Genomic DNA, 71780 nt, shown 5'->3' with positions numbered 1-71780 from the left:
ACTTAGCTCGCGCAGGGGTTCCATCAGCCCATACCGAGGGGTCTACTCCGGTCATGTGATCTTCTGGACTTACTGCAGGGCGTCGGTCCTCCAGGAGAGCCATCTGATAGTTCGAGCTCTGCTTGACAGGTAGCTGGACCACCATCTGATCGTCTCTGAAAAAGATCTCAGCTTGCAATTTTGTGAGTAAGTCCCGCCCAAGGAGTGCAACCGGGCAACTTGGAGAATACACAAAGGAGTGCTCAAGCAAATGATCTCCCACTTTGGTGAGGAGTGGTTTACAAACAGGGAGTCGGGTTTGCACTCCCTCAATCCCTTCTACAAGTACATGCTGTTCACTAGTTCCTGCACAGGGGGGTTTTTCTGGAATCATTGAAAATGTAGCCCCAGTATCCACCAAGGCTTCAAAGTTTTTGCCACCAACCCTAATGGTTACCATGGGATCTTCTCGGGCTCCAACCCGAAGGGTAGTGGTCTTAGATCCCTGTCCCCTTCATTCTGAATCCTCACCCTTGTCTTCTGCCCGCATGAGGTGACCTCTCGGTTCCCTCTCTCTCTTCTCCTTCAACTTCGGGCATTCCCTTTTCCAGTGTCCTTTCTCTTTGCAATAAGCACAAACGTCTGCTCCCACTCTTTCTCCTTTCCCCTTCTGCATCCCAGCCTTTTCAGAGTTCCCTCCAGTTATAGCAGCTGCTAGTGCTGCCATCTGTCGCTGAGCCTTTTTATCCTCCTTGCGCTCCTGCACTTGCTCACGATTCCCATACACCTTATATGCAATTTCCACCAGCTCTGAAATCGGTTTCCCAGCACCTCCCTCAGTTTTCTGTAACTTCTTACGGATATCAGCAGCAGATTGACCAATAAACATAAGATTTACCATGCGCTGGTTATCTGGGGCTTCTGGATCCAGATCCGAAAACCTGCGAAATGCCTCATACAGCCTCCCAAGGAAAGCTGAGGGATCCTCCTCTTTTCCCTGTCTCACTTCATACAACTTAGACAGATTGGTAACCCGAGGCACTGCCTTTCCCATTGCTTCCACTATAATTCCCAGATACCGTGCACTCAGCTCTCTGCCTTCGGCAGTGTGATTATCCCATCTCGGCTCTTCTACAGGGAAGGTATCACGCAGAGTACGACCAGCAGCACCCTCTAACTCAACTCTGGCTGTCGCAATACGCTCTGCTGTCCCCAACACTAATCTCCTCTCCTCCGGGGTTAGGAGGGTCTGGAGCATCATCTGGACATCAGCCCAAGTGGGTCGATGAGTCTGCCCAATGGATCGAAACAAATCCCTCATCTTTTCAGGGTCTTCACGAAAAGAGGGGCTCTGATTCTTCCAGTTAAATAAATCTGAAGTGCTAAATGGGGTGTAGACAAAAGTTGCAGTGCCTCCTTCCCCAATAACCTCTCGCATCGGACAGTTCAGCACCGGCTGTGACTCTACAGGCTTGCGCAAATAATAACCCTTATTTCCTGATTCAGATGAGGCACTTGGCTGAGGCTCACGCTCTAACTCATTAGGTATGCCTTGGTACGTCGGTGGTGGTCTCTCTAAGGGAGGGGGCGGTGGTGCAGAAGGACTGGATGCCGAGGAGGCGTCTGACTCATCTTCGCTACCCGACAGGGCAACCGGAGCACGGGTCCGGTACTCAGCCAATTCAGAATCCCCCCCCTCATTAGACTCAGGAAGTACAGGCGCCCCCCCCCGAGTCTTTTTCTTAACAAGCATCACATGAGACTTTACTAAGTAATTCTTAATCCAAGGTGGCTGATTTTGAACCACCCACAACCAACAATCAATATAAGGAAACTGATTCCAATACCCATTTTGCATAACAATTTCATGGATAGCTATCACTTCTTTTAGCACAAAGGATCCTTTCGGGGTCCAGTGGACCCCAAATGTTGGCCACTCGAGTTGACAGAACTTAATTAAATCATCTTTTTTCATTTTTATTCCGTAATCGGCCGGCCTTGCAAATTTATTAAAATGACGTAATAAGCACCTTAGAGGGGTATCCGTGTTTTCTACACGGGAGCTAACCGTACCCATTTTGCCCACAAAAGTGCACCCAAGGCACACCAAATACCAAAAAGTCCCTTACAGCAGATGATTTACCATGAGAACATGCACACCTCCTGCTCCGGACCCAGAACCAAATTGGGCAAAGGGAGTTCGTATACTCACTCAGATACCCCAGAGATCTCGATCCAAAGCCAAAAATGTGTACCTGGAGACTCCAAAAAAAAACAAAATTTGCATAGGAGCTCTTAGTGTTCCGGATGTTCCGGCTCACACCTCAAGCCCCCCCTCAGGGCGAGCCAAAAAGAAAGGCTCGGCGCGCAAACCCCCCAGGGGGGCAGAGACGATGTGCCGACGAACTCCGGAGTTATCCAAAGAATGCCCCACGTTGGGCGCCAGGCTGAAGTAAAAAAAACTCTCTCTCGGTTCGTTTTCTTTGGAGGCTCATTGAATAACAAATTCTTAGGCACACATTGTTGGTGAGACAAAAGGTATATATTTGCAAATAGGGTCAGAGGGAGAAGACAAAAGATCGAAACCCTCTGCCCCTGAGTACCATCATTAGCAGGCTTTTATCCCCTCTCTTCTGGCACGTGTACAGAAGCAGGAACTCTTACAACTCATTTCCGGTTCATACAAACATGCATGAGAATACGTCAGATCATGCATCCCATGTGTATTATAATTAACTACTTAAGTATGCGGGGCGGATAGGCTTAATATGTATTAGCTGATTGCGCCTGCTCAGAAAGTATTTTAGGTTACCAAAAGTTCAAACCTTCTCTGCCCCAAGGACAGGACCATTAAAAATTGCAATTTACTCTTATCTACATGAGAACGCTAAGGAGTATATGCTTTACTGTAACAAAGAGATAGTAAATTTGCAGAACAAAGAGAGCTCTTAGAGTTTTCCTTCAGTTCCCAACCCCCCCCCTTCCCTCTCTCATTAGGGAGACAAGGAAGGCTGGCAGCCGTACTTATTCAAAGGACAACTATTGATGGGAGCTAACAGCTATTGATAATGCATTTTTAATAATATTTCTAACACATGAATGACACATGCCCCTGGAGACTGAGAGGGCATGGCGACTGCCCGCAGGTGGTGGTGGCAGCAGCAGGGGCATGGCAGTGGCGAGTGGGGAGCTCCTGCAGTGTCGGCGGCGAGGACGGGGGGTGGTGAGCGGCGACCACTGCAGATGCCGCCGGCAGCATTGGCGGTGCTCCTCTCAGGGGGTGCGCGTGCACCCCCCATACGTCGCCAGTGAGCACATGCATGTATCTACCTCCACTCCAAACCTTCCCACACAGCTTTTATGCCCCTAAAATTGTGAGTCTGATGAACAAGGAGTTGTGGATGATCTGACTCAGCAGTCAGTTTACATCCCTCTCTGTCTGCCCTCGACTTGCCTTCTGAGCCTGCCCAGGGTGGAAGGGGGACGGAGAAACAGGCCTTGTCCCACATAGCAGGGGTGGGCAAAGTCCGGCCCATGGGCTGGATCAGGCCTATAGCAGAGTCCATTTTCCAGCAGCCCCTGCCCATGAATGCCGTGTGCCCCCGGAGGCTGGGGGGGGCATGGCAAGCTCCCCCAGGTAGTGGTGGCACTGTCAGTGGGGGGGAGCGTGGCCGTGGCAAGCAGTGAGGTCCTGCAGGTGGCCACAGCACTGTCGGTGGTGGTGAGCACTGACCTGTGGTCAGTGACCGCCCGCAGATGCCGCCGGCAGTGTCAGTGGCGAGGGGTGGGAGTTGGGGGGCAAGCGGCGACCACCCTCAGGCGCCACTGGCCGTGTCGGTGTTGCCTTTTTTCAGGGGGTGCATCGCCAAGCTCAGGGGGTGGAAGTGCACCTGTGTGCACCCCCTGCCTGTGTTGCTGTTATCAAAAGAGGGTATGCATGGTACTTACACCTGCTGGTGGGTAGTTTAAGGTCCAAAAGCCCTGGGGTTGTATAAGGTTAGGCAGAACCGGGATTATAAAAAGTGGGGTGACAGCAGAAGTGGCTGCAGTTCCTAACTCCCAGTGACCCCCAACCACTTTGATCCAGGGCACAGCACCTCCATCTTGAGCTGCTCCATCGGGCACTGGAGGTTGGCCAGCTCAGACAGGAGGTAGAAGACATGCCACCACTCCACTTTGCCATGGCCCCACACACCTGAATCCTGTGGAGGATGCTGGAAATGGAAATTGAGTTTACACCTGAGTGAGGTGCAGCTGGAGCCCCCTCTGCTTGTAGGAGACACTCTGAGGTTCCTCCCCTGCACCCACAGTAACCTGTGCGCCAGTATAAAGCTCAGTTAAACTCCTTGCAACTGAGTCGGCCCCACTTAACAAATAATCAAGGCCAGCTTGACCCCCCAGTCCCTTCTCTCTGATTGCTCGGGGACTGCTTTGAAGGGACTCCTCCAGCACCTGAGCCTTGTTTCTGTTCTCCTAAAGTTTCTGGTTTGTGATTATGCCTTTGGACTGTTCCTGTGTCCCAGCCTTGGATCTCTCTGTAGACTAGCTCCATAGCTTCCTATCTCAGGTTATTTCTTTTGTTTGACCTCACTATATATATGGTCCTTTGGTTTTGGGAACCAGGTCTCTGAATCCTGGATCCTGATCCTGCCTTGTATTTGGGTCCTGACTATGGGTTTCTGCTTCCTGTCTCTGCTCCTACTCGAGACTTTTCCCAAGAGGCTGGACATCCCAGTGGACTCTGACAGACACCTCAGGGAAGAGAAATAGCTAGTAGATACCAGTCATGTGTGTGGTACTGGCCCAGCCAGGGTTTGATCCCTTTGACTAGGACTGGAGTAACTGAGTCCTGATCCAACTGTGTAGCACTGTTGTGGCCAAAGACCCATACAATCATGTGTCTTATATCAATTAGTCGGCTGTTTGATGTCTTCCATCTTCTCTAATCTTTTTACTGCCTGTCACCTGGTTCATTTATGGCAATCCCATTATCATGGGATATGTAAGATATGTCTTCAGGTACTCTCTTAGGACAGGAGCACCCACTACCAAGGTAAAGTTGATATAATCTCAGCTCCTAAATTCCATAGCACCTTTTTTGGAAGGACACACATGTTAAATCACATTCTTGACATATGTGGAGAAAAGCCTATCTATACTCACCCATTTTAAAAGCAAAAATTCAAGATGCGTATTGGCAAGCCTGGCATAGCTTAAATTGACCTAAATATAACCTGTTCTCAAAGTCTAGACAAAATTTTTGGGTGGTCCTCTTTGCTGGATATTTTTATATTTAATGGCACTTAAAAATGAGGACTATTAATTGACATCCGTGTTCTGGTATTGTCCAGGTACATTGGGATAGGCAAAATGTGGCCCGTGGGCCAGATGCAGCCCACCAGGCCATTCTATTCAGCCCACAGGGAGCCTAAAAAATGTAGAAAATTAATAGTTATCTGCTCCTTGCTGCCTGTCATGCGGCCCTCGATGGCTTGCCAAAACTCAGTAAGCGGCCCTCCACCCAAAATAATTGCCCGCCACTGAGGTACATTTTTTCAACACACCCAAAAGTTGACATCAATTAATAATATGTTTTCATCTTAATTTACTTAAGGTTATTAAATTATTCAAAACTGTAAAATCAGTTTAAATCCTTTGAGACCTTGGTAGTTTTAATATTCTTCCCAGAGCTATTTTTACTTCTTTGTTCTTCAGACTGTAGATGATAGGGTTTAACAAGGGGGTTAAGATACTGTACTGAATAGAAAAAACTTGATCTAGGACCAGTGAAGATACATAGCTGGATTTCATGTACTGGACAAAGGCTGTTACATACAGTAAAGACACCACAATGAGGTGGGAGCTGCAGGTAGAGAAGGCTTTCCTTTTTCCCTCCGCAGAACGTATCTTCAGGATGGTGGAGACGATATGGATGTAAGAAACCAGCATGAGAAAGAAAGTGCTTAACCCAATGACCACAACTGAAGAAATCATAATTATTTTGTTGGCAGATGCCTCTGTGCAGGACAGGGTTAGTAGTGGGGGAAGCTCACAGCTAAAATGCCCAATTTTATTGGACCCACAGAAGTGCAGCTTTAGAACAGGAATTGTATTTACCAATGAATCCATAAGACCCATTGTCCAGGAAAAACCCACTAACTGCCTGCACACTTTTTTGTTCATGGTTCTCACATAATGCAGGGGGTTACAGATGGCAGCATAACGGTCATATGCCATTACTGAGAGCATGAATGTTTCACAACTAGCTGAGAGAAAGATGAAGAATGTCTGGGTAAAGCAAGCATTGACAGAAATAGTTTTATGCTTTCTTAGAAAGTTCACCAGCATCTTAGGGACAACGGCTGAGGAATAGCAGATATCAACAAAGGACAGGTGAAACAGGAAGAAATACATGGGAGTCTGAAGGTGAGTATCAGCTCTTATCACCAACATCATGATTGCATTCCCTGCTAGGGTGATCAGGTATATCACCAAAAAAACACAGAACAGTAAAATTTGGAGTTGTGGGTCACAAGAAAGTCCTGAGAGAATAAACTCAGTCACAGTGGTTTGGTTTTCCATTTCCAGATAGTGACCTGTAAGACAATAAATTATAATGACAGTCAAAGGAATTTCCAGTGGATGGAAATAAATACAGATAGAAAGATGGATGTGGTGATATTTTCCAAGGTTACACAGATGTCCAGCTCACCATAAAGCTCACTTTTAGATATTTGGTTTTAGTCCAAGTAAAAAAAAAAATCTCCCTGATTTTTTCCAATCTCAATATGCTGCCCTGGTGTCCAAAACATGGAGACTTCATCCCAGTTTCTACAGGTTTATCCTTTTCATGATAAAGGCCAGGATCCATAAGAGACCTGGCTCAAGTTCTGGCCAGAGCTGCACAGACTTCTAGGCTTTCTGCTGTGAAGCTGACAGCCAAGCTTCAGTTTGAGCTAGCCCCACTACTACTTACAGGGTTCTGGCTTTACAACAGGATATATAGACCCTCCAGTGTGACTAATTTAGAATTGAGGATGCTAGGATCTCTGGGTCCCTGGCTCAAGAGCAGATCAATGGCAGGAGCCATCCTCCATTCAGTGCTTGTGGGAAAGCCCACTCAATGCAAAGCCACTGAACAAGAGACTCAGGTTGTCCAGTGCCTCCTGGCCCAGAAGAAGTCTGTCTGCACAAGGAAGGCTGGAATATCTATTTCTCAGCAGGAGGTCAGTTCACTAGATATATAGGCTTGGATTCACTGGAGAAAGACCTTTGATTGAGTAAAAAATTGTTAAGTCCAAGATGATCTGCGTGAGAAAACATTGGAATCATATGAATAAATAACTTCCTATGAAACTATTGGATCAGAAAATTTGTATACAACTCTCTGCCAGTTTATTAATCCAGTTCCATGCTCCAAGAAACTGAACATAATTAAGGTAATTGCTTCCATTGCCTTTTGCTATAACTATTTAGGTGTCAACACCTGTTCCAAAAAATGGCCACATGTTCTGCATATTGGAAGCTATAAAACAAAAATCTTGTGTAAGACACTATGTATACAATCCACTTGTCTACGCTGAATCCCATATTACCCAGCCCACAGCTAAGAGTGATGGGTAACAAGTGGAGAAATATTATGGAATGCCAAGACACTAAATTGAGAGTTATTTCTCCTAATTAGTGTGGTTGCTTTTAATTAGATGGCTTCCTAAGTATGCCATAGTGAATGTCCATGTCTCTTATCTGTCGAAGGCTGTCCACAACGGGCCATGTTCACCACTGTTACTGCAGCTCGACTGCAATACTACCAAAAAAAAAAGTAGTTATACTACTAAAAATTACTACTGCTGTTGTGGTTCAGTGGTGGAGTCCTTGCCCACCATGTAAGAAATCTGGGTTTGATACCTGTATGTGCATAGCGCTACAACCATTGAGGCACCCAACGTCTGGCCTGAGTCTGGTCTTTGGATTCTGTCTCAGTGGTCTAAAAGAGGGAAGGAAATTTTAGGCAGCCTCTACTCCTCTATACTCCTGCATAGGTTTGTGTGTCAAAGGTTCGGAGGACTGTAGCAGGACAGTAAGGGGTGCTCCTACACTGAGCTGCCCATCTCACTGTGCCTGGCCAAAAACCAAGCTCTGAGTGCCTCCCCTCGTGTGCCTCACATCTGACCAACCCCCTTCCTGGAGCACACCCACAAGCCTGGGATATCACTGCCACCACCCCGACGCAGGTCTTTGTCTGGGCCCTGTGCTGCCCAGGATATACAGGCCCTGTAGACCTTGGGATTCTGCGGTGCTTCTATTAGCCTGAAGCATTCACCAGCAGCCTCCCATGCGGGAGGAAAGTAAAATAGCTGAGGCCACCTTAGCAGCTTCCTTCCCTCTTAAGCACACATGGTGAGGGGTGCTAAAACAGATAGATTTATTAATCAAAGAGGGATAGGATGGGGAAGGAATATCAGTAGCAAAATATAGAAAAAAAACCAACCTTGAGCAAATCTAGGTGGCTTGTCGGCCTTTCGAAACGCGACTAGAGTACATTAAACTGAGCTTCTAGTTAGGTTTCTGGTAAGTTACTCACCTCCACATCCTCAGTATGAGAGAGAGAGCTGGGGAGGCCCACGCTTCTGTGTGTATGTTTTAATATGTCTGCCCCCTTCTTTCTGGAGAGACCCTCTTAAATAGCCCTCCTGACCTCACCAGCTGGACCCAGTCAGGGACAGGTGTTATTTGATTCCGGCCAATCAATTTGAAAAACATTAGTTACCTACTGGAGTGACGTGGGCTGCAGCCTAGCCCTCATGTTGTGTGGACACGTAAGCAGCAACCAGGTTGACAGACATGTGAAAGGCAAAGAAAGAGAAAGGGGGGAAAAAAAACTTATGAGAAAAGGCAGGAAGAGGATTCCTTCACAAGGACATCTCAGGTATAAGCCATGATCCAGCAGAATCAACACTTGCATACTACTGGAGGTCACTTAATAGCATCATCTCAACATGAAAGTGGCCTAAGTCAGTAGTGTCCAAAGCCCTGTATATCAGAGGCATGCAAGTTTCAACACAAAACAATATACTCTTTTTCATTAGTTTCCTTCCCGCTATGTTAAAAGTATTAGACCTGAACATTTATAACTGTTGTCTTTGTCTGGAAAATTTACAAGCTAAGATTTTTCAAGATGTTTCTAATGCTCTAGTTCATCTTACTTTTTGGAAGGTCTACTCAAGACACTTTAAAGCAGTGACGCTCAACTGTCTGGCCCTGCAAGCCAGACAGGTGATAGAGGGACAAGTCCACAGGTTGGAACCCACAAGCAGGGTTGGTCCATAGGCCAGATCCAGAATGAGGACAGTACACGGGGTCAGTCTACAAGTGGGATGCAGGACCCTGTCTCAGCCCTGAAAGCTAAATTGAGCCCTGAAGCAAACCTACATGCTGGCCAGGCCCTGTGTGCTGGCATGATCCAGAGCATGAGGCCATATCATTTGGCTCACAGTGCTCCCACAGGACCAGAAATTTGGCAGCAGGGGAATGACAGTGGCATCAATTGTGGAGTGTCTGGAAGCCACAGCAATAAGTGCTGCAACTTCTCCCCCATGGCCAAATTTTCAGCTCCATTGACAGGTTCATTTGGCCCATGGGTTGGAGGTTGGGCACTGCTGCTTTGAAGGATCCTGATTTTCCAATATTGCTGAGGTGGCACTTTATTTTTTTTAAATCTTCTTTTAGTCTGGTATTCAGAACTAAAAACCAAGAGTCACTTAAGACCTTGATCGTCAGCAATACAGATTCTTCCAAACTAATCCTGACATATATTTGACCCCTTTGCCTTACTTTGCCCTTAATTAAATCTGGGTAACCTACTGACTTCTTGATGCAAATTATTATAAAATTGACTACGTTATCTAAAAAAGGAGGAAGAATCAATTTCCATCTCCATTAATTTTGTTGACTTTTCCTCCTCCTTTTTTTTAAGCCTTAGCAGATGTGATTCTTTATGAACTGAGAAAAAGGGATGGTTGAAAAGTAAATGTTGTTTCATGTGAACATATTTCACAATAGAACAGCACTGGAAAGCCCTGATAACTGAACTGGATCTACACAGGCAGGTCCTGTAAACATCTGAAGGTATGCTGAATTGCAGAGACATATTTACATGGATTGTGGTGCAGGATCAGGACCAGACCTATTTCAAAACATATCATTTACTTTGGTCACTTAACTTGAAAAAATGACGATTTATCACGTGTTTATTGCATTCTCAAGACAAATTGTTCATTCAATCAGCCATGCATTCTTCCTTCTTTTCTCTTCCATTCAAATTCTTATTATCATATCTTAATTTGGCATGTACATTCTTCAGCTCATTCCCAGTAATTTGGAAAAATGTTGTGTTGATTATATTACAAATAATGAAGAGAGCAATTAGGTGGGCATTTTTCAAGAGGAACAACAGCATCACAATATACTTTCAGTGAGCCATCAGCAGGTTTGTCTGCTTCCCTACTACTCACTTCTCATTGTAATCTTCCTTTTTTTCTTTCCCTCTTACTAATAAAGAACATAATAATACATGCTAGTCTTGAGCCTGTATTTTAAATTCTTAACTTTTAAACCTTTGGTTTTTGCCTACAAATAGGCAATGAAGTCATTTAATAAGGGACTCAGTGCTTGCTTTAAGTACATCGCAGCCAATAGTACTGCGCATCCAAATGATCATAAGGGAAAGGGAAGATGCTGACAACCTCAGAGAAGCAGACTCTGTAAATGGATTTTGTATGGAAACTTTTTTTCCTTAAAATTGTCCAAATTTTCAGTGCAAAACTAAAACTGAATAAACACATACATCATGGAAAACACTCACGTCTTTCTATGTTTTCTAACACAGACAACCCCATAAAAAACCTACATAAATACTGCAAGAGTTGTTTTAAAAAACCAGACTATTGTTAGGTTTTTATGCAGCCTTTTATCCTATCTAAAATCACAGACAGTTGAAAGGAAATAAAACACAGCAGAAAATGAAAAGAGCAGCAAAATCTCCAAAATTAAAAATCATTCCAAGAAGAACAAATGGCATCTTTAACCACTCCTGACTATGCTTACTAGAGAAAGCATTGGCCAAAGTCACAACTATTTGAAATCCATTCTTTCAAGGACCCCGACAACAGAGAATTTGGGGGAATAAGGACCAAGTTCCAGTGACATTCAACCAAGAGCACGATCCCTAACCCTTCTGTGGGGGCTTTGGCCCTCGGCAAAATACAGTACAAAGATTAGGAGGTCGGGGAGCAAAAAGGAGAACATGACTCACCTGGGAGGAGGGAATCTGATTCTGGTCCCTACCCCAACGAATGTCTTTGTATTCTACGTTAAATGTCCTTGGGAGAAAAACAAAAAGAAAAGAGAAGTAGACCTGAAAGTGAGGACTAAAATGGAGCAGACACCCATGAGTTGAATATCCTGAATAGTAGCCTGCAGTTTCCTGACTTGGCTGGTCTGGACACTCTCTGTGGAGGTGTGCATTTTTGCTCCTTCAAGCTCAGGAGGGAATTGAACATTGGTACCCTATGTCCTGGGTAAATGTTCTAACTGAGCTGTTGATTAAAATAAGTGACACAACCTCCACCTCTGGACATGTTTAAAAAGATGGAAGGCACCATCACTCATTGTGAGAAAAAAAAATTGTGTGCGTGTGTGTGTGTGGGAGAGAGGAGGGTGTAAGACCAGACTTGAACAACCACCAGCTTTTGTTCCTCTGGAGCCTTAAGTTGAAGATCACAATTTGTGTGGGTCAGGCATGATCTATATGCGGAGATGCTTGTCGCTGTCATAGCTGGGGTTGTCAGGGCCAGCACACCAGCCAATTTTTGGCACTTGGGAAACTTTAAGCTATAACAGGGGACATGCCCAAAAGGGCTTTGGCATTTCCAGAGTTAGGTTCCAGCTCAGCATAACATCTCAGAGTTCAAGTTAGATGTAGACACCTACATTTTGAAGGTGTGGGCAGCGGAGTCCCCGAGGGTTCGGTCCTTGGGCCGGTGCTGTTCAACATCTTCATTAGCGACCTGGACGAGGGTGTGGAGAGCACCCTGCTCAAGTGTGCTGATGACACCAAGCTGTGGGGTAAAGTGAATACACCGGCAGGCAGGGACCGCACCCAGGCAGACCTGGATAGGTTGGAGAAGCGGGTGGATCCAAACAGGATGCGGTTCAACAAGGACAAGTGCAGGGTGCTGCACCTGGGGAGAGGGAACCAGCATTATGGTTATAGGTTAGGGGCTGCCCCTCTCGGCAGTACACAGGCAGAGAGAGATCTTGAAGTCAGGATTGCCTTCAGGATGAATATGAGTCGCCAATGCGACGAAGCAATAGGCAGAGCCAACCGCACCCAGTCGTGCATCAACAGGGGCATCGCTAACAGGTCCAGAGAGGTCTTGCTCCCCCTCTATGCGGCGCTGGTCAGGCCACAGCTGGAGTCCTGTGTCCGGTCCTGGGCGCCGCACTACGAGAGGGACGTGGGGAACCTGGAGAGGGTCCAGAGGAGGCCACTCACATGGTTGGGGGCCTCCGTGTCCAGCCCTATGAGGAGAGGCTGCGGGACCCGAATCTCTTCAGTCTCCACAAGAGGAGACTGAGGGGGGATCTTGTGGCTGCCTACAACTTTATCAGGGGCCAGCAGCAGGGACTTGGGGAAAGTCTGTTCACCAGGGCCCCCCTTGGAGTCACCAGGAACAGTGGCCACAAGACAAGGGAGGATAGATTTAGGTTGGATATTAGGAAGAACTGCTTCACGGTAAAGGTGGCCAGAACCTGGACTGGGCTCCCCAGAGAGGTGGTGCTCTCATGCTCTCACCTTCCCTGGAAATCTTCAAGAGGAGACTGGACAGGCACCTGGCTGGGGTCTTATGACCCCTGCCACCCCCCATGCTCCTTCCTGCCCACGGCAGGGGGTCAGACTCGATGATCTGTCCAGGTCCCTTCCAACTCATTGATTCCGTGATTCTTTGAATACTTGAAATCTCTTTTTAAATGATACACACATATATACTTCCACCATTCACACATAGAAACCCACCCAGCACATTAAAGAATAAAACAATAATCCACTCACCACACATCTGTAAAAAAAAAAAAAGGAAATTATTTCTTTTGTCCCCAGCACAGACAGAGAAATGGACAGGACTCCTTGTTCTTACTGGAGTTCGGCACTGCCTAACTTGAAGAGTGACGTACTGGTGTTAAAATAAGAGAGCTATTAGGTGGGTATTTTTCAAGAGGAACAAGAGCAACATGATATACTTTCAGCGAGCCAGCAGTAGGTTTGTCTGCTTTCCTACTACTCACCCCTCACTGTAGTCTTCCTTTTTTCTTTCCCTCTTACTAATAAAGAACATAATAATACATGCTAGTCTTGGCCCTGAAAAAAAAGGTCTTTTCAGGTGTTGGGGATATCACTTGGAAATGTAATATAAATACCTGCCTGATTGCCCCTCCCCTCTTGGAAACAGAGAATCAATATCCTTCTTTGTTTGGAATATTTAGTGGACGACGAAATATTTTTCAACTACCTTGGGGATAAGGAGCACTTGCATAACAAGCTGCCAGTGCTTGCTAAATAACAATTAATGAATGGAGCTAGATCTTGATTTGCACTGTGAATATGCAGCATTGTAACTAGGTGATACTATGTGATATCTTTTAATGCATAGGTATGTGTGTATCTATACGCTTTGATGCCTTTTGCTCTTTTGATTTTGTTTCAGCAGAAGAGAATGTGTCCTGTTCAGTGTGTGTGTGTGTGCATGTGCACGTATTCACAAGTGCAGAGATATGTCCCTGCTGTCCCTGAAACAACTCCATTTAGTGTGTGCATTTGTCCTAGCTACATGTGTGGAGGTAATGGAAAACTGAACTTGCTCTGTGATGAACTGAGAAAACTTGGCTTTACCCTGACCTTTGCCAGGCCATTCAAATCCTCTGGGCTGGGATTCAATAGTTATCCCAAGCTGACAGATGGCTAGTGAAGGCCATGCTTACTGTAGTGTTGCAGGTTGCTCCCAGGGCTGTCCGGAGTCCCTGGGCTGCACCAGCACAGTGTTCAGGCCACAACTGTGTTGCTCGAGTGCAGGGGCTGGCAGCTCTGTAAGCTGTGAGCTGAAACAACCTGGCTCCTGTCTGGTGCATACTGGTTGGATTTGTCAATCTTTCAACAGTGGTGAGAAGATATTTGGGGCTGCTTGTGCCCATGCCATGGCCTGGTACTGTACCTACTACCTAGGAGGATGATAAAGTGAAATTTATAGGCTCGGCTCTGCACCTATCTTCTTGAAAGCTGGCAGGCTCCATGGCCTCAGCAGGGCCTAGCATGTCTGCAGTTTTCACCCTGCTGCTCCTTAACACACACAGTGTCACCCATGTCACGAATTTTGCTTGTCAGCAGCCCGAGGTGCAGTTTCCCAGAACCCCCTGCACCTATCACCTTGAAACGTGGCAGGCTTTGTTGCCTCAGCGGGGTCTATCATCCCTGAAGTTTTCATGCCCCTATGCCTTCACATTTACAAGTGACACGAGTTTTGCTTTCAAGACTTTGCAGTGCAGGTTCCCTGAAACCCCTCCTTGTAACTTGGCAGACTTCATGTCCTCAGAAGGGCTACCATCTGTGCATGTTTCATCTGAATCAGGCAAGAAATGACAAAGTTTTAGGCAATTTCATGCTTCCTTGTTATTGCCTATGGGCAAAACATCGAAAACAGTATTGAAACAGTGAAACAGTTTTGACGAAACAAAACAGAACAATGGTTTCGAAGCAAAATGAAATGTGAAATGAAACACTGTCCTGTTGAAACGTTGAAACAGAGCAGTGCCATTTTGTACCACCCTAGCAGGTAGTACTCAAAGGAGCTAAATAAGGGCAAGAGGAGGAGGGTGCATGACTTCCAGGGAAGAAAGTGTTGTATATGAATCTTGTAGGGTTAAAGCAAGGCTTTGTAATGCTAAAAGTGAGGCCATTTCTTTGTCCTTTCACCTCCATTTCATAAAAGTGGACACAGCACTTACGAGACGGTGTGGAGGGAAAAGGAGTACTGTGTGAGGGTTACTGTGTGAGGGTTACTGATAAGATATGAGGGTTGTAATTGATGGCAGTCACTCATCGTGGTGCCCTGTGACCAGTGGGGTCCCTCAAAGCTCTGTCCTTGGACCCATACTGTTCAACATCTTCATTAATGATGTGGACATTGGAGTCAGGAGTGGACTGGCCAAGTTTGCCGATGACACCAAACTTTGGGGCAAAGCATCCACGCCAGAAGATAGGCGAGTGATCCAGGCTGACCTGGACAAGCTCAGCAAATGGGCAGATGAGAACCTGATGGTGTTTAACACCAAAAAATGCAAGGTTCTCCACCTCGGGAGGAAAAACCTGCAGCTTCCTTATAGGCTCAACAGTGCTACGTTGGATAGCACTACAGAAGAAAGAGACTTGGGGGTCATCATTGACCACAAGATGAACATGAGCCTGCAATGTGATGCTGTGGCTAGTAAGGCGACCAAAATGCTGGCTTGCATCCATAGATGCTTCTCGAGCAAATCCCGGGACATCATTCTCCCCTTGTACTTGGCCTTGGTGAGGCCGCAGCTGGAGTACTGCGTCCAGTTTTGGGCTCCACAATTCAAAAAGGATGTGGAGAAGCTTGAGAGAGTCCAGAGGAGAGCCACGCGCATGATCAGAGGGCAGGAAAACAGATCTTACGATGACAGGCTGAGAGACATGGGACTCTTTAGCCTGGAAAAGCGCAGGCTCAGGGGTGATCTGATGGCCACCTATAAGTTTATCAGGGGTGACCACCAGGATCTGGGGGAACGTCTGTTCACCAGAGCGCCCCAAGGGATGACGAGGTCGAATGGTCACAAACTTCTGCGAGACCGTTTCAGGCTGGACATAAGGAAGAATTTCTTTACTGTCCGAGCCCCCAAGGTCTGGAACAGCCTGCCAGCGGAGGTGGTTCAAGCACCTACATTGAACACCTTCAAGAGTAAATTGGCTGCTTATCTTGCTGGGATCCTATGACCCCAGCTGACTTTCTGCCCTTTGGGCAGGGGGCTGGACTCAATGATCTCCCGAGGTCCCTTCCAGCCCTGATGTCTATGATGTCTATGAAATGAAACTAGCTGAATCCAGTCAACAGGGGAGTCTCATCAACAGGAGAACCTTGAAAGTCGGGCATGATTTGTTTTTATTAGATAAAGAAACATCTTGAGACAAAATATAGGAGGCATGTAATTCACGAGAGTTAAACTTCGGTGTTCATGCCCACAGTGCCACTTGATTGGACAGAATAGTGATTTAGTTAATAGATGATTGGGAGCACGAGCTAATCACGAACTAACGCTAATGCACTTAGAAAGTATACAAAAGTATTATAACTAGTAGGAGGGGTCCCTCTCTGTAGAGGCACCTCGCTTGAGCAAATAAAGTTTCTGTATTTGACTTTGGATACTTGCTCTGCATGATCATTGCCCCATCCTCGAACGAACTGCACTTAGCTTTAAGAGCGTAATTCGTAACAAAAGGACTGTGAAAAGAACAGCAACTGAAGCAATCTCTGCTCGGAGCTGAACACCTTATAGAAAGGGAGTAACTGCTGGGGAACTCAGGCAGTAGACAGAGGCCTTAGGAGCAGGGTGAGAGCCCAAGTTTGGGTCGTGCCCCAAGGGACATTTGTTCACTCTGAGTGAGGACAATGTGGTTTGTGTTAAAGCAATGGCTCATTTGGGGGGTGGGGGGAAGGAGGTTTGTGCAGATGCCTGAATGGAGCTGCCTCTTTGAATGTAACAGCATACTTTTGGGAGCCTAACATCAGAGTACCTGGTGTAGGTTGCATTAGGTGCATTGGGTTGAGATGTGACCCTGCCATTTTGTTTGTTCTATAACTCATGATTTGGACTGGGAGTAGAAGGGAGGGGAAGGATCCCGAGCAGAGGATAGCCAGTGTCCAGCATGAGGAAGATTGTGTCCAGTGCAGGGCAGAGATAGATCCCAAAAAGAGATAGACATGGTGAGGGGGCAAGGGCCCCAGAGAGCAAGGTCAGGCTGAGGCCCAAATTCGGGAAGAACAAGGTAAGGGCCGGTGCCAAATAACTAAGGCAGTGGGCCTTAGTGAAAGGGGCCATTGAGAGCAGAGCGGTGAGTGCCAAGGAGGCTGAGCCCCAACAAGAGAAGGTGACCAGACAGTGCCACCTGCTAAGTATGGGATTGGCAGTAGAGGTGATGAACGCAGCTCTTCAGGCATTTAGTATTGAGAAATATTAAGAGAAAGGGATAGGATTTAGGCACTAGACAAAAAGTTCCCTGGGGATCCTGGGCAGTCTCCCAATATTTATTCCTCCAAAAGTAACATCAAAGGTGTGGTAGGCGAAAGAACAAGAGGCTACCTGGGACCAAGCAAGCAGGAGTCTGCTGAATGGCAGGAGGTTTTACTACGCATCTTGTTCTTATTCTGCTACAGATGGCTTCCACCTATTCTAGTTTGTGCTACCCATCTATCATCTGGCTCTTTTGCAAAAATCACAGCATAATAGGATATACAATTTGGTTCCTCGAGGACCTCAGCAATCAGGTGCTTACAATCAATTATAAGTCAACAGAACTTCATCTGGGTCCCTTAGGGGGAGTGGACTTGTTACTTTGCTATGAGATTAATATATTCTGGGGTCTATACTTGGCCATTTTCCCTAGTAGAGGTGTTTGGTGTAATAATGTATATTGAATTAATTATTAATTCAACTGCCATCAATATAAGCTAAAATTAAAAATAAATTCTGGCTTAACTGAGATACCTTGACTTGAACTAAACATCTTTTAAAGTCTAGTTAAAACACTAAGGTTGTTTCATTTCATGTGGTAATTTCTACATTCAGTGGCAGATACAACCAAGGATATTTAAAAATAAAAAATCATTGCCGTTTGTGTCCTAGAACCATCCAGGTACATGTACTCAGAGCATCCTAATAGCTTGCTTACCAGACTTCTGTATTTTCAATAGTATTTATTTAAATGAAAAATATGTAGAAATTCTATTTACAGTTGTATTTCATTTACATCAGTTGAGAACTTGATTTTTTTGGAAAATTCTCCCCAAGGCTTTTTTCACTTCTTTATTTTTCAGACTGTAGATGATGGGATTTAACATGGGGGTTACAATGCTGTACTGGATGGAGAAAACTTGATCCAGGATCACTGAAGAAATGGAACTGGGTTTCAAGTACTGAAAAAGCCCTGTTGCATACAATAAAACCACTACAATGAGGTGGGAGCTACAGGTGGAGAAGGCTTTATGTCTACCCTCTGAAGACTGTATCCTCAAGATGGTGGAGATGATATGGATGTAGGAAACCAACATGAGGAGGAAAGTGCCAAAACCAATGACCACAGTAAAAGAAAGAAGAGCTATTGTGTTGCTGAATGTCTGAGAGCAGGAAAGTGCTAGTAATGGGGGAAGCTCACAGCTAAAATGCCCAATTTCATTGGGCCCACAGAAGTGCAACTTGAATGCCGGGACTGTATTTACCAGCGAGTCTATAAGACTCATTGTCCAGGAAAAACCCACTAGCTGCCTGCATACTCTTTTGTTCATAATCCCCACATAATGCAAGGGGTTACAGATGGCAGCATAACGGTCGTAAGCCATTACTGAGAGTATGAATACTTCACAAGTACCTGAGAGAATGGTGAAGAACAACTGGGAGAAGCAAGCATTGACAGAAATAGTTTTATGTGTTGCTAGTAAATTCATGAGCAGCTTTGGGACAATTGCTGAAGAATAGCAGACATCAGCAAAGGACAAATGAGACAGGAAGAAATACATGGGGGTATGAAGGTGAGAATCAGCTCGTATCACCAACAGGATGACTGCATTCCCCCCTAAGGTGATTGTGTATATTATCAAAAACACAAAGAACAGGAAAATTTGGAGTTGTGGGTCACTGGAAAGTCCCAAGAGAACGAACTCAGTCACAGTGGTTTGGTTTTCCATTCCTAGGCCGTGACCTGTAAGAAGAGCAAAAAAGTTGGAATTCATGAGAGCAAAGGAAATTCCCATAAGACAGAAATAAATATAGACAGGTGAGACTACATGGACCACATGAATTTGTCAAAGCCAGCTGATGGGCTTGAATCTCCCAAATGACCAAGAAGCAGGTTTCCAGCTCACAGGAAATTTCACTTTTTAGACATTTGCTTTCTCTGGAAGTCAGCATATTTTAACCCCAGATTTCCAATCCCAACATGCTGCCCAAATGCAAAAGAACCATGGTGCTTCATCTCAGGTTTCCAGGATCCAAGGTCCCGTTCTGTGACAGGGGACCAGGAGCTCTAAGAGATGCTGATTTTGCTCTGGCCAAGATTCCCCAGACTTGTAGCATCCTGTCTCCGAGGAGAGAGCTAAGCTTTATTTCAAGCCAGACCCATCAGGACCTTCAGGTGTGTGGCTTTATAGCAACAAACATGCAAGACCTATGCTGATGCCGATCAATAATTGAGGACCTAGCATCTCTGGGTACCTGGACCACAGGCAATTTATCTGAAGGCACATTCTTCAAGTCAAAGTTTGTGGGTGGACAGTTTTTGGAGAAGGACACAGGTCTGCTAATGCCTCCCAGCCCAAAGGAAAACTTTTTTATCCCAGGGCAAGGAAGCATGGAAACATGTTTTCCCACACAAGGTCAGTCTACCAGACATATCCATCAGAGACTTACCTTGGATTCAGCAAAAAAGAATCAAACCTGTGACGTGTTGAGCTGCAATGAAGAAGGGTTTTGCTGTGGAGCTATTTTACCAGAAAAATGACAGTCAACTCTGTGCTAGTTTCATAGATTCATAGATGCTAGGATTGGAAGGGACCTCAACAGATGATTGATCATATATCCAGTTTCACACCTCAAGTAACTGAACAAAATAGAGCAAATTGGTGGCATTTTACTATTTGCTGCAGCTAAACTGATGTCAACAGCTTGTCCCATGATTTTTCAAGTATTCAACTTCTTGCGAGCTGTCAAAAAAGAAATATTTTGGAGACATTGCCTATATAACCATTCCATAAAACAATTCCATAGTATCTACCACAAAACCATTGCAGGGGGTTGCAGAAGTGAAAACAATTATGGAAGAAGCTAAATTGAAAATCATCTCCCAGGTAGTGTGGCTATACTTAGTTAGGTTACTTCCTAAACATGCCAGAATCAATGTCAAAGTCTCTTCTCTTTTAGTGGATGGTATATGTAGGTCTGGCTCAATATTTCATTACTGCAGCTTTACAGCAGTACAACTACCAGGATTTCAGTGGAAGTCTTCCAGCACAAAAGTGATGTTAAACAAGAGGTACATGAAGGGCTGTGTATCACAGGTCAACAATTTTCAGCCTCTATACTGTTTTTGACTATTCCCCCCGCCCCTCAAATATTAAACATTGAGACATGAACATCTATAGTTGTTCTCTCTTTCTGGAAGGATATTGTAGGACAAGATATTTGAAATAGATCCATGTCAGAAACCTCCAACCCTCGGATTTACAGAAGCTGCTAAGCCAGTGGATTTTGATTTTTAGAAAGCTGTACACTGAAAATTTTGAGGCACCCAAAATCCTGACCATAAGCAATATGAGTTTTTCAGACCCAGTTGTGGAATCTATTATATCCAGTTCCCGGTGTGTTTTGCTCTCAGTAAAATTCACGGATTCCGGGGCCTTCAAACTGGCCTTAGTACAAATGAGCTTGTTGATTTAGAAGAGTAGGAAGAGTGAATCGCAAGTGATCCTATTTCTAATGTCTCCCATTTCTTTTTTCTTGTACCATTAGGAGACCTTGTTCTCAATGGCCTAAAGTAACTGGGGTGCTGAAATAGCAAATCTTGTTTTCATGTGAATCCATCTCACAATGGAACAACATTTGAAAGCCCAGATCACTGGTTTGGATCGGCTCAGACATTGCCTTGTACACGTCTGTTGACCTGTAAAATTGCAGGCACCCACGTGTATGGCTTCTGCTGCAGTTTTGGGAGCAATTCTGTTTCTCCACACATTTATTTTCCCCGATTTCTTGGTTTGATTACATACCTGAAAAACCATTATTTTTCCAGCTGTTTCATCCCATCCTAAAAGAGAGATCTCTAATTAAAACCATGCATTACAAATTTCTTAGTCTCGCTCCTATTTTCTGACTGCATCTTTCATTATGCCTTAGCTTGCTGTATAAATCTTCGTCATAGCACCCATGCACTTAGATTAATCTCCGAAGTCCTGCTCATTATAGTATACAACTAGCATTAATGGATTTTCCTTATTAAACAAAAAAATGCACATTTTTGCCTGAAGTTGGGCACTGACGGTAGCCAGCAGAGAACTAAGTACACAAAGCATATTTTAACATTTCTTGATTTCTATATGATCTAACACAGACCATAATAACAAACGCACAGAAACACGAGATTTTGGTAGCTATGTAGTTTTCACTTGTCAAAAACCAGACCATTTTTGAAGGTTTGATTGTGGGTTTGCATCCAATCTAAAATTCCAGACAGTTAAAACAAAATGAAAGAAAACAGAACATGATAAGAGGTTCAAACCAAAATATCTCAAAAGTACAAAACTTTCCAGGACAAATAATTGGCTTTCATTGACCAGATATTTGTCAACTTGTCTGAAATCCACACTTTCCAGTTCCCATGCAACAGAGGCTTTTGGGGAACAAGGACTACACTCTTCATGGTATTCAAGCAAACAGCAACGTTTCCATCCCGCCTGTTGAGTCTTTGGTGCTATGCAGAACAGAACGCAAGGTTAAAAGGACTACAGACAGTCAATGCAAAAGGCTATACAGGCATGATATGGAGATTCCCGTCGGAGGTGCCTGGTGCATGCTCTGCGAAGTCCTTCTGTTTTCCATGAGCTCATCATTGGAAAGAAAAAAAACAGAGCGGCTCTGAATGTTCAGTCCAGAACTGAGGAGACACCACAGCAAAAACACTGCCTTAAATGCCAGGGTGGCACAGACATTTTTCCGGGCTCCTAGAGAAACAGATTTGGTCGTCTAAGTGTCAGAAATGCCGCGTATGTACAGGTGGTCGCTGTCTCTGTGACATGTATCCCTAGGCACGTGGATGGCTACCTGTGTACCTAACCAGAAACAGAATGTCACTCCCCTGCAGAAGTGGCATTTTTTTAGACTTAGATAATCATGGACACAACCAAATCTAGGCATGCAGAGAAGAACAGGATGTCCCCCTATGCTTCAGTCTCGTGTCTTTGGTGGTTTGAGTGGTCTCCTGTGGTGTGTCAGTTTGAGGTCCTTCAGGCAGCCAAGGGAAAGGGAATTTAATATTGGTATCCCATGTCCTGGGCAGGTGTGCTATACGCTGAGCTACCGAAAAAAGTAAGATGGCACCAATACCACCTCCAGCCATGTTTTAAAACAAGATTTTGGGCACCACTGGATTTTGTGAGAAACCCAGTCGTGTGTGTGTGGGTGTGTGTGTGTGTGTGTGTGTGTGTGTGTGAAATGTAATCTGAGAGCACCTCACAGATTAGGCTTCTCAGGAATCCTGCACAGAAGAAAACATATTTTTTAATTCTGCCAGGTTTAGGCATAACCTAGGTGCAAAGCTACACGTAGCCTAGGACTATCCTGACCTAGCAGAGAGATCGAACTCTAGGCACTTGAGAAACCTTACATTCAAACATGACAAAGCTTGAATAGCGTCTAGGCAGATCCTGAGTTAGGTGGCAGCTAACAGAGGCTTTCACGATTGCAAGTTTGGATTTAGGCACCTACATTTCACCTGCGCTCTGAATCAGGCACTTACGCTCTTTTGGGGGTCCGGCCATAGGACATAAGTCTGGAAGGGACCCTGGGATCATCAAGTGCAGCCCAATATATTTGGATGCACCTATTATATCTTCTCTGTCTAGTGCTAAGCCTATGCTAATTTGTGGACAGTTCATACAGCTAATTGATTAATATCCTCAGACTATCATTTCATTTATACAGTTTTTTCAACCCCTTTTTACCCCTTCACCCCAATATACTTTCAGATAGACGATATTATCTGATATACCTTTTGTACCCTAACCTAGACAAGCCCAAATCTTTCAGGCCATTCCCTTTGTCATCCTGATTGCACCTCTTTGGAGCTGTTCTAATTTGAATTCATTTTTTTCAAGATGAGTAGCCAGAATTGTACAGATTTTTCCACATGAGGTCTTTCCAACACCTTATGTTACATTTTCATTCTAATGACATAAATACACACAGAGAAATGCACACAGATCTAGGTAGCTAGCTAGCTAGCAGATATATCTACAGATACACACACACACACACACACACACACACACGCACACTCCTATTGCAACTCCCACCCACTAGATTAAAGAATAAAATAAAAATGCACCCACCAAATATCCATATAGGTCATGTTCATGTGACATCTGTCCCTTATGGAGAGAGAAAACAGATTCTAATGTTCTCACTAAAGTTCCAGATTTCTTTATTGAAGGAAGGGGACTACTTTTGTTAAAGGGACTGTTTTAAGAGGGGAACTAGTCAAAAGGAGCAGGAGGAACTCATAGGAAATGAAAGGGTTGGTTATTCTGCTTGTCTATCTTCCTACCTTTTCTCCCCTCACTTCTTTTCTCTCTCTCCCTCTCTCTCTCATCAACATGTAACACAAGAAGACTTGCTACTCTTTACCCTGAAAAAAGCTCAAGGTGATGCAGTACTTCCAGTCTGTAAATCCAATATAAATATCTCCTTTCACTGCTCCTCCCCTCGGGGAAACAGAGCCAATATTTGTAGGCTCCAAGACTAAACATCAATTTGAAAATCTTGATATTTTTGGGTACCTCTGGGATAAAGTATCTCTTTTGTAATTAGCTACCCATGTTTTGATCGGCCCATTGGCCATTTTGCAAGCCAGAATATTACGTATTTAGATTGATATGCCTGATTTGACTCATTTTGAATATTGATTTATCCTTGAATTTTGAGAATCTCTAGATAATCAGCAGGTGATCATATTATTAAAAAACCCTATAAAAACCCTTGTTTCATCCCTTTCTCAGATTTTTCTAAAAGCAAGTGTTTATCGCTCAACCTGCACTAGCAGAGGCAGAGGCCTTGTCTGAAGTTTTGGATACTCAAGTTCCCGACATGCTTCAGATTTGAGCTTGTGGTATTGTACAAATATACAGGCCCTCCCAGCTGTAGTGATTCATAATGCCCTGGAGCCTCTACTGCTGTATACTGCACAACTACACGGCTAGTGAACAGACATCCCAATATGCCTCTCGGCCATGATCCCCTAGAGGCTATTGAAGACAGATGAACGGCAAGAGCAGAACTTTCTACTCAAGGCTTCCTACCACCGGGTGACTGGTTACTTTCACAATAGAAGGACTGGTCTCACACTTTGCCTTCACCACAAAAGCGCAGAAGGGCCCTATACCATATCCTTCCCTTCCCTTCTGACTCACACAGCAGTGCTGTGCGGTACTGGCACTTACCTCCCCTTCGAAGTGGAACATCTTGGCATACTGGCCATGCTTTGCTTCCAGCCCGTTTGTTAGCAGGTGTGTTTCGGTCTGGCAGCAGGAGGCCCTGGAGAGAAAACTCCTCAGGCTAGTCTATGTGCCCTCTTTTGGGGACCTACATGCTAGTGTGGCAAGAACTAAGGGAAGGTGTCACCTCTGTGACCACCTCCAGGCTTTGACTGTATGTTTCAGGGCCAGATACATAAGCAGTGACCAGTAGGAGTGGATAGCCTCAGGACCTGGAATAAAGAGCACCAGCTGCAGAAGTTCAGTCTCTGATGAGATGTATGTGTGCCATGAAGATGGAAAGTGGATGAGTTTTCCCATGTGGAAGCTGGGACCCCCGGATAGCCCATTGCCAGCCACTTTCACAGGGGTAATTCCTTTCCCAGATGACTTGTCCAGGAAAGTTTTCACACCGTCTAGAAACCATTGGCACTGAGATGTACAGGAGGAGTTTGCCTGAATGGCCTTTATTTACTGCATGGGGGCCATTAAAGGTTTGAGTACATCAGCTGCAAAACAAGCTTCCTAACATGCTTTGGGATATTGTGGGCCACAAGGGGCATGTCACCTATGTGGTCTCAACTTCAAAGTGTCAAGTCCACAATACCAAAGGAGGAATTCTTTGGGCATGGTGCTCTTAGCATAAAATCTGAAGGGCTGACCATCCCCACTTCCTCCTCCGGACTAGGCCTACCTTCCCATGCTTCCCTTGCCTTATTTCTTTGGGACTGTGGCATATGTGGTGCAGGTAGGTTACCTAGTTAATAGGGAAGGAGACTGCTTCACAGAGAGCCAGGTGTTAAAGCCAGAGATTCACAGTAAGCCCTGAGTCACAGAGGTACGATGCAAGACCAGTGTTCATGGTAAGCTAGAAGCCTAAGTCAAAGTTAGGGTCTACCACCAGCGAAGGTCAGAGTTATGTTAGCAAGAATTCAAGCCAGAGTTCTAGGTAAAAAAAGGAATGAAATCTGCTGTCTTGGGCAATGTTTTAAAGGGTAGAGCAGGGTCCTGTTTCCTGCAGCCTCATTTAGGACTGTGTACTCTTCAAGTACTGGGTAAGGATCTGCTGAATGACCCCAGAATGTGCCTCTGGGCGCCTACAGGCAGGCTGGAAGGCACTGTGGTGTGAGCCTGATTAGTTGCAAGTAGTTCTGCCCCATATGATCATTTTATCCTGCATACCTGTTACACAGGTGAGGTGATGTAGTCTGGACAAAAGGAAGGAGAAAGGGAGGGGAAGTGTGCTCCATGTAAGTGGCCCACAAGTGGCCTAACCTTTCTCCCATAGACTCATTGACTCCCAGAGGAAGGACAGGTGTCTTTGGGGGCAAGTGGGAAGGCAGCATGCTGTTCCATTGTGTGAGTGGCTCCAGGGCTAGAGTCCCACAGTGCCTTGCTTTCCCACAAGGTAAAGTGTCCAATAACCTGGGAGGTTAGGGGGTCTGGCTCTCACCTGCAATTCCCAGAGTCCTTTGGTAAGGGAGTTGTTCCAGAGTTTCATCCTGTGTTGGAGAAGGGGCTTTGTTCCTTTTCACCATGACAAGCCCATTGCGGGGTGTTTTTTTAGGATGACGCAAAATAGACTGGTGCTTAGGCCCAGCTTTCAGTATGGCCAAGACGGCACAGTAAAGGTTTAAGCATGGGTTGGGCTGTCAGTTTGTCAGGCATCAGACCAGCCCAGCTTGTTCCCTCCCATGAGGACACTGATGAGAAGTTAGGTGATGAGGCAGGGACTAGAAAACCCCTCCTGCTTCTCATGGGACGTGCCCCAGCAGCATGTGCATGTGGGCTTCTGGGTCTCTGCGTTGCTTCAGTCTGACCCCAGCCCTGGTCCTGCCTGATCCCAGGCATGTAATTGTCCCTGCCCTGCTGTGTTTGGGCCTTCTGGCTCTGTTCTACCATCTTCCATGTCAACCTTTGGGCTGACAGTTCAAAATGCAATGTTTGACTGGTGTGGCTCCCAACCTGCCTATGGTTACTCAGTAAGTGACTATCCACATCCTGATCAGTCTTGAAACACAGGCGCTCTGGGTTCTTCACCTAGTTCTGTTCATCCTCAACTTCATCTCTGTGTCCAAAACAGGATTCTCCCTCATTTTGGTCTTGGCCCTCATAAGTCCACTTGACTTGGGGCTCCAACCTCATTCAGTGCCCTAGAAAGCATTCCATCTCTACCTGGCAAATTGAAGGAATATAATTTCTCTAAGTAATCCCTTACCTCTCCTTTTTCAGTAACCTAGGCTGTTTTCTATTTCTCTGCCTTCACTGCCAATGGACCCCATGATCTGGTAGTTACTCCCATTTGTGAAGACCAATTTAAAGACAACATTTTTTTAAAGTCTGAATCGTAAACTGATATTGCTGTGGATTGCTTGTCAGAAAATGTGTTTATATTTAATAATTGTACTCTGACTTCCCTAACTTCAATATGCCTACTCTGGATTTACTTTGAACTAAGAAGGAAATATATTCTGGCCTAAACTTTTTTTCACATTGATGAAAGGTTTAGGATGCCTCCATCAAAATACTCCTTGGTTTTTGTTTTTTTCCAAAGGACCTATTCACGTTCACTGAATGTTGCATTCACACTGCGAACATAATTGACATTGCAATTCTTCTGATCAGGTTTTTGCTGGTGTAACAGGGAACCTAAATGTCCTGTTACAAAGAAGGAGAAGACACTGTGAGAGTAAACAAGCAGCTAAAATGAGAAGTGCAAGCCCAAGGTTAGGCAATCTCAGGAGAGAGGGGCAGCGGATCCACTCCAAACCAGAAAAACTAACACCTGGGTGGTCAATGATTAACCAGACACAGGTGATAATCCAAGGGGCTAGAGAAGAGTATGCGCAGTAGTGTGGGCAGCTGCCAGGGAGGAAAGCACTGTAAAAAAACAGCAACTGGAGGAAGCTCTTCCAGGAGCCCAAACTCTTTACAGAGTGGGAGGAACTGGTGGGGAACTCAGGCAACAGAGAGAACCTGTGGGATGAGGGTGAGAGACTTGGGTTGGGCAGTGCCCCAAGGGAGATTCATTAACTCTGAGAGAGGGGGACGTTGTATGTGATAAAGAAGTGGCTCTCTTATTTTTTGATTTGTGGGGCTGCCCGAGTGGGGATGCCTCTGCTAAAATGAGTGTACATTTTTCTTTTCCTAACACTAGCTTACCCAGTGCGGTGGGGGTTAAGATGTGAGCTGTCCTTCAGGTTGTTTTATAACTGGTTGTTTGGGTTGGAGGTAGTGTGGAGCAGGTCCCAGCATTCCCCAGACCAGGGTATAGCCACTGCCCATAGCAGGGTGGAGATTATATCCAATGCAGAGATAGAGCCCCAAAACAGACAGAGACCAGGTGCCAAGCGCCCACTGCCCTAGAGGGCAAGATTGGGACTGAGACCCAAAGTCAGGAAGGACAAGACCAGGGCAGGTACCTAATAACCTATGGTCCAGTGTAAACAGAAGAGGCCAGTGACAGCAGAGGGCTGGATGCCCTGGGGGCTAATGCCCCAGCAAGGGAAAGTGCCTGGACAGTAATACCTCCGAGGCACGGGCTTGGCCGCAGAAGATCTTGGAGACCTTGGATGCACATCTTAAAGCATTTAATATTGAGAGATACTGAGAGAGAGTAATTTTAGGCACTAGACAAGAGTTCACCCAGGGGCCCAGGCAGTCTTCCAACTTGTATTCCTCCAAAAGTAACAACTAAGGCGTGACAGGTGACAGAAGGACAAAAGCCCTGGGACCAAGCAAGCACAAGTCTCACAGATGCTAGGAGGTGCTACTACGCCTTTTGCTCTCCTCCTGCTACAGATGGCTTCTATGTACCTACTCTGTTCTGCTTTTCTGTCATCTGGTTCATTTGCAAAACTGCCAGCATGGAAGGATTGCCAATACGGTTCAACAAGGACCTCAGGAATTTGGTGATTACAGTCAATTTTAGGTCAATAGAATTTCATCCACAACATACCCCCTTCAGCGAGGACCGGCTTATAACTACTCTTTAACTTAATTTATTCTGTGATCTATACTCAGTCAGTTTCATTAGTAGTAGTGCTTTGCATAATAATTTATATTGAACAAATTATTAATTGGACTGCCACCAAAATACGATAAAATTCAGGCTTACATTCAGTAGCAGGTAAAATACAAGATATTTTTACAATCAAAGTCATTGCCATTTGTTTTTAACATCATCCAGGTAACTGTTTCCTGTACTTCTGTATTTTCAGTAGCATTTATTTAAAATTTTTAAAAATTAACATGCCTGTTTAAAATTGTTCTTTTTTACATGAGTTGGGACTTTGATTTCTTTGTTTTTTTCAAAATTCTTCCCAAGGCTATTTTCACTTCTTTATTTTTTAGACTGTAAATGATAGGGTTTAACATAGGGGTAAAGATGCTATACTGGATGGAAACAACTTGATCCAGGATCACTGAAGAAATGGAGCTGGGTTTCATGTACTGAAAAAGAGCTGTTGTATATAATAAACCCACCACAATGAGGTGGGAGCTGCAGGTGGAAAAAGCTTTACGTCTACCCTCTGCAGAGCGTATCCTCAAGATGGTGGAGATGATTTGGATGTAGGAAACCAAGACAAGGAGGAAAGTGATGACAGCAAGGGCAGCAATAGAAGAAATAAGAGTTATTTTGTTGATGAGTGTCTCAGTGCAGGACAGAGTCAGGAGTGGGGGAAGTTCACAGCTAAAATGCCCGATTTCATTGGGCCCACAAAAGTTCAAGTTTAATACAGGAACCGTGTTGACCAATGAATACATAAGGCCCATTGTCCAGGATCCTCCCACTAGCTGCCTGCACACTCTTTTATTCATAGTCCCCGCATAATGCAGGGGATCACATATGGCAGCATAGCGGTCATAAGCCATTACAGAGAGCATGAATGCTTCACAACTAGCTGAGAGAAATATGAAAAACGTCTGGGTAAAGCAAGCATTGACAGAAATAGTTTTATGCGTTGCTAGGAAATTCACCAGCATCTTTGGGACAATGGCTGAGGAATAGCAGAGATCAACAAAGGATAGGTGAAACAGGAAGAAATACATGGGGGTATGAAGGTGAGGATCAGCTCGTATCACCAACATGATGACTGTGTTCCCTGCTAGAATGATTAGGTATATCACCGAAAACACAAAGAACAGTAACAGCTGGAGTTGTGGGTCACTGGAAAGTCCCAAGAGAATAAACTCAGTCACGGTGGTTTGGTTTTCCATTCCTACGGACTGACCTGTAAGAAAAGAAACAATTTAGAATTAACATTATGACAATGAAAAGCTTGTTTGAAAGACTGCAGAAAGGAGAGAGAGAGAGCTGGAACAACTTGTTATTTTCTGAGCCAGGTGATGGACAGAAAAACCAAACTGACTGATAAGCAGGTTTCCAAGTCACAGGAAATTTCACAATTTTGACATTTGGTTCTGGTGCAAGTCACAATATTTTACTTCCAAATTCCCAATCCCAACATGTTGCCCAAGTGCAAAGTGCTTCATCTAGGTTTTGCAGGATCCAAGTCCCTGCTCTGCAGCAGAGAACCTAGAAGCTCCAAGAGACGTGGCTCTGGCCTCTCTGCTCCCAGCTGAGAGCTTAACCTCATTTAGAGCCAGACTTCATTTATAGCTAAATCAGGATTGAGGCTTTATAGCAAGAAACTTGCAAGACCATTCCCAATGACAGTAAAGAACTGGGGGCCCTAAAATCTCTGGGTATTTGGACCCTGCAGTTCATATGATGGCACTTAATTTAGGTCAAGATTTGTAGGAAGACCCACTGGATGGACAGTTCTTGGAGAGGACACAGGTCTGCTAATGCCTCCCAGTCCAGAGGAAAGCTGCCTGTCCCAAGGCAAGGCAGCATGGAAAAATCCACTTTCCCACACAAGGTCAGAATACCAATTTTTCCTTGGATTCAGCAAAAAATAATCAACCCTGAAATGTTCTGTATGAGAGGTATTGAGCAGCAATGTGGAAATTCCCAGGAAAAACGTTACTTCCAGCTCTGTGCCAGTTCATATATTCAGTTTCTCATTTCAAGTTAATTAATAAAATTGAATGAGTTATTGGCTTTTTAGCATTTGCTATAACTAAACAGGTGTCAACAACTTGTCCAAGGACTTTTCAGGTATTCAGCATCTACTCAAGTACCTTACCTGCCATTTTCATGTGAATACAATTTACAGTAAAATAGTATTTGAAAGCCCGTGTCACTAACCTGGATCTGTGCAGACAGCCCCTTGTACATATTGGTTGACCCATCACATTGTAGACAGCCAGTTGTGTGGATTATGTTGCAAGATTTGGAGCAATTCTGTTTCAGGATGGACAATTCTGTTTCAACCCACACTGCCCCTCCCTAATTTCTTGCTTTGAACACATATCTGAAATACCATTATTTGTCCAGCTCCTTCATCTCACCAAGACCCCAAGATGTGGGGTGAGGTGGGCACGCTGGAGGGGAGGGACAGGATCCAGCTAGATCTAGCCAGGTTGCAGAGGTGGGCAGATGAGAATAGGATGGAATTCAGCACAGACAAATGCAAGGTGCTGCATCTAGGGAGAAGGAACCAGCAACACACCTATGGGCTGGGGAACTCCCTTCTCAACAACACAGTGGCTGAAAGGGATCTTGGAGTCATTGTTAGCTCCAGGATGAACTCGAGCTGGCAATGCGAGCAAGCGGTCAGTAAGGCTAACTGCATCTTGTCATGCATCTACAGATGCATCACAAGCAGGTTCAGGGAGGTGATCCTTCCCCTCTGCAGCGCTGGTCAGGCCGCAGCTGGAGTACTGCATCCAGTTCTGGGCACTGGGCTTCAAGAGGGATGTGGCTAACCTTGAGAGGGTCCAGAGGAGGGCCACTTGCATGGTCGAGGGGCAGCGGGTCAGGCTCCATGAAGAGAGGCTGAAGGGCCTGAGCCTATTCAGCCTCCACAAGAGAAGGCTGAGAGGGGATCTGGTGGCTGTTTACAAACTCACCAGGGGGGACTAACGGGAATTGGGGGAGGCTCTGTTCCCCCCAGGCACCACCCGGGGTTACTAGGAATAACGGCCACAAATTGTTAGAGAGCAGGTTCAGGCTGGACATCAGGAGGAATTACTGGTTAGGGCTGCCAGGCTCTGGAATGGGCTCCCAAGGGAGGTGGTGCTCTTTCCTACTTTGGGGGTCTTCAAGAGGAGGCTGGACAGATGTTTCTCTGGGATGTTATGGCACCTGTTCCTGCCAGGGGCAGGGAGTTGGACCTGATGATTTGTTTAGGCCCCTTCCGACACTAAGCATTATGAAACTATAAAACAACAACACCATCCTCTTCATTTGTTATTCTCTCTCATTTTTATTTTATGATTACATCTTTCATCATGCTTTAGCTTGCTATATGAATATTCTTCATAGTTTCCATGCCTTTAGATTCATCTCAAAAGTCTGGTTCATTACAGTATCTAACTAGGATTAATGTATTTTAAATTATTAAGTAAAACCACATACCAGTTTTCCTGAAGTGGGGCAATGAAGGTAGCCTATAGACAACAACATAAACAGAACTATATCTTAAAATTCCTGGTTTTTAAAATATATTCTAACACATATGATAACTTAACACAGAAAAAGGGGAGATTTTGGTGGCTCTCTGGTTTTCAGTTGTGAAAATGTAGACTTTTTTAAGCTTTAAGCATAGATGGTTTAAGGTTTAAGCATGCACAGGTGGTCCCTATTTCTGTGCCTGTATCCCTGTGCACATGGATGGCTACCTATGTACCCAGAAGTAGTGTGTCACTGCTGTACCTAAGCTGATATTAGTGTCCCATATCATGAAGAAATGTGCCAAACACTGAGCCAATGATTAAGAAGAAGGTGGCAACAATACCACCTCCACTCATGTTTTAAAATAAGATTGTGGACACCACAAGATTTAGTGAGAAACCCAGCCCTGCGTGTGTGTATTGAATGTGGTCTGAGAACATCTACTACATGAGACTTCACAGGACTCCTTGGCAGAAGAACACACAGTGTCTCAATCCCGACTAGGTTTGCCAAAGTGCAAAAGTGCATCTAGCCTAAGGCTGCCTGGACCTAGCACAAAGTTCAATTCTAGGCACTTGAGGAACTTGAAATTCAAACATGAAAATGTCTCTAGGGTCTAGGCACATCCAGCATTAGGTAGCACTTAACAGAGGCTTTCACGACTGCAAGTTTGGATGTAGGCCCCTACATTGCCCCTTAATTTCAACTGAGGCACAAAAGCTCTTTTGTGGATCTGGCCAAGACTACTTAGGTCTAGAAGGAACTCAGAGATCAAGTACAGCCTGATGTATTTTGGATGCACATACTATATATTCCCTGTCTCATGCTCAGCCTGTGTGAATTTATGGATAGTTCATATACCTTTTTGTTCCATATTCTGATACTATCCTTTTATTTAACAAGTTCTTTTAACGCCCTTATTTTTACCTACTCCCCCTATATACTTGCAAAAAGTTTCCTTTTCACTGATTGCCCCTTTTTGCATCTGTTACAGTTTGAATTCATTTCTCTTGAAGATTGGTAGCCAGAATTGTCTACATTATTCCCCATGAAATCTTTCAAATACTGTATGTTACATTTTCATTGCAAAATGACATATATATGCACATAGGCACAGACAAAGCCACACACAGACACACACTCACAAAAGCAGATACAACTATATATAATTATATTACTCCCACCCAGACTCCCAGGCAGTGAAGAATAAAATAAGAATGCACTCACCAAACATTCATATCAAAACAGTTCATGTGATGTCTGTTCCTTAAAAGACTGGGAGAAAGAACAGATTACATGCTTCTCTTTACCCTGAAAAAAGCTCAAAGTGATAGATTACGATTGGTTTGTAGATCCAGTATAAATACCTGCCTTTACTGCTCCTCCCCTTTAGGAGACAAAGAGCCTATATCTTCCAGACGCTAAGACTAAACATTAATTGGAGAATCTAAATATTTCGTGGGGACCTCTGGGACAATGTATCTCTTGTGTAATTAGCTAACAGTGTTTTGATGTGCCTTTTTTGATTCACTTAGATTTATCTGTAGAAAAGTGGCAGGTGATCATATCATAAAAATCTCTAACCCAGAGGCAATTTCCCCATTTTCTCTGATTTTCTATATGCAAGCATTTATTGGTCAACTCCATTAACAGAGACAGAGACTTTGCCTGAAAGTTTGGAGAGAAAAAGCAGTTTATGTACTTCAGATCTGGTAGTCCAGGGCTGGGCAATCATACAGGCCCCTCCCAACTACAGTGACTCATAGTGTCCTGGAGCCTCTACTGCTGTAATGCTGCACAGTAGGGGTGTGCAAAGCTTTGGTCGCTGACACAATGTGGATAAGATTCAGTCCAATTTGGAGGCCAAGTCACCGAATCTGAATTGAATTGGGGCGGGAAAAATACCCTCCAAATTGATTTGGAGCCTCCAAATTGATTTGGAAAAGATTTGGAAAAAGATTCAGAGATTTGGAAGGCAGTCTTTCAGGGGAACAGAAACTGAGAAGAGGGAGTGGGAGCAGGGGGAGAAAGACTGTAGCTAGCCAGTGACTGTGATCTTTCCCAGAGTCCCCTTCCAATCACAGTGCTCTGGGGGAGGGACATAAAAACAGCATATAAGCCTTTGAATGCAGCCTTTCTGCCCCTTTTGTGAGCTGTTTCTGCTTAAGCAAGAGCATCTGAAAGGTACTATTGGACTGGCTTGGCGTCCTAGTCACTCTCCTGCTAGTCTCTGTTCTTGGAAAAGGATTGGATCCAGCTTACTAATAACCCTTGCCTTGAATCCCTCTACTTATCCCTATCCAATGCATTTCTTTCAACTTATTCTCCCCCACAAAAAACCTCTTATTTGTTCTTGTTATTTTTTCGTCACGCTTTAAAAAAAGAAAGATGTGTTTTCCCTGGCAGTGTGATCCATCACTGTGCAGGAAAGTAAATACATTACACACACTCACAGACATATAGTAAACAGAGAGAAGATGAGATTTTAATATTATTAATTACACACACAGTAATCAGAGAAGAAGAGATATACGGTACAGACACACAGAGTAAACAGAGAAGAAGAAGAAGAGCTATTAGTTAGTTACACACAGAGAGAAGGAGAGATATTACAATTGTGCGCACACACACACATTTTCCAGCATAGCAAAGATTAACATGGAGCATGCTGGAAAGGCAGGTGCCAGGTCTTCGGGCAGAGGAGGGAGAGGGGCTAGACAGGGTAGGGGGAGAGCTGCAAGTTCTTCTGTCTCGGGCCATGTTTTAAAGGGTAGAGCAGGGTCCTGTTTCCTGCAGCCTCATTTAGGGCACTGGAGTATGCGACTGATTAGTTGCAAGTAGTTCTGCCCCAGACAATCATTTTATCTTGCTTCTTGTCACACAGACCTGGGGTGAGGTGACATAGTCTGGACAAGAGGAAGGAAAAAGGGAGGGGAAGTGTGCTCCATGTAAGTGGCCCACAAGTGGCCTAACCTTTCTCCCATAGACTCATTGACTCCCAGAGGAAGGACAGGTGTCTTTGGGGGCAAGTGGGAAGGCAGCATGCTGTTCCATTGTGTGAGTGGCTCCAGGGCTACGGTCCCACAGTGCCTTGCTTTCCCACAGGTAAAGTGTCCAATAACCTGGGAAGTTAGGGGATCTGGCTCTCACCTGCAATTCCCAGAGTCCTTTGGTAAGGGAGTTGTTCCAGAGTTTCATCCTGTGTTGGAGAAGGGGCTTTGTTCCCTTTCACCATGACAAGTCTACTGGGGGGTGTTTTCTAGGATGACACAAAAGAGACCCTGGTGCTTAGGCCCACCTCTCAGTGTGCCCGAGATAGCATAGGAAAGGGTTTAGCATGGGTTCTGGGTTGGGTTATTGTTCTCCATGGGGCAAAAACTTTCCCAGTGGATTTATCCACTGAACTGAAGTGCAAGTTGCAGCAGGTCAGCGTTTTTTTTAGAGGAGGCTGTTGATTATATGTAATGGTTCCCTGCTGCAATAAGTGCTTTTCTAAGAAACAGAGGATGAAGATTCAATCCTTATGTGGGTAAGAATGACCTAGAACCAGGCCTCCTGCTCTCTGGGAAAGTGTCCTAAGCACTAGGCTGTTGGGCTAATATATGAGCAGGTCTTTCTGAAAGATGCACAGACAGGTCAATTCTCCAGCATTTCCCAAAATTTTGGTTCCTGGGGCACATTATTATTATCGATTACAATTGGCAGCATCTTTTACTCACTGTTCTGGGGGCCTCATCCTTGTGTAGTGCTGGCCCAGTCAGGGTCTGATTGTTCTGTGCAGGGTTAAAGTAGCTCCAGCTACTTATCCAGCTGTGTGGCACTGGCATGGTGAAAACTCTATCCAGCTATATATATGCCAACCTGTGCACCATCTAGCTTCATAGGGCTGACTCGGCTGAGGTGCAGTCACTCAGCAGGAGCCAGATGAGACAAAACCCAATCCTGCATGAAGTGCTGGCCCATCCAAAGCCAAATATTTCCATGCAGGGCTGGTCCAGCATGGGCCCAAGCCTCCTGTACTGACCTACCCTCGTCCAGCCCTTTTTCTTTGGAATATTTTTGTCACCCACCAGGCACACTACTGTGCTACGGCACACCCTTGGTGAGTCACTGGTAGAAGGGCCACAAATTCTAGGTACACACCTGTGTTAGTGCCATTGTGGTACATAAAGCAATAGGTCTTAGGCTATGACAGTAATTGGTATTTAGCCCTGATTGAATTGTCTTTGTTTTAAACTACATAATACCCATGGCTAATCATCAAACACGTTATATGTTGTACAGTCACCACCTACTGAAGCAAACCCCACCAGAGGCCTAGGCAGTGGAATGCCTATATTTTGGATTCTGGTTAGGCTTCATTATGGATAGCCTTTGAGTCTGAAACCCCTGCCTATCAGGTGATAGGCTCACAAGGAGGAAAACCCTTCCATACTGTAGCCTGTGTAGCTGAACAGCTGATCCACTACTCAGGGAAGCTTAAAATCCCAGCTCTTCATAGCCCCTCCCCACCTTAACTGCACCTCTCTGGCCTCTTTGTAAAATACTCAAACCACCATGTCACATGTCAGAAAAACACCCCCAAAACCTCTGCTTCAACTTGAGTCATTTACAGTTACATCGAAAATTTGGGGAAAATGAGTGGAAAGCTGTGCAAGGGACAAGTTTTGCTTCTCTGGGTGGAGGCTCAAAGTTACAAGGCGGGCTACCCTCTTTCCAGGGAGGCAGGCACATGACTGAGGCAGACATCTTCCAGCTTGCTCTCTTCCTCAAGGCTTCACATACCTCCCTCTTACGACTGCCCAGGGGGTTAAGATAAATATGAGTTTTTCAAAAAAGGTGGTTAGAGGCATGGGCGACTAGTGCCTCCCAAGTTTGAGCAGGCACCCCATTGCTGACCCCAGCCACTGTTCAACCAACCAGGGGAGGGGTGCTCACCCCAGCGGCCAATCGTTGAGCCAGCAGTGAAACTGGAAGTGCACTTCCGGTTTCATGGCTGGCGCTTCCAGGGGGTGCATGGCCGATCTCACAGGGTGCACGTGCACCTGCCTGCACTCCCTACACATTGCCAATGGTTAGAGGACTTCCACAGAGGTGGAGGCTTCAAACCTACAGTGAGAGATGGAGGACTAAAACCAGGGACTCCATCTTCCCCGGCCATTGATATAGCCGCTCAACTATTGGGCCAAAGACATGGGAAGGGCCCCCTTCACTTTCATTGCTGCATTGTTGCCAGTATGATTATGTATGTAGTCATCTACAGTCCTAGATTACCCATCTGGGAATGAAGTGGCTACTGGCACATATATGCCCAAAATGCTCCATGTACATTACAACAAAAAGGTCACTTAAACAACTAGGAAAGAACAGGATGCTGCCCTTCATTTATAAGGAAACTTCCACTTATCAGAATTAGTTTAAATTACCACTGAGCTCAGAAGGAAGGCTGGTCTGATAATTAGGGAGCTGGCCCAAGGCTTGAAATTCCTTTGTTGGGACAATGCTTTGCTACCGTCCCTCTGCATGACCTTAAACACATCGCTTTGGGCCACACACAAATAGGCACCTTAGTTCAGAACCCATTTAACCTCTAAGCACCCTTTAGAGAAAGGGAGGCTCAAGACTGCTAAAAAAGTCAGGGGTATACTTGGTAGCTGTATTGGTCTGAGACAAAAAAGGGCATACAAAAAACTACACCTCTTGGTCCAAAATGATGCCTTTTATTAGACCAACTGGGAAATCGCAAGAAAATTGGGGAAAAAAATTCAGTGCATTTCTGGCCAGAACTCCAGAACATACTTTTGAGCCCAGCTAGGGTCTTTGGGAATTGATAGAAGGGACTGAAGCAATACTAGAGAATGGATCATATTAACTCATTGATAACAAACTACTTTCCCTGAAAGAAAAGGAACCACAGAAGTCCAAGTCATTCTTAAGCCTCTCGCAATGCGTTGGTTATCAGGTCAGGCCAGTTGTGTCAGTGGGAGGGATTAGCAGCGGTGGAAAGGTGAACCTCTAGATGGAGAAGCAAAGCTGTACCTCACTGGATGTCATGGGGGAACCCAGCAAGTACCATTATGCCAGCCTCAGGCCAGAGCTTTTGTGTAATGAGCAAAGGCCCAGCTGCTGCTGGTGAGCTAGTCCCAAGCCTCAGCTGAAGGTAATCAGGCAATCCCCTGCTCAAAGTTGGAGATAAGTGCAGGGGTTCTGGGTTTTGGGGTCACAGTCTGGACACCCGAGTTGTGAAGTAGTTTTTCCTAGTGCTGAGCTTGAAGCGAGCCTGAAACGATCTTCCAGGAGTTTGTGACCATTACTCCTAGTTTTTCCCAAGGGTGCCCCGGTGAACAGTTGTTCACCGAGCCCCTGGTTGTAGGCTTCTGATGTAGTGGTAAGCTGCTACCAAGTCCCCGCTCAGCCTTCTCTTTTTCAGGCTGAAGAGTCCCAAGCCCCTCAGCCTTTTCTCACATTGCTTGCTGTGCAAGTCTCTCTCGAACTTTACCATGTACTTGTTAAGGTGCAGAGCCCAGAACTGGATGCAGTACTCCAGCTGTGATCTCACCAGTGCTGAGAAGAGCCGAGCAGAGCAAGAGAATCACTTCCTTGTAACGTTTTTGCTGGAGATGCATCAACTGATGCATGCCTGCGTATTGTTGGCCCTGCTGGCTACAGCACTGCACTGCCAGCTCATGTTCATACTGCGGTCAATTATTACCTTCAGCTCTTGGTGACAAATGACGGGGGATTTTCAGTCCTGCTGCCCAATGAGAGGTAGCAGTTGCACAAGCACCCATGTCATGAGTTTTGCCTGTCAGCAGCTAGGGGTGCCGGGGCCCAGAACCCCCCCACACTGATCTCCTCAACAGCTGCAGGCTTAGTGCCCACAGTAGGGCCTAGCAGCAAGGCCTGCAGTAGCTTCTCCCCCAGTCTGCACCAAGACAGACACAGTTGCACAAGCACCCATGTCACGAGTTTTGCCTGCCTGTGGCCAGAGATGCAGGGCCCCAGAACCCAGAACCCCTGCACTGATCTCCTTGACAGCTGGCTGGCTTCATGGCCTCAGCAGGGGCTACAACTCCTGCAGCTTTCACCCTGCTGCGCCTTAACACACAGTGTCACCCATGTCATGAGTTTTGCTTGTCTGCAGCTTAAGGTGCTTTTTCCCCAAATCCCTGCACCTATTTCCTTAAAACTTGGCAGGCTTTGTGGTGGCAGCAGGGGCTACCATCCCTGCAGTTTTGACCCTGCTGTGCCTTAACACATACACATGACATGAGCTTTGCTTTCAGGATTTTGGGGTGCAGTTTCCCCAAACCCCTGCACCTATCTCCTTGAAACTTAGCAGGCTTTGTTTTCTCGGCAGAAGTTACTATCCCTGCAGTTTTGACCCCACTGTGGCTTAACACGTGCACCTAACATGAGTTTTTCTCTCAAGCATTTGGGGTGCAGTATCTCTGAACCCCCTGCATTTATATTCGTCAAACATGTCTTGTGTCATGCCCTCATCAGGGGCTACAATTTCTACAAGTTTTATCCAAATCTGGCCAGAAATGACAAAGTTATAGCCTGTTTCGACCTTCCCCATTATATCCTAGGTGCGAAACATTGAAACAGAGTCAAAACAGCAAAATATTTTGATGGAAAGGAACGTAACAGCCATTTCAATTCGAAACAAAAGTCAAAATGAAACACAGTTCTGTTGAAAAGTCGAAATGCTGGTCAAAACAAAACACTTCTGTTTTGTACAGCCCTACTGGACAGTAACACCTCCAAAGCGTGGGCTTGGGTGAAGAAGATCTTGGAGACGCTGGGTGTACACTTTAAGGCATTTAATATTGAGAGATACTAAGAGTAATTTTAGGCACTAGACAAGAGTTCACCCAGGGGGCCCAGGCAGTCTTCCAACTTGTATTCCTCCAAAAGTAACAACTAAGGCGTGACAGGTGACAGAAGGACAAAAGCCCTGGGACCAAGCAAGCACAAGTCTCACAGATGCTAGGAGGTGCTACTACGCCTTTTGCTCTCCTCCTGCTACAGATGGCTTCTATGTACCTACTCTGTTCTGCTTTTCTGTCATCTGGTTCATTTGCAAAACTGCCAGCATGGAAGGATTGCCAATACAGTTCAACAAGGAGCTCAGGAATTTGGTGATTACAGTCAATTTTAGGTCAATAGAATTTCACACACCACATGCCTAAGTCCCCTTCAGCGAGGACCAGCTTATAACTACCTTTTGACTTAATTTATTCTGTGACCTATACTCAGTCAGTTTTGCTCGTAGTAGCACTTCAAGTAATAATAAATAATTTATAGTGAATTAATTATTAATTGGACTGCCAACAAAACAGGTAAAATTCAAGATAAATTCAGGCTTACCTGTGATACCTTGACTTGATATAAACAGTGTTTAAAATCTAACTAAAACACTTGCATAGGTTCTCTTCATGTAATATTTTTTACATTCAGTAGCAGGTACAATATAAGATATTTTTACATTCAAAGTCATTGCCATTTGTTTTTAACATCATCCAGGTAACTGTTTCCTTTACGTCTGTATTTTCAGTAGCATTTATTTAAAAATTTTAAAAGTTAACATGCCTGTTTAAAATTGTTCTTTTTTACATGAGTTGGGACTTTGATTTCTTTGTTTTTTTCAAAATTCTTCCCAAGGCTATTTTCACTTCTTTATTTTTTAGACTGTAAATGATAGGGTTTAACATAGGGGTAAAGATGCTATACTGGATGGAAACAACTTGATCCAGGATCACTGAAGAAATGGAGCTGGGTTTCATGTACTGAAAAAGAGCTGTTGTATATAATAAACCCACCACAATAAGGTGGGAGCTGCAGGTGGAAAAAGCTTTACGTCTACCCTCTGCAGAGCGTATCCTCAAGATGGTGGAGATGATTTGGATGTAGGAAACCAAGACAAGGAGGATATTGATGACAGCAAGGGCAGCAATAGAAGAAATAAGAGTTATTTTGTTGATGAGTGTCTCAGTGCAGGACAGAGTCAGGAGTGGGGGAAGTTCACAGCTAAAATGCCCGATTTCGTTGGGCCCACAAAAGTTCAAGTTTAATACAGGAACCGTGTTGACCAATGAATACATAAGGCCCATTGTCCAGGAACCTCCCACTAGCTGCCTGCACACTCTTTTATTCATAGTCCCCGCATAATGCAGGGGATCACATATGGCGGCGTAGCGGTCATAAGCCATTACAGAGAGCATGAATGTTTCACAACTAGCTGAGAGAAATATGAAAAACGTCTGGGTAAAGCAAGCATTGACAGAAATAGTTTTATGCGTTGCTAGGAAATTCACCAGCATCTTTGGGACAATGGCTGAGGAATAGCAGAGATCAACAAAGGATAGGTGAAACAGGAAGAAATACATGGGGGTATGAAGGTGAGGATCAGCTCGTATCACAAACATGATGACTGTGTTCCCTGCTAGAATCATTAGGTATATCACCGAAAACACAAAGAACAGTAACAGCTGGAGTTGTGGGTCACTGGAAAGTCCCAAGAGAATAAACTCAGTCACGGTGGTTTGGTTTTCCATTCCTAGGGACTGACCTGTAAGAAAAGAAACAATTTAGAATTAACATTATGACAATGAAAGGATTTTTTTGAAAGACTGCAGAAAGGAGAGAGAGCGAGCTGGAACAACTTGTTATTTTCTGAGCCAGCTGATGGGCTTGGAAAAAAAAAAGTCCAGAGGAAAGCTGCCTGTCCCAAGGCATGGAAGCATGGAAAAATCCACAGAAGGTGAGTCTACCAGGCATATCCATCAAAAATTTTCCTTGGATTCAGCAAAAAATAATCAGCCCTGAGATGTTCTGTACGAGAGGTATTGAGCTGCAATGTGGAAATACCCAGGAAAAACATTACTTCCAGCTCTGTGCCCATTCATATATTCCGTGTCAAGTTAATTAATAACACTGAATGAGTTATTGCCTTTTTAGTATTTTCTATAACTAAACAGGTGCCAACAACTTGTCAAAGGACTTTTCAGGTGTTCAGCTTCTTCTGAGCCAACAAAAAAGAAAACTTTTGGAGACATCGCCCGTATAACCGTTCCATAAACACAGTCCCTTAGTTTCTACTTCAAAACCATTGGGAGGGGTTGCAAGAAGAAGCTAAAATTGAAAAGCATCTCCTGATTAGTGTGGTTAAACATAGATGACTGACTAAACATGCCAGAATCGAGGTCAATGTCTCTTCTCTTTTAGTGGACAATATCAGTAGGTTTGGCTCACTATTTCATTGCTGCAGCTTTACAGTAGTACAGCTACCATGACTTCAGTGGAATTTTCCCAGCATAAATGGGTGTTAAACCAGAGGCACATGAAGCAATTATGTATGACAGTTCTATTTTCAACATAAAAAATAACCAATATTTATGGCTATTTTTCATTTGTGCATGTTAAACGTTTGAGTCATGAACATCAGTAGTTGTTCTCTTTTTGAGGAAGGCTATTATAGACCAAGATCTTCCAAATAGAGGGTCAACATCAGAAACCTCCAAACCTCCTGGCTGACTTAAACTGCTAAACCAGCACTTTCTAAAAATCAGTGTCCTTGAGGTATCTGCAGTTGTGCACTGTGAATTTCAAGGCACCCACATCCCTGCCCATCATCAATATGGCTTTTTCAGATGCAGTCGTGGGGCCTGTTTGATCCCACTGCAGATTTATTTTGCTCTCAGTCATACCCAAGTAATCAAGGGACTTCAAAAAGTCCTTAACGCAATTTTCTTGTTGATGCATAAGAGAAGAAAGAATTAATCTGAAGTGACCTTTTTTTTATGTAATTGACTCTCCCTTTCTTTTTTCCTGTAATCTTAGCAGACCTTGTTCTTGATGAACTAAAGTACCACGGGTGCTTAAATAGTAAACGTTATTTTCATGTGACCTGGGTTTTTGGTCATAGCCGTATTGATCTAAGGCACGGGCGGGCAATTATTTTGGGCGGAGGGCCACTTACTGAGTTTTGGCACAGCATCGAGGGCCACATGACAGGCAACCAGGGGCAGATAAATATTAATTTTTTGTTTAGGGGTCCTGCGGGCCGCATTTTGCCCACCCCGGTCTAAGGACATAAGCAGGCAAGGTTCTTTGAGCAGATATGAGATCTTTTATTAGACCAGCTGAGGAGTTGGGAAAAAGGTCTTAGCAAGCTTTCTGGTGTAATCACCCTTCTTCATGCCTAGCGAGCAGCAGAGACTTCCTCGGGTGATTGCGCTCTAATGCTTGCTAAGAACTTTTTTCCAACTACTCGTTATTTGTCCAGCTCCTTCATCCCATCCTAACCACTAATTAAAGCTAATCTCTAATTAGAACAACAACACGTTCCTCTTCATTTGTTGTTCTCTCTCATTTCTATTTTATAACTGCACCTTTCGTCATGTTTTAGCTTGGTATATAAGTACTTTTCATAGTTTCCATGCCTTTACATTAATCCCTACAATCTGGTTCATTATACTATATAACTAGGATTAATGTATTTTAAATTATAAAGTAAAACCATGTAACAGTTTGCTTGAAGTGGGGCAGTGAAGGTAGCCTGTAGACAACTAAGTAAACAGAACCATATTTTAAAATTTGTGGGGGTTTTTAAATATATTCTAACACAGAATATGATAACATAGCATAGAAAATAGGGAGATTCTGGTAGCTCTCTAGTTTTCAGTTGTGAAAATCTGGACATTTTTGAAGGTTTAAGCATAGATAAAACAAAATGAGCTAAAACAAAAAATGACAGAAGTATCAAACAACATAATCTCAAAAATAGCACACCTTTCCAGGAAAAATAAATGGTTTTCTTTGACTAGCAGTGAGTTGTTAGCTATTTGCCAACCTTTTTCAACCCATTCATTCAAGTTCTCTCACAACAGAGACCTTTTGGAAACAAGGTCTACAGTCTTCATGGTATTCAAGCCATTGGCAAAATCCCCATCCCTTCAATGGAGTCTGTGCCACTAAGCAGAACAAAACTGAAGGCAAAGAGGACCAGAAAGCAAATGAGAAAACACAAAAGGAAGGAAGAAATCCTTGTTTCTGGTGCCTGAGCAAGGGAGTACTTCTGTGTTTTCCTTGAAACAGTCATTGGGAGGAATAAAAACAAGCCCTAACTGTTGAGTGAAGAACTGAGGAGATACCCACAGCAAAGCTAATGCCTTAAATGCTTGGGTGGCCCCGTATCCTTTTCTGGGCTCCTCGATAAACAAGTTTGGTCATCTAAGTTTGAGAAAGGCCACGTATGCACAGGCGGTCACTATTTCTGTGGCCCGTATCTGTTACGGCCACCACCCCTGCAGCTTACCGCTCCCCCCCGTGATGTAGCACATACACGTGACATCAGTTTTGCTTTCAGGAATTTGGGGTGCAATTCCCCCTGAATCCCAATCTTCTTGAAACTTGGCACACTTCATGCGCTCAGCAGAGACTACAATCTCTGAAAATTTCACCCAAATCAGACAAAAACAACAAGTTTTTAGATATTTCATTGTTTCCCCATTATACCCTATGTCCCGATCTCCAAAGTGGCTCCAAAGTGCTTCGGGAGCTCCAAACCACTTCAGAAAACCTAACGAGGCCAGCGCTTCGATCTGGACATGCTACTCTGGACGCCGAAGCATCTGAAGCTTTTCTGGATCCGAAGCTCTGTCCGAAGCCTCTCACAGCCCTAGTCCACAACCCAATATAGACATCCAGAAATGAATAGTATGTCATCGTAGACTTCAGCATCATGACTTTGGTGGTTTGAGTGGTCTCGTGTGGGGTGTGATTTTGAGCCCCATCAGGTAAACAAGGGAATTTGATATTAGTGTCCCATATCATGAAGAAGTGTACTGAACACTGAGTGTACTAAAGACTCATGTATTAAGAAGAAGGTGGCAACAATACCACCTCCACTCATGTTTTAAAATAAGATTGTGGACACCACAAGATTTAGTGAGAAACCCAGCCCTGCGTGTGTGTATTGAATGTGGTCTGAGAACATCTACTACATGAGACTTCACAGGACTCCTTGGCAGAAGAACACACAGTATCTCAATCCCGACTAGGTTTGCCAAAGTGCAAAAATGCATCTAACCTAAGGCTGCCTGGACCTAGCACAAAGTTCAATTCTAGGCACTTGGGGAACTTGAAATTGAAACATGAAAATGTCTCTAGGGTCTAGGCACATCCAGCATTAGGTAGCACTTAACAGAGGCTTTCACGACTGCAAGTTTGGATGTAGGCCCCTACATTGCCCCTTAATTTCAATTGAGGCACAGAAGCTCTTTTGTGGATCTGGCCAAGACGACTTGGGTCTAGAAGGAACTCAGAGATCAAGTACAGCCTGATGTATTTTGGATGCACATACTATATATTCCCTGTCTCATGCTCAGCCTGTGTGAATTTATGGACAGTCCTTTTTGGTCTGTATTCTGATACTATCTTTTTATTTAACCAGTTCTTTTAACTCCCTTCTTTTTACCTCCTCCCCCTATATAGTTGCAAAAAGTTTCCTTTTCATTATTATACCCTTTCTACCCTAGGCTAGACAAGCCATATGCTTTTAGACAATCCCCTTGGTCATACTGATTGCCCTTCTTTATACCTGTTACAGTTTGAATTCATTTCTCTTGAAGATCAGTAGCCAGAATTGTATACATTATTCCCCATGAAATCTTTCAATACTGTATGTTACATTTTCATTCCAAAATGACATATGTATACACACAGGCACAGACAAAGCCCCCCCCCCACCCCACACACACACTCACAAAAGCAAATACAACTATATATATTCTTATATTAATCCCACCCAGACACCCATGCAGTAGAGTGAAGAATAAAAGAAGAATGCACTCACCAAACATTCACATCAAAACAGTTCATGTGATGTCTGTTCTTTAAAAGACTGGGAGAAAGAACAGATTATGATGCCCCCAATAAACTTCTACACTGTTTTATTTAGAGAATGTGGCTACTGATCTTAAAGTTAATATTTTAAAGGGGAAATAGTCAAAAGGAGCAAGAGTAACAAAGAATAAACTCAGTGGTTGCTTAGTCTTTTTGTCTATCTTCCTACCTCTATCCCCTCACTCCTTCTTCCTGTCTCTCATTCTCTCTCACAGACATGGAAGACAAGAACACATGCTTCTCTTTACCCTAAAAAAAGCTCAAAGTGATAGATTATTATTAGTTTGTAGATCTAATATAAATACCTGCTTTTACTGCTCCTCCCCTTTAGGAGACAAAGAGCCTATATCTTCCAGACGCTAAGACTAAACATTAATTGGAGAATCTAAATATTTCATGGGGACCTCTGGGACAATGCATCTCTTGTGTAATTAGCTAACAATTTTTGATGTGTCTGTTTTGATTCACTTGGTATATAGATTTATCTGTAGAAAAGTGGCAGGTGATCATATTATAAAAATCTTTAACCCAGAGGTATTTCCTCATTTTCTCTGATTTTCTATATGCAGGCATTTATTGGTCAAGTCCATTAACAGAGACCAAGACCTTGCCTGAAAGTTTGGAGAGAACAAACAGTTAAGTACTTCAGATCTGGTGGCCCAGGGCTGGACAAATGTGCACCCCCCTCCCAGGTACAGTGACTCATAGTGTCCTGGAGCCTCTGCTGCTGTAATGCTGCACAGTACGGGTGTGCAAAGCTTTCGTTGCCAGTTTGATTCAGAGACGATTCAGCCTGATTCGGAGGCTGAATCACCAAATCCAAATCAAATCAGGAGAAAAAAATATAAAATGCCAGGTATCCAGGTTGTAGCCATACAGGGCACTGGTGGGATCAGTCAGGCCATTGGTGGGCTCTCCTTCAAGCGGAGGTGATGGATGAGTCCCACATAGCAAGGGAGATCATGGTGGCCATGAACCTCATGGAGCAGCGGCTCACTGGGCAGGGTGAGCTCACCCGTGGGTTCATGGTCACTGACAATGGGGCCAATATGGTCAAGGCAGTCCATGATGCCAACTTTGTTGGCATCTGCTGTGTGGGACACAAGTTCCACCTCATAATCAGGGATGTCTTGGAGCAGGGCAGGGCTGCAGGTGATGGTGCCTTCACTACTACCCAGCTGATTTCAAAATGCAGGAAGGTGGCAGGCTACATCCACCACAGTATCAAGCAGGGCAAGATGTTGCAGGACAAATAGGCAGAGCTGAGCATGCCACAGTACAAAATCATGCAGGATGTGGAGACTTGGTGGAGCTCCACATACTTGATGCTGGAAAGGCCAGTGGAGCAACAGAAGGCCATCCATGAGATGGCTTTGTTCGGGGAGATTGGGATCAGCAGGCCCCTTAACAAAGTGAAGTGGGATACCATCTCCCAGGTCTTTGTGGTCCTCAAGCTGTTCCTTGAGGCCACCAACACCCTTAGCGCTGGCAACGTCCTCCTTATCCAGGTGATCCCTGTAGTCAAGGAGCTTGAGAACCAAATTCACAGATGATATCAAATTATGGGGTAAAGTTAACACACTAGAGGGTAGGGAACGAATCCAGGTGGATCTGCACAAGTTGGAAAAGTGGGTGGAACAGAATAGGATGCAGTTCAGTAAGGACAAATGCAAGGTGCTGCACCTAGGGAGAAGGACTCACCAGGATGCTTACAGGCTAGGGGAGGACCTTCTCAGCAGCACAGCAGTGGCAAAGGATCTCGGAGTCATTGTTGACTCCAAGATGAACATGTGTTGTCGATGTGGCGAAGCGATCAATAAAGCTAACCACACTTTATCATGCATTAGCAGGTGCATGACAAACAGGTCCAGGGAAGTGATACTTCCCCTTTTATGCGGTCAGGCTCTAGTTGGAGTACTGTGTCCAGTTTTGGGCACCACATTTCAGGAGAGGAGGGCCACGCATATGGTTAGGGGCCTGCAGGCAAAGGCCTACAAGGAGAGACTGAGGTCCCTGGATCTCTTCAACCTCTGCAAGAGAAGGCTGAGAGGTGATCTTGAGGCTGCCTGCACATTCATCAGGGAGGTGAGGGGGGACAGCAAGGGATAGGAGACGCCCTGTTTACCATGGCACTCCTTGGACTAACTAGGAACAATGGCCACAAACTGACGGAGAGCAGATTTAGGTTAGACATCAACTTCTTTACGGTAAGGGTTGCCAGAATCTGGACTGGGCTCCCAAGGGAGGTGGCGCTCTCCCCTACCCTGGGGGTCTTTAAGAGGAGGCTGGACATGCACCAGTGCTTTTTGCTGCCCAGGGCAGGGGCTTGGACTCAGTGATCTGCTAAGGTCCCTTCCAATCCAAACATCTATGAAGCTCCCCTGCCCCATCCCCACTCCCACCCAGAGGCAGAATTTGATAAGAAGCACACACAAAAGTAATGGAAACAGAGAAGTTAGTGAAAAGAAGCTAAAAACACATAGGAACAGTATAGTACTTTGTGCAGTATATTACTTGGTCTTCTTTTCCTGCTGTTCCCCCCCCCCGTCTGACCACCCCCTTGCTCTAACACACTATCTATCTCTAGTGCATGTAGCACTAGAGGCGGGTCACCATTCTTTTCAATCCGTGTGAGTGAAGGATATTTTACCACACCATGAAAACTTTTTTTTTCCTTTAACTGTTACCAGCTACCATGGCAAATGGCAGCTGGGGCTGTGCCTCCGAACTGGGGACTTGTACATTTTAGGGAATAGATAATCTTTCCATTTGCACCACTCTGGCAGGCACTGTTTCAGTATCTGCGCGTTGGATATGCCGGAGGGGATTAGTGCATATAGCGCTGGAGATGGATCACTGTCCTTTTGAATGCTTACCACCCCCAAAAGTGCACACTAGCACCACTCGGGTTGCCTCTGTCCAAGAGGTAACCAGGAGCATTGCAGCTGAGCCTGTTCCCCCAAACTCAATGCAGTCAACTGGGGGATGAACCAATGCCAGCACGGCCAGGCAGGCACCACGACAGGGCAAGGCTCTTTTCTGGGGAGATGTTTCTTTCAAAACAAGGTTCTAGCAGGGCAGGCCTATTTTTGGGGGATATGCTTCTTTCAAAGGACAATAGCCTGAGAATGAGTAGGCACACCTGAGAACTATCTATCATTTCCTGGGTAGATACCTCCCAGGTGTGCCTATTCATTGATCCAGTAAAATCCAGTATCATGCACCCAGGGTGTATGAATGGGTTCCAGGGGTCATTCTGAACCCCACACTTGAGATTGAAGTAGATGGGTGGTACATCACCTTCCCCACACCTGCCCACCGTGGTAAAGGGAAAAGGCTCTGCTGTGCCAATGCCCAGCACACAGACACCTGACCACGGTCATCATTGACATGCAGATAGGAGGTCACTTGCAATGCTAATTGATTGCCACTACCATTCAGAGCCCCCTGCTTGGTGGTGGTTGAGACGCGTCCCTGCTGCATACAGTCAAACACCCTGGCTTTGTGCAATCCAGATGGGATGAGTGAGGAGGACCAAATGGAGATTCCAGACAAAATATGTGAGGACAGAGACATAAGGAATGGTGATGAAATGAGTGATGGAGAATCTGGATGAAATGGGTGAGGAGGAAGAGGAGAAGGAGGAGGAGGAACTGTTGTTAAGTATCCTGCTGCTGGCTTTGGACTTACTGCGTAAAATAGAGGTGCAGCTAATGATAGCAGTACATGCTATGTTCCTGCTTCTAAACACTTGCAATGAGATACCTGCATGTAGACGTGCCTTGCAAAAAAAGGCACTTAGATGTGCAGTGAGATAACCGAGAGGCAGGCCCAGAAGTGGATGCTGATAGGGCTCTGTGGATCACCCTCAGGAACAGCAACCACAGGGTCTGGGCCCACGTGAACAGCTTGGATTGGTGGGAGCAAATCGTACAAACCACTCGAAAAGATCAACAGTGGCTCAAGCCATTCTGAATGACCAGGGAAACATTTAATCACATCATCTCAATGCTGGGGTCAAAAACTGTGAGGCAGGACGCTGTCATGAGCTGGGCCATTGCACCAGGCAAGAAGGTGGCCATGCTCATCATGAAACTGGCCACCCCTGTCAGCCTCTGCTGCATCACGATCCAGTTTGGCATGGCTTCCTGCACAGCCAGGCTAGTGGCTTGTGAGGTATGCCAGCTGCTGCTGGATGTCATGGTAAACAACTTGATTTGCCTCGGTAGCTCCCAGGAAGTCATTGATGCCATGGGGGCTTTAGACAGCACACACATCCCTGTTCAATCCCCCCCAGGAGGAGGCGGTCATTCATGAACAGGAAGGGATTTGCCTCGGTGATTCTGCAAGCCATGGTGGATCACCAGGGCTGGTTCATGAACATCAATACAGGGTGGGTAGGCAGCACACATGACGCACGTGTGTTTAGAAACTCTCCACTGCCTGGCTTGATGGAGAAAGGACACTATGCTCCCAGAGACCCCGAGACAGTGATTCGTGGTGTCACCATCCCCCCGCTTATAATAGCGGATGCTGCTCATCCCCTCAAGCTCTGGTTCATGAAGCCTTATGGAGGGCATGTTATGGATCCACAGAAGATGGTTTTCAGCTACCATCTCAGCAAATGCATGATGGCTGTTCCATGCACCTTTGGCTGCCTCAAAGCATAGTGGAGGGTGCTGAACTGCAGGCTCAGATTGGAGCCAGAAAACATAACAGCCTTTATAGTGGCAGCCTGCATGCTCCACAATACTTGTGAAACCAGGGGGAAGATTTTCAGTGAGTTGCAGGCTGATGAAGCATGAGAATCTGTGGCCAGGGAGAGACATGGGTGGGCAATGCATGGCATACAATCCCAGCATGGAGACATTGGTCAGGCAGCCTTTGTGAGGGATTGCCTGGCAGCACATATTATGGACACTGATGACAACTAGCACTGGCTGGTTCTTCCCATTAAAATAAAATCCTTGCCTATTTTCTCCAGAAAACATCTGTGTCTCCAGTACATTTTTGTCTGTAGTGGTGGGGAGGAGGTTTTGGTGAGGGTGGCAGGGACCAGGGGTGATGGATGTGCGGGGCATTGAGGGAGAGAATGGAGCACTGCCTGACCTTGGGTAGGGGGCTATTGTTTGCAAACTGGCAGCCATGGGGTGGAGAGGTGGGGGCACACACAGCTCAGTACCCGACACCTGGTAGCCTAGCCTCCCTGGATGGACCGTGTCCTGCGAAGGGTTAATTAAACCTTTCCTTATCCCATGGTGGGGGGCGAGGGAGTGGTACGAGCAGCCTGCTGGAATCCTCAGCTTTTTCTTGTGTGTGTGTGGGAGGGGGAATCATTTGCCTTGGCTGTTGCAAGAACAACAATCCTCCTAAAAGTGTCTGTGACTTTTAATGCTATATCCAGCCAGCTCCTTAGCTACCTTTTAAAACTATATCCAAATGTGCAAAGAATGCATTTTGGAGTAAAGGAAAGGTGTCCATTCATTACGCCTTCTTGTTTCTCGACATGCTGGGATGCATCTACACTCCGTGCCATTAGATCTAGCAGAAAGATTGGTGGGGGGGCGATGTGGGCTACAGCCACCCCAACATTGCAGAGAACCATGCTATATGCCGTGGAAGCCCTGCCCACTGGGGAATGCTGGGAAATGTAGTCCTAAAACGTGAAAAACAAACTGTCAGATGGACATGAGTTTTTGGTTTATGCCCCATGATATATTACCCTGTGGTCCTGGTGGTGTACACTCCACCACTATCACCACAGGTGGTGTACTCCCTCCCCCCACATCAGCCTCACTCATCAATGGTGATATGGAGAAGAATGAGGAGCAGGCGGGCTACCTGCTCCTTGCCCCATAACTGAAGCTGAAGGGTCCACTCCACCCCGGATAGGTTTGGGGGTGGATGGGGTGGGGTTGTGACCGCAGGTTACTGTGGAGATCCCTTGCTTGGGGAGCAATAGGTGTCCTTTAAGTGGCTATAAGGGGTTTCATAATTCCATAGACATTAGGGCTGGAAGGGACCTTGGAAGATCATTGAATCCAACCCCTGCCCAAAGGGCAGGAAGTCAGCTGGGGTCATAGGATCCCAGCAAGATAAGCAGCCAATTTACTCTTGAAGGTGTTCAATGTAGGTGCTTGAACCACCTCTGCTGGCAGAGTGTTCCAGACCTCGGGGGCTCGGACAGGAAAGAAATTCTTCCTTATGTCCAGCCTGAAACGGTCTTGCAATATTTTATGACCGTTCGACCCCGTCATCCCTTGGGGTGCTCTGGTGAACAAACATTCTCCCAGATACTGGTGGTTACTGTTACAAATTACGCTCTTAAAGCCACGTGCAGTTCGCTCTAGGCTGGGGCAATAATCACGCAGAGCAAGTATCCAAAATCAAATACGGAATCTTTATTCGCTCGAGCGAGGTGCCTCTTTGAGAGAGGGACCCCGCCTACATACTTTTTTTATACTTAGCAAGGCGACAGCGTTAGTTCATGATTAGCTCGTGCTCGTAAAAATACCCAATCATCTAGTAACTAAATCACTATTCTATCCAATCAAGTTGCACTGTGAGCGTGAACACCGTTCCCCAAATCGGCTGAATCCAAATCCGAAGCAAATACTAGCCACTTCACACAGGCCTCCATCATTGGATATTCAGTATGGTTTCTCAAGGATTTCAGGAATAAGATACTTAGAATCAATTGTAAGTCAAGGGAATTTCATCCACCACATTTCTGAGTCCTCTTCAGGGAGAACAGGCTTATTACAAAGGCACTGGATACATAAATTCTGGGATATATACTCAGCCGGTTTTACTAGTACAGGTAAATAATGTATAGTGAATTAATTCTTATTTGAAGTGCCATCAAAACAGGCTTACTGTCAAGAAAATGTCAGGCTTAACTGAGAGAACTGGACTTGAACTAAAGGATGATCTAAAATCTAGCTAAAACTATCCCGGCCCCAAGGTCTGGAACAGACTGCTGCCGGAGGCAGTTCAAGCACCCTCTTTGAACGCCTTCAAAACACATTTGGATGCTTATCTTGCTGAGTTCCTATGATCCCTGCTGACTTGCTGCCTCTGGGGCAGGGGGCTGGACTCCATGATCCTCCGGGGTCCCTTCCAGCCCTAATGTCTATGAAAACAATTGTGTTGCTTCTCTTCATGTGACATGTTCTACACACAGTGGCAGATACAAACCAGGATATTTTTAAAATAAATGTCATTTCCATTTGTGTTCTAGCATCATCCAGGTAGCTGTTTCCTATACTTCTGTATTTTCCATAGTATTTATTTTCAGTTACAAATATTGGACATCAGTATTTACAATTGCATTTTTATATCAGTTGGGAACTCCCCCCCAACCTCCCCAAAATCCTCCCCAAGGCTGTTTTCACTTCTTTATTTTTCAGACTATAGATGATGGGGTTTAACATGGGGGTTAAGATGCTGTATTGGACGGAAAAGACTTGATCTAGGAGCGCTGAAGAAATGGAGCTGGGTTTCATGCACTGAAAAAGAGCTGTTGTATAAAATAAACCCACCACAATGAGGTGGGAGCTGCAGGTGGAGAAGGCTTTACGTCCACCCTCTACAGAGCGCATCCTCAGGAGGGTGGCAATGATTTGAATGTAGGAAAACAAGGTGAGGAGGAAAGTGCTCAAACCAGTGACCACAGCAGAAGAAATAAGAGCTACTTGTTTGATGAATTTCCCAGTGCAGGACAGTGTTAGTACTGGGGGAAGCTCACAGCTAAAATGTGCAATTTCATTGTGCCCACAGAAGTGCAATTTTAATACAGGAACTGTGTTTACCAGTGAATTAATAAGACTCATTGTCCAACTACCACCCACTAATTTCCCGCACACTTTTTTATTCATAGTCCCCGTATAATGCAGGGGATCACATATGGCAGCATAGCGGTCATAAGCCATTGCTGAGAGCATGAATGCTTCACAACTAGCTGAAAAACTTATGAAAAACATCTGGGTAAAGCAAGCATTGACAGAAATAGTTTTATGCCTTGCTAGTAAATTCACCAGCATCTTTGGGACAATGGCTGAGGAATAGCAGAGGTCAACAGAAGATAGTTGGAACAGGAAGAAATACATGGGGGTATGAAGGTGAGAATCAGCTCGTATCACCAACATAATGACTGCATTAGCCACTAGGGTGATTAGGTATATCACCAAAAACACAAAGAACAGTAACTTTTGGAGTTGTGGGTCACTGGAAAGTCCCAAGAGAATAAACTCAGTCACAGCAGTTTGGTTTTCCATTCCTAGGCAGTGACCTGGAAGAAGAGCAAAACATTTGGACTTAGGATAATGACTTTGAAAGGAATTTCCAAAATAGAGAAATAACTAGAGACATGGTATTTTCAAAGCCAGCTGATGGGTTTTAATAACCAAATTGAGGAGCTAATTTCTAGCTCAAAGGAAATCTCTTCAGAAATTTGGTATCGGAGAAAGACTGAATATTTTACTTCCAAATTTCCCAATCCTAGCATGCTGCCTGAGTGTCAAAGAGCTTCAACTCGGCTGTCCAGGGTCCAAATTCCTGCTCTGTGGCAGGGTACCTAGCAGCTTTAAGAGACATGCCTGTAGCTGGGGTGAGCCAGATATCGATAAATTAATTCTGCTTTGGAGCTGAGAGCAAAACCTCATTTATAGCCAGACCCAAGAGGGTTTCAGAATTGTGGCTTTATAGCAAGAAACAAGGAAGGCCTATCCTGATGACGGTCAAGGACTGGGCACTGGGGCCACGCAAAGCTTCCGGTGCTGATTCAATTCGGAGGAGATTTGGCCCGATCTGGTGGCCGAATCTCCAAATCCAGATCGAATCAGGGACCCAATTAAAAGGTCCAAATGGATTTGAAGCTCCCTGAACCGATTCGGAAAAGATTCAGAGAGCTCTGATGATTTGGGCAGCCCCCGGGAGCTGCAGCGGGCAGCTGGAACCGGACTCAGAGCTAGTGGGGGGTGGGGGAGGGGGACTGGAGGAGGGGGGGGACTATGGTGGGACCCCTGCCAGGCTCCATCCCCTGCCAGCTCCCCCTGCCCCCCACCCACTCCCCCAGCCCCACCGTGGCTGCCCCACCTGCCCCAGCTCCCAGTGCTTTAAAAAGAAACCCACACACACCGGGTGCTGCCAGGTGGGGGGGCGATCCCCACTGCCCCATGCCACATGGGGGGCTCTGCCATGCTCCCCCTGACAGCCCCCCTACCCCAATCCCCCCATGGCTGCCCTGCCTGCCCCAGCTCCAGCCCTTTAAAGGAAAAAAACCCCCAAAAAACCCCAAACTCACCAGCTCCTGCAGTGGCCCTGGGGCTTCAGGGGGCTCATGGCAGAGCCCCCCACGCAGTGCGGGGCAGTGGAGCCAGCAGGGATCCCCTCCCCCCGCCAGGCAGGAACCAGTGAGCCCCGGGTTTTTTGGATTTCTTTTTCCTTAAAGGGCCAGAGCTGGGACAGGCAGGGCAGCCATGGGAGGGGTTGGAGGATTGGGGTTGGGGGGCTTGTGCAGAGCCCCCCATGTAGCATGGGGCAATGGGGGGCAGCAGGGATCACCCCCCCACACCCGGCAGCACCCAAGTAATTGAACAAAAAAGAGTGAATAGTAGCATCTATTTTTGCATTTCGCTCTCAGTCAGATTCTTGTAATCCAGGGACTTCAAACTGGCCTCAATAGAAATTTGCTTGTGGATTCAGAAGAGAAGGAAGAACGAATTTTAAGTGAAATGATTTCAGCTGGCTCTCGTTCCTGTCTTTTTCCCAGTTACCTTAGCAGAACTTGTTCTCAATGAACTAAAGTACCTTGGATGAATATATAACAAATGATGTGTTCATATGAATACATTTCACAATGGAACAGCTTTTGAGAGCCTTCTTCACTGACCTGGATCTGCTCAGCGAGCCCCTTGTATGCACTGGTTGCCCTGTCAGATTTGTCTGGATCCTGTTGCAAGATTGGGAGCAATTCTGTTTCAGCTCAGACTGATTTTTCCCTAGTTTCTCACTTTGGCCCTGTACCTGAAAAAAACATTATTTGACCAGTCAGGGATTGTGGCAGAAGTGATACCTTTTATTGGACCAACAAGATTTTTGCAAAAAAAAAAAATCTCTAATTACAAGATTTTGAGCACAAACACCCTTCATCAGGCATTGGAGAAAAGATTATAAAAGTCTGCTTGGGTAGAAATAAAAGTTTATATTTCATACAATTTCACAGAGGAGTCAATAGATGGAAAACTCCTCTGGGCAGGCAGCTCTTAGCTGGTAAGGAATCTCTGTGATGATGCAAGTAACCTTGAATAAAGGCAGAAGCAGGATTTCAGGTTTCAGGTGGTCAAAATTGCTTCCTCCTTGGTAAGATAGCTGACACATGGAAAAGCTGTGAGACACCTTACCAGCTAAGAGCTGGAACCAACCTCCAAGCGACGTGGTGCTGGCTCCTAGCCTGGGGGTCTTTAAGAGGAGGCTTGAAGAACATCTTACTGGGGTTGTTTGACCCCAGTTCTCTTTCCTGCCATGGCGGGGGGTCGTATAATCATGGAATCAATGAGTGGGAAAGGCCCTAGACAGCTCATTGAGTCCGACCCCCTGCCATGGGCAGGAAGGAGCACGGGGGGTGGCAGGGGTCATAAGACCCCAGCCAGGTGCCTGTCCAGTCTCCTCTAGAAGATCTCCAGGGAAGGTGAGAGCACCCCCTCTCTGGGAAGCCTATTCTAGGCTCTGGCCACCCTCACAGTGAAGCAGTTCTTCCTAATATCTAACCTAAACCTATCCTCCCTCAGCTTGTGGCCATTGTTTCTGGTGACTCCAAGGGGGGCCCTGGTGAACAGACTTTCCCTGAGTCCCTGCTGCCAGCCCCTGATAAGGTTGTCGGCAGTCACAAGATCCCCCCTCAGTCTCCTCTTGCGGAGATTCAGGTCCCGCAGCCTCTCCTCGTAGGGCTGGCCACGGAGGCCCCCAACCATACAAGTGGCCTCCTCTGGACCCTCTCCAGGTTCTCCACGTCCCTCTTGAGGGACTGGACTGGACACAGGACTCCAGCTGTGGCCTGACCAGCGCCGCATAGAGGGGGAGCAAGACCTCTCTGGACCTGGTAGTGATGCCCCTGTTGATACAGGACATGGTGCAGTTGGCTCTGCCTATTGCTTCGTCGCATTGGTGACTCGTAGTCATCCTGGAGTCAATCCTGACTCCAAGATCCCTCTCTGCCTGTGTGCTGCTGAGAGAGGCAGCCCCTAACCTATAACCATAATGCTGGTTCCCTCTCCCCAGGTGCAGCACCCTGCACTTGTCCTTGTTGAACTGCATCCTGTTCAGATCTGCCCACTTCTCCAACCTATCCCGGTCTGCCTGGATGTGGCCCCTGCCTGCCGGTGTATTCACTTTACCCCACAGCTTGGTGTCATCAGCAAACGTGAACAGGGTGCTCTCCACACCCTCGTCCAGGTCGCTAATGAAGATGTTGAACAGCACCGGCCCAAGGACCGAGCTCGGGGGGACTCCACTGCCCACACCCTCCCAGGTCGACATCGACCCGTCCACCACCACCCTCTGGGTGCGCCCCTGGAGCCAGTTTGCCACCCATGTGACCATGCATTTGTCAAGCCGCAGCCCCTCAGCTTGCCCACCAGAATTGGGTGGGACACTGTCGAAGGCCTTCTGGAAGTCCAAGAAGATGACATTGACGTCCTCCTTCCCATCGGGTCGGACTTGATGATCTGCTCAGGTCCCTTCCAACCCTACCAACTATGAAACTACAAGAGCCTTTTTGGCATTCAAGCCAACAGCAAAATTCTCATTCCTTCTCTTCAAACTTTTCTACTATGCAGAACAGAAATTAAGGCTAAATGAACCAGAGGGGCAAATGAAAAAATGCCAAAAAGAGTCTGACTCTAACCAGGCTTGATCTGGGGACTCACCAAGGAGGCGGCAATCTTTGACCTGTGCACAGGCAGTCACTATTTCTGTGGCACGTATGCCTATGCACATGGATGGCTACCTATGTACCCAGAAGCAGAATGCCACCCCCTTCCATCGGTACTTAGATACTCATGTACAAAACCAAATCTAGACATCCAGAAAAGAATAGGATGTCACCCTAGGCTTCAGCCTCATGATTCAGGTGGTTTAAGTGGTCCCCTGTGGGGTGTGAGTGTGAGCTCCTTCAGGAAAACCAGGGAAATATCTGTGCCCCATGTCCTGGGCAAGTGTGCTAAAAGTAAACACTGAGCTACTGATTAAAAGGAAGGTGGCACCAATACCATGTCCAGATTTTAAAACAAGAGTGTGGACACCATTGGATTTTGTGAGATACCCAGTCCTCTGTGTGTGTGTGTGTGTGTGAGTGTGTGTGCATGTTAGACATGCTCTCAGAACATCTATTAAATTAGGCTTCTAAGGAGCCCAAGGCAAAAGCACAACTAATTTCTCAATTGTGCCTGGGTGTAGGCATCACCTGTATGCAAAACTGAATCTAGGCTGGGTCTGTCCTGACCTAGCAGAGATGTTCCATCGAGACACCTGGGAAACTTTAAATACAAACATGAAAATGCCTCTAGAGTCTAGGCACATCCAGGGTTAGGTAGCACCTAACAGGGTTTCACATTGTAAGGTTGGATGTTGGGACTTACATTTCACTTTCTTTCCAAGTGAGGCAAAAAAAGCTCTTTTGTGGATGTGGACAAGAAGACTTAGGCCTGGAAAGAACTCACAGATCATCACGTAGAGCCCTATGTATTTCTAACGCACCTGTTATATATTCCCTATCTAATACACAACCTACACACATTTATGGATGGTTCATTTACCTGTTAGTTTTCCTATTCTAACACTATCTTTTCATTTAAAGAGTTCTTTTATCTCCCTTATTTTTACACCCTCCCTCCACTATACTTGAAGAAAGGCATCCTTTTCCCAGGTATACCCTTTTTATCCTATGATAAAGAAGCCAAATTCTTTTAGACCTTCCCCTTGGTCATCCTCATTGCTTTCTTTGCACCTGTTCCTGTTGAAATTCATTTTCCCTGAAGATCGGTAGCCAGCACATTATATCTTATTCCTCATGAAGTCTTTCCAATATGTTATGTTACATTTTAATTCTAAACTGACATACTCACATGTATGTATGTATATATGCATGTATGCATATGTGGGTGTCCAGGTATATAAACATTCACAAACAAAAATAAATGGATGTACATTCATCTATTACTCCCACCCACTAGATTATAGAATAAAATAAGAATGCACTCACTGAAAATCCATATAGAAAATGTTCATGATGTCTGTCACCTAGCAAAGAGAGAGAAAGAACAACTTCTGATGCACTCATTGAAGTTCTATGCTTTTTTTGTTCAAGAAACAGGGCTGTTCATGGTAAAGGAACTGTTTTAAGAGGGCAATAATAAAGGTGCAAAAGTAACACATATTCATCTCAGTGGTTGCTTAGTTTCTTTGTCTTCCTACCTCTTTGCCCTCACTTCCTTTCTCCCTATCTCTTTGTCCCTGACAAACAGGGAACACAAGAAGACTCCCTACACTTTACCATGGAAAAAGCTGAAGAGGATGGGAATACTACTAGTTTGTAGACCCTATATAAATATCTTCTTTTGATGCTCCTCCCCTCTAGGAAAAAATACAGCCAATATTTTTCAGGGTCTGTGATGAAACATGAATTTGTTCATCTAAATATTCTCTGGGTACCTGTGGGACAAAGTATCCTTTGCATAATTAGCTATTATTAGCTCAGCAATTGCCAATATTGCAAGCCATAAAACGACAGACTTAGATGGTTATATCTTTTTTTGACTCGCTTGGAATATTGATTTATCTGTAGGTAATTGGCAGGTGATAATATTAGGAAAAAACCCTAACCCATGGGGTTTCACTACTTTCATCAGTTTTCTAAAGGGAGGTGTATATTGCTCAACTCCACTAGCAGAGGCAGAGTCCTTGTCTAAAGGTTTGGACAGACAAGCTATCAATGTACTTCAGGTAAGATCTTCCGGCACTGTAAAAAAGCACAGGCTTCCCCAGCTGCAATGACTCAAAATGTCCTGGGGCCCCTGCTGCCGTAATGCTGCACAGCTCTAGGGCTAGTAAACAAAAATCACAGCCATGATGCCCGGAGGCTTCTGAAAGCAGACGAATAGCAACAGCAGAGCTTTCTACTCAGGGCTTCCTACTACAGGCATACCTCGGAGATATTGCGGGTTTGGTTCCAGACCACCGCAATAAAGCAAGTCACACGAATTTTTTGGTTTCCCAGTGCATATAAAAGTTATGTTTACACTATACTGTAGTCTATTAAGTGTGCAATAGCATTATGTCTAAAACAACAATGTACATACCTTAATTAAAAAATACTTTATTGCTAAAAAATGCTAACCATCATCTGAGCCTTCAGCGAGTCGTAATCTTTTTGCATTCACAACTTGGCTAACTGTTTGGCGCAAGAGGCCTAGCTTTTGGCCTATCTTGGCTTTCGACATGCCTTCCTCACTAAGCTTAATCATTTCTAGCTTTTGATTTAAAGTGAGAGACGTGCGGCTCTTCCTTTCACTTGAACACTTAGAGGCCATTGTAGGGTTATTAATTGCCCTAATTTCAATATTGTTGTGTCTCAGGGAATAGGGAGGCCCGAGGAGAGGGAGAGAGATGGGGGAACAGCCGGTCGGTGGAGCAGTCAGAACACACACAACATTTATCGATTAAGTTTGCCGTCTTCTATGGGCGCGGTTCGTGGCGCCCCAAAACAATTACAATAGTAACATCAAAGATCACTGATCACAGATCACCATAACAAATATAATAATAATGAAAAAGTTTGAAATATTGCGAGAATTACCAAAACGTGATACAGAGACACAAAGTGAGCAAATGCTGTTGGAAAAATGGCGCTGATAGACTTAACCTTCAATCTGTAAAAAACGCAATATCTGCAAAGCGCAATAAAGCAAAGCGCAATAAAACAAGGTATGCCTGTACTGGGTGACTGATCATGTTCATGATAGAAGGGCTGGGCTTAGACTTTGCCTTCACCACAAGAGCACAGGAGACACCTAAGCCATTTTCTTACTCTCCATGATCTACAGAGCAGTCCCGTGAGGTACCGGCTCTTCCCTCCTCTTCATAGCGGAATGCCTTGGCATACCTGACCATGTTTTTCTTCCAGCCTGTCTGGCAGCTGGATTGTAATGGCATGTTAGCTGGAGGCATTTCAGATAATACTCCTCAAACTGTTTTATGTACCCTCTGTGTCAAGGAGCTACGTGCCAACGGGTCAAGAAGTAAGGGAAGGTGTCACCTCTGTGACCACCTCCAGTCTTTTAGCATCCGCTTCAGGGCCAGACACATAAGTAGTAACCGATAGGAGTGGATAGTCTTGAGGACCTGAAACAATGAGCAGCACAGAATTTCAGGAAACCTATGATGAGAGGGATGTTTCACCTAAGACACAAAGCACTAGCATGTGGATGCCCATGGACATGGAGCGTAGATGCCTATTCCCATCTGGAAGCTGGGATCCCCTGAGGGACTCCAGTCCATTGCCAACCACTTTGACATGGGAAATTCCTTACCCTGAGTAGCTGTGCAGGAAGATTGCAACAGCATCCAGAAAGCACTGTCACTGAGCAGCTTCTGCAGGAGGTCATAGCCAAGTCAGCCTGGATGGCCTTTCTTTCCTGTTTGGGGACCATCGATGGCTGAGAGGACATCAGCTGAAAGGCAACTACTGACATGCTTCAGGACATTGTGGTTCAGTAGGGGCATTTCACCTATGTGGCATCCATGTTTTAGTGTAATATCCACAATACCAGAAGAGGAATTCTTTGCTAATGGGGCTCTCTGCATAAATTCTGAATTGGCAACGATCCCTGCCTTCCTTCTCTGGGAGCAGGCTGTGGGGGCGCTACTATGCTGAGCCACCTGCCTCACTGCGCCTGACCAAAACAAAAATTTGGGTGCCCCCGCTGGGGTGCCTGCATCTGGCTGACCTGCTTCCTGGAGCACATCCACAAGCCTGGGGTAATTGCTGCTACCGCCCAGGCTCTGGTCTCTGTTAGGTCCCTCTGCAGCCCGGGGTGCACAGACCCTGCAGACCTTGGGGGCGCTTAGCCCACCATGGTATTTTGGGGTGCTTCTGATAGCCTAAAGCATTCAAAAGTGACCCCTGTCCTGAAGGAAAGTAAAAAAGCCAAGTCCGTTTTAGCTAACTGAGCAAAGGGAGCTAAAAGGCCAGTCCCTTCCCTCTTCCTTCAAAAACGTAACGGATAGCATTTATTGATCGGAGGGAGAAAGAATGGGGAGTCACAGAGCAAAGAGATTTTAGAGAAAAACACCTTGAACAAAAGAGAATGAGCTCATGGCCCTTTTAACATATGGCTAAAATCACCTAATCCTAATATACTGGCTAAGTTTCCAAGGCTGCTCACAGTAAGATCACCTGGAGCATCTCTCCAAAGGTCCAAGATTATCATGTTCCCAAAATGACTCCTCTCCTTCCCAGAGTGCCTGCTCCATAATAAAGGGTAGAGCGACACCACCACACCCCCCTCCTCCCCTCCCCAGGAATTTCTCTCTCTGTGTCTCATAGGTGACCCAGTTAAAACCAAATAACATACAGGTGAAAGGGGAGGGATGTGTGGGATGTCCAAGGCAGGGCAGAGAGAGAGGGGGATCTCTACCGAGAGACAGGGGCCACCATCCCTGCAGTTTTCAACCCTGCTACTTCCCCTTCCCCCCCACCCCCAGGCCTTAACACATACACAGTGTCACCCATGTCCTGAGTTTTGCTTGTCGGCAGCTTGAGGTGCAGTTTCCCAGAAACATCTTCTCCTATTTCCTTGAAACTTGGCAGGCTTAATGCCCTCAGAAGGGGCTACCGTCCATGCAAGTGTCATCCAAATCAGCCAAAAAAATGACAAAGTTATAAGTATTTCATTGATTCCCCATTATACTCTATGACCGAATCTCCAAATCTCTTCGAATCGGAACCGAATCTTCCGAAGCCAGTTCGGCCAAATTGAATCAGAAAAAGCATCCAAATCAAATCGCTGGCATCTGAATTGGCCAAATCCAAATCAAATAGTTCTCTATTCACACAGGCCTAGTATTTTTATTTACACAACTAGAGGAACAACTAGAGAATTTCAGCTCTTTTTGCTGCACTTGCAAAAGTATTCAGATGATACTAGCTCATTTTATGAAAATTTAATTGACTTGTTCTAATCCCCTTTCCTCCTCTCTTCCCAAATGCCTGGTGTAATATCATTATTACATACACTATATACACCATATACTATACACTATTACACTCCATCCCTCACTGAAGGAGAGATTCAAGGAGAAATGCTTCCAGTATCACTGCTGGTGAATCAAATGACTAAACCAAAAAGAAAAAAAAATGCATACAAAACCAAAGAAACTGAAGAAATATAATCCCTGAAGCTATAGTTGAAATATTCTAAGTAGTCCATGCTACCTATTAAGTTATGGAAATGGAAATGTAGAACAAAGTGGGTGGGGTCAGGGTCACCTGCTTAAAAAACGCTGCATTATTTTTTGTTTCTCCCCTGCAGAGGTGGGTGCGTTCTCACTGTGAATGCTTGGATTCATAGAAATGTAACTCAAAGATGGTTTTACTAATGAAAAAAATAAAATAAAGGCGGAGTAAAAGCATTAAAGGATTGCTTCTACCCATCTAGAAAACATACATACAATAACAAGAACATATTCATAAGAGTCCAGAGGAGAGCCACGCGCATGATCAGAGGTCAGGAAAACAGATCTTACGATGACAGGCTGAGAGCCATGGGACTCTTTAGCCTGGAAAAGCGCAGGCTCAGGGGTGATCTGATGGCCACCTATAAGTTTATCAGGGGTGACCACCAGGATCTGGGGGAACGTCTGTCACCAGAGCGCCCCAAGGGATGACGAGGTCGAACGGTCACAAACTCCTGCAAGACCGTTTCAGGCTGGACATAAGGAAGAATTTCTTTACTGTCCGAGCCCCCAAGGTCTGGAACAGTCTGCCAGCGGAGGTGGTTCAAGCACCTGCATTGAACACCTTCAAGAGTAAATTGGCTGCTTATCTTGCTGGGATCCTATGACCCCAGCTGACTTCCTGCCCTTTGGGCAGGGGGCTGGACTCGATGATCTCCCGAGGTCCCTTCCAGCCCTAATGTCTATGAAATCTATGAAATCTATGAACAACATTTCTGTATTTGAATAAAATATATTTGTAAATTCACAAACAGTCCCCAAGGTGGGAGATGTGCTGCCTTCTTTGTTTTTACAGGCTTTCTCACATTATGGGCTTGGCAAATAGGACAGGTGTGGCAGTACTATTGAGCCACAGATGGAAAAGTTGGATCAAACCAATCAAGCTTAACAGCTTCTATCACGCCCCCCCCCTTTGCTCACATGTGCCATGCCATGGTGTATGCGAGCAAGATGAGGAAGAAGGACCATTGGGACCACCAGGCGGCCATCCGGGGAGCGCCACAAAAGGTCAGGGTGTTACGAACACCCAGCCAGTCTCCATGTATGTTTTTCTGGTTCTGGAGCCTGATCTTGGAGGAGGGCAACGTCGTGAAGATTTGCCAATGGAGACTGGACTGTTGGAATAGACAAAAACACAGGCGTGGCCTGAGGAGTGGAAATAGCCACAGCTTTGGCAGTGGAGTGTGCCAGAGCATTCCCACGTGTAACATCATCATAAGGTTTCTGGTGAGCTTGGCATTTCATAATAGCAACAGCAGAAGGTCATTGTAAAGCATTCAACAAGGCATTTACGTATGGGCCATTACTAATCTTGGCACCTCCTGAAGTGAGGAAGCCTCTTTGTTTCCAAAGTTGCCCATAATCGTGTACAATACCAAAAGCATGGCAAGAATCAGAGTCTCCAGAGGCTAGGGTGCAAGCCCTGGTGAGGGCCACAAGCTCAGCAACTTGAGCTGAATACACATTAGGTAAGTGATGGCTTTCTATAACATCATATTGGGACCATGCTGCATATCCTGCAACAAGGGAACCTTTTGAGTTTCTTTGACATGATCCATTAACGTAGAATACTAGATCTGGGTTTTGCAAGGGGGGGTCCTTTAGATCATTGCAGGGCATTGATAGGTGAGCAGTAACAAAAATGCAATCATGGGGTTCACCATCTGAAGGGGTAGGTAACAGAGAAGCAGGGTTTAAAACAGGGCACCTAGTTAGGGTGACACTTCCAGCTGAGAGAAGCAAGCTTTCATACTTAGTTAACCTAGCATTTAAAGGTGTTGGGTTTTTGTTTTTAGTTAAAGGGCTGCTACAGCATGTGGGACAGCAACAGTAAGGGGAGAACCTAACACAAGGGTGGAGGAAAGTTCAACAGTGATGGCAGCTGCAGCTGCAGCTACAGCACGGAGACATGGAGGAAATCCATCTGCAACAGGGTCAAGAGCAAAGCTATAATAAGCAATGGGACAGTGCTTGTCTCCATGTGTCTGAGTAAGTACTGCAAGTGCAAATCTGTCTTTTTCATGACAAAAAAGAATAAAAGGTTTAGTATAATCGGGAAGGCCTAAGGCAGGAGCTTGTGACAGAGCTTGTTTAATAGAGGCAAAAGTAGCTTCGATCTCTGAAGTCCAGGTTAAAGTCTCGAGGGTATTAACAAGAGTCAGATTTTGCAATGGCTTAACTATAGAGACAGAGCCGAGTATCCACTGGCAGCAGTAGGCAGCCATGCCTAGGAAGGTACGCATTTGGGACACAGTAGTTGGTCTAGGGATTTTAAGAATAGCTTCTATGCTGGAAGAGGAAAGCAGTCATTCTCCAGCAGAAATATCATGACCTAAATAGTGGACACGAGGAAGACAAAGTTGTAGCTTTTCTTTAGATGCTTTATGGACGTTTAGGGCAAGAGAGTTGAGGAGAGTTAAAGAATCAGTTTTACAGGCTTCAAGGGAGGTAGATGCCAAGAGCAAATCATCAACATATTGCACAAGCACAGAATTTTCTTTAAATATTATATCATCTAGATCTTTCTTCAGAATTTGAGAAAAAAGAGAAGGGGATTCAGTATAGCCCTGGGGAAATCGCATCCAGGTATACTGAAGTCCTTGGTAGGTAAATGCAAAGAGAAACTGGCTTTCAGGATGTATAGGGATAGAGAAAAATGTAGAACACGAGTCAACAACAATAAATTAACAAGCATTAGGAGGAATACAGGATAAGATAGTAGCTGGATTTGGTACAACAGGAAAAGTAGTTAAAACTGCAGAATTTACCACACAGAGGTCTTGTACAAAGCGATAGGTATTCTTTCCAGGTTTTTTACAGGAAGAATAGGCGTATTACAAGGGCTCTTAGTCAGGCCAATGATACCTTGCTTTAAAAGGGCAGTTATAACAGGGTGTATCCCTTTTTCAGCTTCTGGACGTAAAGGGTATTGAACAACTTTGGGTAAAGGCTTAGCTGGGTTTAATTTAATTTTTACAGGCTGGGCAGTATGGATTTGTCCTACTTCATTAGCATGCTGGGACTAGAGAAACAGAGGGACAGCTTTTATGTTTTCTTCTTGCAACACAGAAAGATCAGTGAACTCAGGCGCAGGAGGTGAACTACCTAAAGCGGCAAGTACTGCTATCTCGTTATCACAGGAGACAACCATATAAACACCATTAGGAGAGCAATAGATAGTACAGCCGAGTTTACAAAGCAAATCTTTGCCTAATAAATTAACAGGAGAACAAGGACTAAGGAGAAAGGCATGTTGATCAGAAACAGGACCAAGAGAAACATGTAATGGTCAGGAAACAGGATGAGGAACTATTTGATGTGAAATTCCTACAGTGTTTACAACAGCAGAGGAGAGGGGAGTTGTGGAAAATTCTTCAGCTCCAAGAGTAGAGCGGCTTGCACCGCTGTCTACTAAACGTTTTTTAAAGATGCTATTTATCACTCAGGAGACAAAATGATCATCTTGATTAAGTGGGAGAAGTGGGGCTGTGATGATGTTACTATTCCTCAGGCTGGCCTAACAGGAGGCTCTCTGATTCGGGACAGAGAATTGAGTGAGAGAAGGTGGTAGTGGGTTAAACGTCACCCCTGGCTGGCCAGGCCAGTGAGGACACTGAGCCTTCCAGTGTCCTGGTTGGCCACAATAATGACAACTGTCATTATTTTGGGACTGAAATCCTCCTTATCCCATCCCACGACCACATCCCTGCCTCTGAACTGTCCTTGATGGAAACCTTGGCTTCTGCCCCTGCCTAAAGTCTATAATTGCAATGACATTAGCTTAGTTTCCATGGATTCCTTTTTCTTTTCCTGGCAGGTTGTTTTGCAATGATTTGCAATAGTGACTAGTGGCTCAGTCTGCCAACCTACAGCAATTGTGCACAATTGTTCCTGGCCTTTAGAAAGAAGTCTGTGGACAAAAGTGGAAGCAACTGCTTCTGGGGCAGTTTCAGCTGCATTTTCAATACCAGAATGTCTTTCAAATACTAGTTTCAGGCGGTCCATGTAGTCTGCTGGGGATTCTCCCTTATTTTGTTTACAGTTATATATTTTGGCCCAGTCAGTTTTCCTGGGGCAAATTTTAAGCACAGCCTCGAGGAGGCATCTTTGGGCATCTGGTAAGTGATTTCCTTATTCCGGGATCTTGAGTAGGCCAAGTAGCCTGTGCGATGAGGCGGTTGCAGACCTCAGAGGGCAGAACACTTCTCATTAATTGGTTCAAATTTGCTCAGGTTGGATCATAACAATGGATTACAGTGCCTAATTCAACTCTAAATTTTGGGGGTTCCTCTCTGATGTTGGAAAATTGTTTAACAAGGTTTAGGAGATCTCCTGGGGTCCAGGGGAGAGGGACTCTGTAGTTTCTCCATTTGGACCTTGCCCTGGAAGTTGGTGTAAAGGCATAAGCTGAGCCTTTTTAGATTTTAAAGAAGGGGCTGGACCATACTGGGTACCAGACCTGAAACAAGAGGAGGGGGTTGAGATTTCAGGAGACGGATGCCATGCCTCCAGTGGACATGGGCATGCCCCAGGGGCAGGTGACGGTTGTTGAGTGATAGTTTCCTGGTGAGGTGGGCTAATCCTGCCAGAAGAGCTTATTTGGTTACTTTGGACTTGTTCAGGTTCAGATTGTGCCTGGGATTGATATGGGGGTGGCACATTAAGAAAATCAATTATATCTTCTGCAGATTCATTCTCAGTTATTTGTGGATAAAGTTGCATTGGTGCTGATGGTACTATTGATGGGGGGCCCCTTTTGGTGCACTTTTCTGTTTTAATTCCTTTATCTGAGATTTCCGTTTCTCTTGGGAGTCCTTAAGACTCTGAACTTGAGATTCTTGATGTCTTTTGAAAGCTTCTTCATACCAATCAAAAAATGTAACCCACTGTCTGTGGTATATTACTACCTCTTGACTCAAGGTCTCTGCAAAGATAAGCAATTTTACTTAAATCAAATGTTCCCTCCAGGGGAAACTGTCGGCTAAAATCATCTCTGGCATACCAAATCCATTTGTATAGAAACTTACAACTCTTATGGCCATAGTGTGTGGACATGTACAATGCTGGAGTCCCTTTTGGCAGAGCCGGTATGTCTTTAGACTCTTTGCTCCCCAGATCTTTAAACTCAATTCCCACAGGTCTTTCATACAGGAATGGCTTATTCAGGGTGTCCGATCAGGTTGGGAGATTTGCTAGCGGCACAGAGATGCTGTGGCTAATGTCCAAAGACAAGACTCCACTGCAGTAGCGGCACACAATGCAGTTACTCACTGTTAGACATGGCTCGTTTATGAGGGTGGGGAAAGGGTAAACCTGTCCACTGGGTCACGAGGTTCCAGTTGGGCCCCTTGCATTCGAAACTGCCCTTCTGCACAGCCTTGGGGCGGCTGAACCCAGCCTTAGTCTCAGACCTGGTCCGTGGCTCATATTTCTCTATTCATACTCTCAATTCAAACAGGGGAATTTCTGCATTGAGGCACGAGGTTCAAGAGCATCTCTTTAGTCTCAGCCTTGGTCAACGCTTATCATGGAAAACTCCCACACTTTAATAGTTTCCATCTTGCACCCTTGCTTTCGAAGAGTACGCAGAACAAGTCCGGTGTCCTCGGGGTGGCTGCACAAGGTTTCCACTCCTGGCCTCAGAGAGACCTCCTAGTTCTCTACAGAACTTAACTCAGTTCACACGGGGAAATACTTTCATTGACAACAACAACACAGAGTCTTTCACCTTATCTCTTTCTACTCACAGTTACTACTTACACAGTGGGGCTGACAGTTCTGGCAGAAAAAAAGTGTGGATAGGGTGAGCCTCAAGCAGTGACTCAGGAAGACACAGAGACAGCCACTCACTGAAAAGCCCCAGTAGAGATTTCAAAAGGTCTCTTACTTTGGTTTGGCACCAGGGCTTCAGGGAAGAGATGTCTGTGTCCCAATGGATCACCCCGGGCATCTCTATCCGAGTCACGGCACCAAACTGTGGAAAGAAATCAAACTTCGCGTTGTGGTTGAATCAGAACTGACAGAGCCAGCTTTTCTTTATGTAGGGCTGTACTGTGATCACAGGGAGGATTTCATACAGCACGGGGAATCGCCCACTCGGCTGTTTCAAAGGAATCCTCGGACTCTAAGTTTTTAAGCATTTTTGTATTTAAGACAGATAAAGAGAGAGAGAAAAAATGACCTTGGAGAAACTAAAACAAGTTTACTTAATTGGACATCTGTGCACAGGGTAATAAGACATGCAGGATTTCTTATCTCAAAACATGTAACTGAAATAAGCAGTATTAGCACTTCTGGTCTCTCTCTGGCTTTCTAGTCAAGTAGGCCAGAAGCCAACTAAATTTACTCCTACACTACGTAAAAGAGAATGAATCACCTGCCTCCTGTCTTTTGTGAAACCAGCAGAGCAGCAACATCATGTGGGTGGGTGGTGCCATTGTGGTGTAGAAGTGGATTCATATTCCTTGGGTACTGGGGATCCCTGTGCCTTGGGCAGTTGCACCGCACCCAGTGGGGACCCCAAACACCCTGCTCCACCCCCCAGACCCAACATACATGCACACAGCAGCCCCACCATGCCCCACCAGCCCTGGCAGGGTGGAAGGGAACCAAGTGGGGGGGGGGGGTGATGCAAAAAACAAAAGCCAAGCATTAGGCTCATAATAGACAGAGGAGTTGCTAATTGCCCTCTTTCAAATGTTAAAGAAGGCTCTTCCCTGCTATTGCTGCTTACTGCTATTTCTTGTCTTGTCAGGTTTGGGATGGGGTGCTCTGTGGGGGTGGGGAGGGGCGAGTCTTTCTGGAAAAAAGGTGCTTCACCCTCAGAGAGGCTTGCCAGGATCCCTGTTCATTGGGATTGGGAGTAAAACAAGCATTGGACAACCATTAGACCTCCCATAACAGTCCACCCTGCAACTCTTTCCAGTAATCCCATCACTCCATAAGCACTCCCAAATAAAGGATCCCCATGCTGAGGTGGGTGGTCATCAGGTCTCCCAACCCATGCACCCACAAACCACATGGACTGCCATGCATGCCAATCTTCCTATGAAAGAAAATATAGACACAATTTCAAATCTTTATTTCAAACATAAAATCACGGTGCGGTGCACTTACTTTTTTTTTTTTTTAAATCAAAAAGGCATCATTAAAAAAAATTTAGATAATAAATAAATTAAAGAAAATTTTAAAAATTGTTAAATTACTAGAAAAATAGGAATACAGAAAAGTAGAAAAAATAGTTTGGATTTTCCTCCCCAGAACCTCTGTATCTATACAGCATTGTTTATTAAAACACTTTATGCTACACACTAGTATCTATATACTATCTATATCTATACACTATATACATATATACAGGCATACCTCGTTTTATTGCACTTCGCAGATATTGCATTTTTTACAAATTGAAGGTTTGTGGCAACCCTGCGTTGAGCAAGTCTATCGGCGCCATTTTTCCATGATGGTTAGCCTTTTTAGCAATAAAGTATTTTTTAATTAAAGTATGTACATTTTTTTTTAGACATAATGGTATTGCACACTTAATAGACTATAGTATAGTGTAAACATAACTTTTATATGCACTGGGAAACCAAAAAATTCATGTGACTCGCTTTATTGCGATATTTGCTTTATTGCGGTGGACTAGAACCAAACCCGCAATATCTCCAAGGTATGCCTGTACACTATTTAACTATACACTATCTATATACTACTTATTACATACATTATACACTATTTAACTATTACACTATTACTAAATAACTTGCTTCTACTGGTGGGTGTGGATTCTCGGTGCTTTCCTTATTCATGCGTTTGATTTCTGATCTTGAAGGTTTTCTTCAGGGAGGGGAAGAAAAGAGAGGAAGAGGGTGTGGAAGAAATCAAACTTTGCGTTGTATTTTGGTATTAGAATTAACAGACTCAGTCTGAGTTTATTGGCGCTCATACCATACCATCGTAGGGAGGAGATCTAAACAGAACTCCCCCCTTCTACAAGTTAACATACCTTTTTATACCTAAAATTGTGAAAACAAAGACATGATTTAAACAAATCATCCTTGAAAAGAAAGTCAAAGGTAGATCATAACAGGTGCTTGTCAGCAACACATTTTGTTGTGAGAACTGTTATCACCTTTTTGTTTTTAGGAAAGAGAGAAACATTTGTTCCCAAAGAACTGTGCATGGAGTCATAATAAGCAGAAGGGTTTTTCTTATCTTAAAACATTTTAAAATACAAAGCAAGAACATTTTTTTTTCTTTGCTCTGAA

At 45.1% G+C, this 71780-nt stretch overlaps 5 protein-coding genes across 5 annotated transcripts; all 5 read right to left on the bottom strand.

The window, feature by feature from the left end:
• Window positions 1–5625: 5625 nt before the first annotated feature.
• On the bottom strand, window positions 5626–6561 carry LOC149861316 (olfactory receptor 5BS1-like). The gene has a single exon (XM_090053741.1). The coding sequence runs from the start codon at window positions 6559–6561 to the stop codon at window positions 5626–5628; it is 936 nt and encodes a 311-aa protein (XP_089909867.1).
• Window positions 6562–18080: 11519 nt separating this feature from the next.
• LOC149861315 (olfactory receptor 5BS1-like) lies at window positions 18081–19013 on the bottom strand. Its single transcript, XM_090053740.1, has one exon. The coding sequence runs from the start codon at window positions 19011–19013 to the stop codon at window positions 18081–18083; it is 933 nt and encodes a 310-aa protein (XP_089909866.1).
• Window positions 19014–28841: 9828 nt separating this feature from the next.
• On the bottom strand, window positions 28842–29786 carry LOC149861314 (olfactory receptor 5BS1-like). Its single transcript, XM_090053739.1, has one exon. It carries the CDS (start codon window positions 29784–29786, stop codon window positions 28842–28844), a length of 945 nt encoding a protein of 314 aa, XP_089909865.1.
• A 10917-nt stretch (window positions 29787–40703) lies between these two features.
• Window positions 40704–41648, bottom strand: LOC149861313 (olfactory receptor 5BS1-like). The gene has a single exon (XM_090053738.1). The coding sequence runs from the start codon at window positions 41646–41648 to the stop codon at window positions 40704–40706; it is 945 nt and encodes a 314-aa protein (XP_089909864.1).
• Window positions 41649–53333: 11685 nt separating this feature from the next.
• LOC149861312 (olfactory receptor 5BS1-like) lies at window positions 53334–54275 on the bottom strand. Its single transcript, XM_090053737.1, has one exon. The coding sequence runs from the start codon at window positions 54273–54275 to the stop codon at window positions 53334–53336; it is 942 nt and encodes a 313-aa protein (XP_089909863.1).
• Between the last annotated feature and the right edge of the window lie 17505 nt (window positions 54276–71780).

The sequence above is a fragment of the Crocodylus siamensis genome, chromosome 6 (assembly GCF_052110815.1).
Source record: "Crocodylus siamensis isolate JL-2025a chromosome 6, ASM5211081v1, whole genome shotgun sequence".
Lineage (NCBI taxonomy): Eukaryota > Metazoa > Chordata > Crocodylia > Crocodylidae > Crocodylus > Crocodylus siamensis.
The sequence above is the reverse complement of the archived record's forward strand: the minus strand, read 5'-3'. Positions and strand labels throughout refer to the sequence as shown.

Coding starts and splice junctions, on each gene's coding strand:
- LOC149861316 (XM_090053741.1), bottom strand. CDS start 6,561: ATGGAAAACCAAACCACTGTGACTGAGTTTATTCTCTCAGGACTTTCT.
- LOC149861315 (XM_090053740.1), bottom strand. CDS start 19,013: ATGGAAAACCAAACCACTGTGACTGAGTTCGTTCTCTTGGGACTTTCC.
- LOC149861314 (XM_090053739.1), bottom strand. CDS start 29,786: ATGGAAAACCAAACCACCGTGACTGAGTTTATTCTCTTGGGACTTTCC.
- LOC149861313 (XM_090053738.1), bottom strand. CDS start 41,648: ATGGAAAACCAAACCACCGTGACTGAGTTTATTCTCTTGGGACTTTCC.
- LOC149861312 (XM_090053737.1), bottom strand. CDS start 54,275: ATGGAAAACCAAACTGCTGTGACTGAGTTTATTCTCTTGGGACTTTCC.